The sequence below is a fragment of the Coffea arabica genome, chromosome 1c (assembly GCF_036785885.1).
Source record: "Coffea arabica cultivar ET-39 chromosome 1c, Coffea Arabica ET-39 HiFi, whole genome shotgun sequence".
NCBI lineage: Eukaryota > Viridiplantae > Streptophyta > Magnoliopsida > Gentianales > Rubiaceae > Coffea > Coffea arabica.
In genome coordinates this window covers 49,794,827-49,865,035 of record NC_092310.1, presented here as the reverse complement: position 1 = coordinate 49,865,035, position 70,209 = coordinate 49,794,827, and the positions used below count along the sequence as shown (strand labels likewise).

At 36.7% G+C, this 70,209-nt stretch overlaps 7 protein-coding genes across 11 annotated transcripts in view; 4 read left to right on the top strand and 3 right to left on the bottom strand.

Moving 5' to 3' along the window:
- Positions 1-723: 723 nt before the first annotated feature.
- LOC113726203 (uncharacterized) lies at positions 724-1,891 on the bottom strand. Its single transcript, XM_027249791.2, has one exon. The coding sequence runs from the start codon at positions 1,671-1,673 to the stop codon at positions 1,110-1,112; it is 564 nt and encodes a 187-aa protein (XP_027105592.1). The 5' UTR covers positions 1,674-1,891; the 3' UTR covers positions 724-1,109.
- Positions 1,892-14,610: 12,719 nt separating this feature from the next.
- On the top strand, positions 14,611-16,201 carry LOC113726188 (uncharacterized). Its single transcript, XM_072075376.1, has 3 exons — positions 14,611-14,961; positions 15,658-15,849; positions 15,950-16,201. Exons 1-3 carry the CDS (start codon positions 14,725-14,727, stop codon positions 16,106-16,108), a joined length of 588 nt encoding a protein of 195 aa, XP_071931477.1. The 5' UTR covers positions 14,611-14,724; the 3' UTR covers positions 16,109-16,201.
- A 178-nt stretch (positions 16,202-16,379) lies between these two features.
- On the bottom strand, positions 16,380-23,000 carry LOC113741833 (transcription factor E2FB-like). The gene is made up of 14 exons (XM_072075371.1): positions 22,480-23,000; positions 20,298-20,490; positions 20,086-20,145; positions 19,820-19,905; positions 19,654-19,742; positions 19,494-19,548; positions 18,574-18,626; positions 18,432-18,482; positions 18,257-18,305; positions 18,101-18,166; positions 17,920-17,996; positions 17,456-17,678; positions 17,032-17,098; positions 16,380-16,921 (listed from the first exon to the last, which is right to left on the bottom strand). Exons 1-14 carry the CDS (start codon positions 22,645-22,647, stop codon positions 16,788-16,790), a joined length of 1,371 nt encoding a protein of 456 aa, XP_071931472.1. The 5' UTR covers positions 22,648-23,000; the 3' UTR covers positions 16,380-16,787.
- Positions 23,001-29,442: 6,442 nt separating this feature from the next.
- Positions 29,443-32,268, bottom strand: LOC113726179 (uncharacterized). Of its 2 annotated transcripts, none has more exons than XM_072075366.1 (2): positions 32,113-32,268; positions 29,443-29,899 (listed from the first exon to the last, which is right to left on the bottom strand). In XM_072075366.1, exon 2 carries the CDS (start codon positions 29,890-29,892, stop codon positions 29,650-29,652), a length of 243 nt encoding a protein of 80 aa, XP_071931467.1. In that variant the 5' UTR covers positions 29,893-29,899; positions 32,113-32,268; the 3' UTR covers positions 29,443-29,649. The 2 variants fall into 2 exon arrangements, with proteins under 2 accessions (XP_071931467.1, XP_027105553.1); XM_027249752.2 differs by having other exon boundaries at positions 29,443-29,907; positions 32,113-32,257.
- Positions 32,269-48,651: 16,383 nt separating this feature from the next.
- On the top strand, positions 48,652-52,079 carry LOC113726172 (uncharacterized). The gene is made up of 4 exons (XM_027249739.2): positions 48,652-48,968; positions 49,065-49,187; positions 50,629-50,847; positions 51,510-52,079. The coding sequence occupies exons 1-4, from the start codon at positions 48,798-48,800 to the stop codon at positions 51,897-51,899; spliced, it is 903 nt and encodes a 300-aa protein (XP_027105540.1). The 5' UTR covers positions 48,652-48,797; the 3' UTR covers positions 51,900-52,079.
- Positions 52,080-56,722: 4,643 nt separating this feature from the next.
- On the top strand, positions 56,723-58,786 carry LOC113726163 (probable aspartyl protease At4g16563). Its single transcript, XM_072075352.1, has one exon. It carries the CDS (start codon positions 57,065-57,067, stop codon positions 58,481-58,483), a length of 1,419 nt encoding a protein of 472 aa, XP_071931453.1. The 5' UTR covers positions 56,723-57,064; the 3' UTR covers positions 58,484-58,786.
- Positions 58,787-61,731: 2,945 nt separating this feature from the next.
- LOC113726152 (uncharacterized) overlaps positions 61,732-70,209 on the top strand; it is a 10,447-nt gene continuing 1,969 nt past the window's right edge. The window contains exons 1-15 of one of the 4 annotated variants that reach the window (XM_027249708.2): positions 61,732-61,885; positions 61,993-62,104; positions 62,817-62,885; positions 63,034-63,195; positions 63,292-63,365; positions 64,093-64,195; positions 64,666-64,708; positions 66,248-66,310; positions 66,893-67,122; positions 68,044-68,164; positions 68,254-68,357; positions 68,597-68,710; positions 68,787-68,957; positions 69,779-69,922; positions 70,000-70,145. In XM_027249708.2, coding sequence (XP_027105509.2) covers positions 61,822-61,885; positions 61,993-62,104; positions 62,817-62,885; positions 63,034-63,195; positions 63,292-63,365; positions 64,093-64,195; positions 64,666-64,708; positions 66,248-66,310; positions 66,893-67,122; positions 68,044-68,164; positions 68,254-68,357; positions 68,597-68,710; positions 68,787-68,957; positions 69,779-69,922; positions 70,000-70,145 — 1,720 coding nt within the window. In that variant the 5' untranslated portion in view covers positions 61,732-61,821. The remainder of the gene's footprint in view (positions 61,886-61,992; positions 62,105-62,816; positions 62,886-63,033; positions 63,196-63,291; positions 63,366-64,092; positions 64,196-64,665; positions 64,709-66,247; positions 66,311-66,892; positions 67,123-68,043; positions 68,165-68,253; positions 68,358-68,596; positions 68,711-68,786; positions 68,958-69,778; positions 69,923-69,999; positions 70,146-70,209) is intronic. The other 3 variants (XM_072075345.1, XM_072075346.1, XM_072075349.1) reach the window with 3 other exon arrangements.

Here is a 70,209-nt window from a genome sequence, read left to right as displayed (position 1 = left end):
TTTTCTCCTTCCAAATTTTGTTGGTAATAAAAAGATAAGTTTGAATCCTGGTTAACTTCCTATCCCTTGAACTCCGTGTTAATCTCTACTTAATTGGAAGTGTATGCCAAAAAATGGAATTTTTCATTTGTCTCCAATTGCAACAAGGTAGACCATAGATACAAAGTCCAATTTAAGGTGCAAAGTTGTACTACAATTTCTCCAAGCAGAAAGCATTTTCTGTTCTAAATCTGATGGAGAGGAGCACTTCCAGTGAATACTTAATGTTGCATGTGAAACTTCTTAACTTTCCCCCAGTTTGGAGTTTTATTAGGTACAAATAGTTAAATATTCTGCCTAAAGAATACTTTTTTTTTTTTCGAAACGAAATATTACAAACACACACGCAAACAATAAGAGACACGCAGCAAGCATCAGCAAACCAGCGGAAAGCTCTGAGGAATACCGACCATTGCCTAAATGTACCAAAAAAATCTACCCCACTAACAAAATTATTTTATTGCATTACACCTTTGGTGATCAAAGATATTAGCAAGAACTCAGTTTGACATTCCAACTTCCAAGAATTTGCCTCTTTCCTCTCTTTCTACACCCAAATTATAGAAGAACTAAAGATGAATCAGGATTATCAACTCTAATACTAGAATCAGGATCACAAATTCCAATAGGGATACCACCATAAAATCAAAACTTAAAGATGCACAACCCGCAAGAAGAATAGGATGAGCATAAATGAAGACCATTCATAGCCAACTACTTGGCACCAATAATAATACATAGCTTGCACTAAATGTCATCAAACTGGAAACTTTTGGATAGTCAGAAAATTTCCAGAAAGAGAATACAGTAAAGATTTCTGTCATAAACTTCTTTTCATCATCTGATCAGAGCATTAAAGCTCTTGCCTCCTCCTTACTTCCATGTCTTGTTTCATTACTACATTGCATTTAACTCTTTTCATCAGTTCATCTAACTTCTTCCCACCATCATCATAGCTGGTACTAACAGTTCCGATTCTGCTACACTAATGACCAACACCATATTAGTAGTACCAGAAGAAAAAAGGGAAGATACCATTCAACCTTTATCTATCCATAAAGGTCTTCATATCATACTAATTTGTTTATTCCACCATGACATTGAATTTCTTGTTGCTGATTTTTCTGCTTGTTTGCGGGATCAGATTTCTCGGAGACAACCCCATTCCAGATGTCCATAAAGGCATTGACAATGATTTCATGATGAGAAGGAGAATTAAGACGAAGAAAGCAGCTGAGAAGCTCTTGTAGATCATCTTTTGAGTAGATTTCTTTCTCAAGAATCATTTGTAGCATTGATTGGCGAAAATCTTGATAAGGGTCGTCAGACTCCTTGACAACTGCAACACTATCACCAAATTTGGGCAGTGGACTGACCATTTTAGAGCTGCTTGGAACATTGAATTGATCCTGCTCAGAACAATGTGTTAACGTTGTGGAAGTATCATCGATGGAGTTTCCACCACCTCCTCTATCCCAGGAGCTTGAAGAAGAGTGATAAATAGGTGTATTGCTTGAGGCTTTACCCTTTGGTTTTGGCTCAATTACTTCATTAGGCTTTGGCTTCCCACATCCACATCCTCCATTAGCTGTAAATATGGCCTTAAACATTTGTTTGGTCTTGCTGGAAGACATTGAAGAAAGAAGGTGGAAGAAATAGGAGAAGGAAAAGCCAAAACTTGATTTGTGAAATAATTTAAAAAAATTCTAGTAGATATTTGTCATTTTCAGTATTTGATTGGATGTTGAGAGGATGGAGGGAGTGGGTTTGGAGGTGTAGAGGCTATGCGTATTAAATCTCACCATGCCGTAGGGAATAAGGAAGTTGTAGTTTCTTTGAAGTATCAAATTGTGATGGCAAAAAGCTTTCAAATTAAGTGTATAAGTACATATGTATTGATTAATCCGCAGGTCGATTCGGTTAGTCTTATCTTGATAAGGAAAATCTTAGCCATGAATTTGACTGGTATTCAAGCTTTCAAATAACATCAACTCTTTATAGATAATGAACATCTTATCTATATATAGCTTATGCATGTATATTTTCTTTGGTCATATGGTGATTTGCATTGTTCTAGAGGTTTTAAATCTCATATCCTATACATACTAAGTAGTGGAATCGAATGGTAGGATTTTAAACAATAATATTTGTCCAAAAACAAAAAAGGATTTTAAACAATAGAAACAACAAAAGGTCCATTAATTTGCAAATGACAGGTAGGTGACAGGCGGTTTAAGGTATTGTGCTCCTCTTGGAAGAGACGGTTAAGGTCCTAATCTTGGATAAAGAAAGAAATGGCATTGCTCTTGGAAACAGTACCATTTTATTCCTGTATGCTCTACAAACATAGATTTGCATGTGCTCGTGTGGCCATGGGAAATGAATTGGACAAAGTGGGACAAATGGAGGTTCATTTTCAGCCTGTGACCACTTTTAATTAAGACCCATTAATCCAACAAAATTGAGACAAATAAAAGCCAAAATTAAAAGGTAAGCAATGGGGTCGACAGGTCTTTCTTAATCTAGACCAAAAAAAAAAAAAAAAAAAAATCCGCTATGTCACATCCATGGTTCAAGGTTTTGATGCATATGTGTGTGTGTGTGCTAGCATTGTGTATTATGTGTCCAATTAAGCAGATAAGTATGTTCTGAAATCTTAACCACTAAAAAGTGTATTTTGATCCTTAACCATTTATTTACTTTATCTTTGTCAGTTTAGATTTTAATTTCTTTAAAGCCAACTTAAGTCATGATATCAATATGTAGAGATGCAAAACTATATATGGGATGCAGACTAGTTGTTGTTGTTGTTTTTTTTTTCCCCTGTTTGTGCTAGGAGGTCCATAAATGAGAAAAGAACTGAGATTCTATCACAACAAGGTTCAAAAAATGAGGACGACGCATGCTAGATGAACTCATCTTTCCCATCATGTGCTATTAAATTGCTTCTTAATGGAGTTTGATTATATATAGTATATGTAGACCAACTTGACTAAAAATAAAGAAACATTTTGCACTCAAAAACATAAAATGCATGTAAATAAAAGTATGGGGGAACTAGGTTTGTGCTGTTTTTCTTTGAAATCAATGAAGATTTTGAGATGGATCTTTAAGAAATAAATGAAGGTTTTGGAAAACTCCAACATGATTGTCCCTCACCAAATACATAACTAGTAAACCAATTACCAACACATACAATAATAAGACAAACAAAAAATATGTGTGGTGCAGAATACAAGAAAAATGGACATTCAATAAGATGGTTGTCTCAAAACTTGATTACAGAACCTTCAAAAAAGCATATGTTAATACATGTTTTGATGTATCTACTTCCTTTGCCGTCTTAAAAAGTATGACATAGATTGGCTGTTGAAATTGCATATCCATCCAAATTCACCTGCATTTCCATAATTTGATTCCTTTCATCCAACTGCTATTATAGTTACAGTCTAACAGATGTTAAGCATGCATGCTACAATAGTTAAGGAAATGATTAAAGGTCTACAATGGTTAATGAAATAATTAAGGATCAGTTTTGAGTGAGACGTTTCTAGTGTAAGGGTCAGTTTTGAGTGAGACGAATCAAGTTTATCTTAAAAGATTAGATAATGCAATTATTGAATGAGAGATATCAAGTTTATCTTATAAGATTAGATAAGGCAATTATTGAATGAGAGATACCAAGTTTATGTTAAAAGTGGATAATGCAGCACAAGTCAACTAGACTAAATTTGGCATCCCTTTTTTTTTTTGGGTACTCAATTGTAAAGTTAAATTCATTACATAAATATGCATTTGAACTATATTAGACTGAAAATGGCTGTTCAATCCTGACTAAACGTGGCCATCTTTTTTTTTTTTTTTAATGTTCAATCCTAAAGTTTATTTTCCGAGTACATTGATCATCATAATATGTCTAGAAGGTTATCAAGATAAAATCCTACTTTGGGTTCAATTACACATAATCAATGAATTAACCATATTTTGAAGTCAATTACACATTTATTGTTTTTCATTTTGTGTGTCCAATCTCCAAATAGGAAGGTTTCTGAAAGGTTAATTAATTAGGGCTAATTTTTATTTTTTAACTTGTAAGCTTAAAACTACCATCACTTAAAGCTAACAACCTTATGGTAACTCTAGGATGGTATCTGAAAGCTTAAAGCTAGTTTTTAGTTGTTAACTTCTCTAGGTGGTATCTAAAAGCTTAAAGCTAACACCTAACATCCCTAGTAGTTGAGTAAGAGCAAAAGGAAATTAGGATTAGTATACATGCTGGCAAGATAGTAATGGATTTCTTCTTAAGTGGACTTGGTCTTCATTTTGGATGTATTTCTTTGTTAATTTTGTATCATCTAGCAAAATTAAGATGCTTTTATGGCATCAACATCACTACGTGTAGATGATTTTTTTTTTTTCCCGTTTTGGTATCAGCACTTTATAAACTAGTATCCCTTAATCAAATAACTAGTATAAACAAATCAAAGAACTAGTTTTATACATAATTCATAGTTTATAACTAGTGGTATATGTTAGGACCGGGCCAGGAAATAGACAAACTCAAGTTAGCACAAAGTAGGCGGTATAACCGACCATATAATAGATAGGCGGTAAATACCAGCCATATAATAATTAGGCGGTAAAACCGACCATATAAAGACGGATAACAAAGCAAATAAAAGACACAGAAGATTTACGTGGTTCGATCAAATTGACCTACGTCCACGGGCGAGGGAGGAGCAATATTTCTACTATGAAGAAGAAATACAAAAGCCGTAGGAAAGTGGTTCCTAGGCCAATAGGCACTTACAAAAGAGTTTAGAAAAAATTCCTAAACTCAAAACAAGAGAGCCTAAAATATTTGACTAAATGGGCTAAATGACTCGAGAAGCTAATAGCCCATATAACTCTCTTGAGTGGTGCGAGTTGATCCTTCAATAGACTCCCTTATTTATAGGAAACCAAAGGAAGAATTCCTTTGGCTTCTACCGATATGGGACGAAGCACCAAAAGCATTTGGTCAACAAATGCGGCTTCAACAAATCTCCACCTTGATGAGTCCCCAACATCGAGAGATTATAAACTTGCTCCACCTTCTCCATATAAGCCCTAATGGGCTTAAATCACCAACAATGAACACCAACCAAATCCAAGCACTGCTTGAACTTGTAAACTGGAAGAGGTTTCGTAAACATATCGGCTGGATTGTCCTTAGTATTGATTTTCTGAATAAGGACTTTTCCCTCAGCAATGATATCCCGAATGAAGTGATACTTCACATCAATGTGTTTCGTCCTCTCATGATACATCTGATCTTTAGTCAAGTGTATGGCACTTTGACTATCACAGTGAATATCAGTAACACCTTGATATAGACTTAGCTCGCTAAATAAACTCTTCAACCACAAGGCTTCTTTGATTGCCTCGGTCACAGCCATATATTCTGCTTCTGTAGTAGACAAAGCTAGGACAGGTTGTAGAGTATCTTTCCAACTAACAGCGCAACCGCCAATGCAAAATATATAGTCTGAAAGAGATCTTCTCCTGTCAAGATCTCCAGCGTAGTCTGAGTCTACAAAACCAACCAAAGTATTATTATTTCTTCCAAACTCCAAACATGCATTTGAAGTACCTCGCAAGTATCTGAGAATCCACTTCACAGCCTGCCAATGTGTTTTACCAGGGCAGGACATATATCTGCTAACAACACTGACTGCTTGTGCAATATCTGGACGAGTACAAACCTTTGCATACATAATACTGCCGACTGCACTGGAATAAGGAACCCGTGCCATATAATTTTCCTCTTCATTTGATTTTGGTGATTGAGCAGCAGATAGCCGAAAATGGCTAGCAAGAGGAATAGATACTGATTTAACATCTTTCATGCCAAAACGCTCCAAGACTTTCTCAAGGTAATTTTTCTGGGTCAAAATAACTTTCCTACTCCTCGATCTCGATTGATATCCATGCCAAGAATTTTCTTAGCTGCTCCCAAATCTTTCATTTCAAATTCACTATTTAACTGCAGTTTCAAGGTGTGAATTTCTGACAAATTCTTGGCAGCAATGAGCATGTCATCAACATAAAGCAGCAAATAAATGAAAGAACCATCATTTAACTTCCGGAAGTAAACACAACTATCATACATGCTCCTCAAATAACCATGACCCAACATAAAGGAATCAAACCTTTTATACCATGTCTTGGAGACTGCTTCAATCCATATAAGGATTTCTTCAACAAACAAACATGGTCTTCCTTACATTCAATTTCAAAACCCTGGGGTTGTCTCATATAAATTTGTTCTTCAAGTTCGCCATGTAAGAAAGCTGTCTTAACGTCGAGCTGTTCTAACTTCAAATTATACATGGCAACTAAAGCAAGCAAAACACGAATAGAGCTATGTTTAACAACAGGTGAGAATATATCATTAAAATCAACACCTTGTATCTGACTATAGCCCTTTGCAACTAATCGTGCTTTATACCTTGCATCTTCAACCCCTGGAATACCTTCCTTTTTCTTGAAGACCCACTTGCAACCAACAATTTTCTTAGCTGACGGCGGCTTTACAAGAACCCAAGCTTCATTCTGATGAAGAGATTCAATTTCTTCATTCATCGCAATCAACCACTTTGTAGAATCATCACAAGAAACTGCTTCTGAATAGGTGGAAGGCTCACCAACTGCATCAGTTTCTTCTGCAACAGACAAAGCATATGCAACTAAATTTGCATATCTTTGTGGTGGTCGAATGTCTCTCCTTTGTCTATCTCTGGCTATGGAATACTCCTCTTCTTCTGAACTATCTTCAATAGTAGATTCAAGTGCATCTACTGGCACTTGCTGAATAGAAGATTTGGATTGAGAAGGACCAGAACTGCCAATATCAAGCTCCACCTGCTTCTGTGTACTATCAGTAGTACAAGGATTAGAAGACTCCTTCTTGGAAGATAACATAGACAATTCATCAAAAGTAACATCTCTACTGATTACAAATTTTGGGAATTTGGGATCAGGACACCATAATCTGTATCCTTTCACCCCAGAAGCATACCCAAGAAAAATGCATTTTTTAGACCTAGGCTCCAATTTTCCATCATTCACGTGCATGTATGCTGGACACCCAAAAACTTTTAAATTGGAGTAATCAGCAGGAGTACCTGACCAAACTTCCTCAGGAGTTTTGAAATCAAGAGATGCAGAAGGAGAACGGTTGACAATATAACAGGCCATATTGATCGCCTCTGCCCAAAAGTCGTTTGTCAACCCTGCATTGGAGATCATACATGTTGCTCTCTCCAAAAGCGTTCTGTTCATACGTTCAGTCACACCATTTTGTTGAGGCGTCATCCTGACTGTGTGATGCCGAACAATTCCTTCATTTTTGCAAAATTCATTAAATTCACCTCCACAAAATTCCATGCCATTATCTGTTCTCAACCGCTTAACATGTTTTCCTGCTTGTTTTTCAATCAAAACTTTTCATTGCTTGAAAGTTAGGAAAACATCATTTTTATGCTTAAGAAAATAGACCCAAACTTTCCTTGAATAGTCATCAATGAAAGTCAACATGTACCTGGCACCACCTTTAGAAGGAGCACGAAAAGGACCCCATAGATCTGAATGAATGTAATCAAGAGTACCTTTTGTCTTGTGAATTGCTGGTGAACTGAAGTTGACTCTTTTCTGCTTCCCAAAAATACAATGTTCACAGAATTCCAATGGACCGGTACTTTGTCCACACAGAAGTCCTCTTTTGCTTAGTATGCCCAAGTCTTTTTCGCTCATGTGCCCCAAACACATATGCCATAATTTGGTGATGTCTGTATCTGACAAAGATGATGTTGAAACAGCAGCAGCACCTGTCACAGTAGATCCCTGCAAAATATACAAAGTACCAGATCTGTGTGCTTTCATAACAACAAGAGCTCCTCGAGTGATTTTGAGAACTCCATCTCCACCTGAATACCTGCACCCGATAGACTCAAGAGTGCCCAAAGAGATGAGATTTTTCTTCAAATCTGGAACATGTCTAACATTTGTGAGCGTCCTCACAATACCATCGTACATTTTAATCCGGATTGTGCCTTTGCCAACAACTTTACAAACAGCGTTGTTGCCCATTAAGACAACTCCACATTCAGTTGATTCATATGTTGAAAACCAGTCCCTATTGGGACACATATGATATGAACAACCCGAATCTAAAATCCACTCATTGTTAGACCTAAAATTATTTTCTGTTGCACAGAAAATAGTTCCATCATTCTCATCAACATCAATACTAGCCTCGGTGGTTTCACTCCTTTTCTCCTTTTGCTTTTCTTTATTTTTTAATTTAAAGCAATCTGAGATAATATGGCCCTTCTTTTTACAATAGTTACACACCACATTTTTATGTCTGGACTTAGATCTACTTCTATTTTCTGTGTTTCTCCTTTCAGATCTACCCCGAACAAACAAGCCATCGGCTTGACTCCCACTAGTTTCCCCAGTAATATCCCTATCTATCTGCTCTTTAGATTTTAATGCAGATTTAATTTCCCGATACGAAATTGTTTCCTTTCCATATATCATAGTATCACGAAAATGCTTAAAGGATTGGGGAAGGGAACACAAAAGTAATAGGGCTTGATCTTCATCATCAATTTTCGAATCTATATTCTCCAAATCCATAATAATTGAATCAAATTTATCAAGATGGGAGAGTATAGATGTACCTTCAGACATCCGAAGCATATACAAACTCTGCTTCAAATATAGCCGATTCTCGACTGTCTTCTTCATATACAAGGCTTTCAATTTATCCCACATAGCCTTGGCCGAAGTCTCCGTTGCTACCTCACGCAATACCTCATCGGAGAGATTTAGGATTATACTGGATCTTGTCTTCTTATCCATCTCAGCAAAATTTGCACATGTCACATCTTCTTGCTTTTTCTCAATTCCTTGAATTGCCAAATCAACTCCGTCTTGAACAAGAATGGCCTCCATCTTGAACTGCCACATGCCGAAGTTGACATTCCTGTCAAATTTCTCGACAACCGTCTTTGTTATCGTCATTGTTGCCACAAAATCTATAACTTGAAGCTTGTCTCAAAAAACTGGTCAAACAAATATGCAAGTCTCGTGAGCGGGCCCCACAGGGTGAGCGGGCCCCACGGATGAACGGTCCCCGCAGGATGAACGGGCCCCACAAGGTGAGCGAGCCCCACGGATGAATGAGCCTACCAGATGAACCTGTCTTGCAAAATATAACAACCAGCTCTGATACCAGTTTGTTAGGACCGGGCCAGAAAATAGACAAACTCAAGTTAGCACAAAGTAGGCGGTATAACCGACCATATAATAGATAGGCGGTAGATACCAGCCATATAATAATTAGGCGGTAAAACCGACCATATAAAGACGGATAACAAGGCAAATAAAAGACACAGAAGATTTACGTGGTTCGATCAAATTGACCTACGTCCACGGGCGAGGGAGGAGCAATATTTCTACTATGAAAAAGAAATACAAAAGCCGTAGGAAAGTGGTTCCTAGGCCAATAGGCACTTACAAAAGAGTTTAGAAAAAATTCCTAAACTCAAAACAAGAGAACCTAAAATATTTGACTAAATGGGTTAAATGACTCAAGAAACTAATAGCCCATATAACTCTCTTGAGTGGTGCGAGTTGATCCTTCAATAGACTCCCTTATTTATAGGAAACCAAAGAAAGAATTCCTTTGGCTTCTACCGATGTGGGACGAAGCACCAAAAGCATTTGGTCAACAAATGCGGCTTCAACAGTATATGGTAATCATGTAAAATTCAGAGTGATGCTGATGCTAGATTTGAGGTTTGAAATCATGTAAAATTCACCTTTCCTTCTATATTCTTTATGCAATCTTAAAATCTTTCTTTGTCATTGCAGTATCTCAAGTTAATTATATGGGGTACTAAATTGTCCTGTTCAAATTCACTTTTGAAATCAAATACCATTCGATTTAGGCTAGAGCATATACCAGCTGCAGGAATGGGAAAACACTTTTACAACTTGCTGGACTTATAAAAATGATCTAGCTTTTAACTTCATGTCATCTGCCTAATAATTCATAGTATCAAAGACAAAACAAGAAACTCATTATATTTGACCACAAAAGCCAAACTCAAACGTCATGATTGAGTTTGAACTTAAATAGAAAAACCATGAATATCTACTATTAAACCAAAGTCAGATAAACCAAAGTTATGGCAATCGAATCTAATAGGCCAGTTTCAGGAAAAAAAAAAAGAAGAGAATCTAATAGGCAATATGCAATTGGAAATTGTCATATCCAAACGTTGTAAATTGTGCAAATGAGTGAGAAATTTATTCTCAAATTTATATAATCAAAGGAATACATCTCTAGTTAAATAACATTACAAGTTATGCTAGAGAAACAAATAGACCTAATGTTAACTGCTGATGAAGAAGACATTTGTTTTCATCTCCTATCACCTGCCTAAAACTGATGACATAGTCATGCAACCAAACAGTTAAAAACTGATGCCTAATAAACTAAACGAAGGAAGTAAAAAAAAAGTACAAAATGACATAACACCAAAACTATCCATGTCACCTTTGAGGAAGCCCGTTGATTAATTGACTAGATTTATCAATGGACTATTTATTAGTCTAAAACCTACTAATTAAAACCGTCTAATCACTAAGGTTAAAATTGGATAAGTGTCATTCAGCAGCCTCAAAAATCAAGAATGGCTGCGAAAACCTTACCAATAGTCTGGCTGATTTTCACAATAAATTTTTGATGGATGAGGTTTAAGCAATTTGACAAGGGTCGTTTTAGATCTTCAAGAAAATGTTCCCACACTGCAAGAGCCAAGATCTTCTCAGAAGCGCTTCTTTTCACAATCATTGGAGGTGAGGAAAATGATGCAGACTTCTTCTTCATCTGCGCTAATCTTCCTTGGTTTCTGTCAACAGTCCCAGAAAATGTGAATGAACGGCCATGAGGCATCATGTCCCTTAAAGATACATATTTTGAAGCTGATGAAGTCCATGAATTTTTGCATGATTTTGCTGAAGGAAAGCTATGACTGTGACGCATTGAGACTTCCAACATTGAATTGGACTTGTAGATTTGTGGGGATGGAGAGAATAAGATATGAAGAATAACGAAAAATAGACCTGGAAGAAGTTTTCGCGAAACAAATGTAATCACCTGATTTGGAAGAAGTTTATTAGGATGGTATTTTCTCTGTTGTTTAAAAATTAAAACTCTTTTGAAATTTAACTAAAAAGTAATTTGAAAGAATTTAAGATGCAGTTTGGATTTTATCATGGTTATCTAGATAATGATCTCGACCTATCTGGAGATAGGAGCAGTAATCTAATCCTTGTTTTTAGTTAATTAATCTCTCTGAATATTCCTGAATGTGCAACTTTGTTAGGTGAAGATATAGTTATCGTAAAGGATAGAGTTTAATCCCAGAAGTACCATACTCCAGTTGCAGTTGTTTATTAGAAACAAAAGAATGAAATATGTAGAATCTATATCTATATGTATTGTAGGGGAGGTTTTAGTAGAGGGGCCCAAATCTCCCGTATTTTTTTCTGAATTTTTTTATTTTAATACATAAACTCAATTTAAAAGTTCTAAATAGTGATTTACAACTAATTCTATGTCAATTCAAATTTAAAATTTAAAACTTTCCCACTTCAAATGAGTGCTTAATAAATCTTTTATAGTTCGTTTTCAAGACTTTAACCCCTTTTTTACTTCCATAATTAAAGAAAAATAAATTAAAAAAATTTGATTAATCCCATATTAAAATTATTCACCCCATTACAACTTTATCACTTTAGCCCATTTTACTTCTTGATTAGTAAAGATTGATTTGTCAAAATTGAGGAATAATGTGATTATTCCCATTTTTTAATGAATTACATAGTAACATTTTTAGCACTTTCTTTCCAGGTATATACATAGATTTGTTAACACATTTAAATGATATATCCAATTATAACCATTATTTAACCATTTAAACTATAGTAACTAAATCAATTTTTTTAGTCTTAAACTTATCCTATTAAACAATTATTCTAACCAATGAAATAAACATTTCGACAAACAACGTTATCTAGATAATTTTTTACATGTGCAAAACTTATTTAGATAATTTTTCATATAACATGTATATCAAAAAGTGCACATAAAACAAAATTTTTATATGAATTTTAAATTAATAAAAGGAGCATTTAGATGGTTTTTTTGGAGTTTTTATCAAAAATTCTAAAACAAATATTTGTTTAAACAATTATCTTGGGTTGTTTAAGCAATTATCTTGGGTGATCATCACAAAAAATAGTAGTATTTCACCAAAATTATACCCATTATTTTTTCTTGATGACTATAATTCTAACTTTTTATTTGAAAAAATACACTTCAAAAGTGAGGCAACAAATTCTAAATAATAAAAAGAATAGAAAAATATGAGTATAGGGTTGGGAATGGTAAAAGTGAGATGACAAATACTAAATAGTAAAAGGAGTATACAGATATGAGTATAGGGTTGGAGAGGGTAAAGTCAAGGGATCTTTAGTTGTGAGTTGAGATGAAACTATCAAAATGAGTGATTTATGTGCGTTAAATGGATATAGTTTTACATGATTTTAGTTCTTTTACCCATTTATGATCCACTACAAATTTTATTTTTTTTTCTCTCATATTCTTTGAGTAACAAAATAAGATATCATTGTAATCAATAAAAATAAGAACACATTATATTAATAAATATATTTTTAACTAAAAAAATTACACAGAAGAAGCAATAGTGGTGAGTTTCAAATTTCACACTCTACAAGAATCTCAAGATAATTTAGGTGAGAAGGCAAGAAATCAATTAACACTCAATGAGTTAATTAAAACTTTGATGTAAGGGAGGGAGGAAGTAGGATGATATTTAACAAAAATTAAAAAAATTAAAATTAAAGAATAGGAAAAGAACGTTAAATATGCTTTTGCAAAAAGTAGAATATAATTATTGTATTGGTAGTAATTTAAATTTACTTACTAATGGATTTGAATCAAGTATAAGTTAATTGGTTCTAAATAGGTAGTCCCAATCTATCCATTTAATAGCTATTAATTAATAGATTTAAATGGATTATCCATTTGAAACTAATAAAATTGCATACCCATACTCATTTGTTGAAGAACGAGTTGAAAAATTGGTGACTATTTATAACTGTAAATGGGTGGAAAGAGTAGTAAAATAGGTTGTGAAATTTGATAAGAGATGGCACAATTTGATAAAAATAGAGTAAAGTGAAAAGAAGGTAGAATTCGTGGGAGGGAGAAGAGTTGGAGGGATGTAGAAAATTTGGCTTAAAAAGGTGAAGAAAGGGATAATGAAAAGTAAGAGAATGCTGAGAGAAAATGGCACAAAAAGAGAGAGCGTGGAAGGGAGGGATAATAACGTTATATTTGGTATGCTTTTAATAGTTCTTTAGATATTTTTGTAATATTTGTTCATATTTATTAATATACCTCAAAGTTTTAGATAAGGTATATAAATACAATATAAATAAGATACTAAAATATTTTTATTTACTATTATCATTATATTAGATGTAAATCCGTGCATGACACGGGTTACAATACTAGTACCTAGAGTATTGGGTATGCATGTTTGGTATCTGATAGTCTACCATTACAAGATTCCTAGTGAAAAAAATTATTTCCAAGTGGTAGTTCACAATAGAGCCCACACACACAAACGTATAGTAAAAAAAGGGCAAGCATAATCCGAAAATAAATCTTTTCTTCTTAAAACTTAAAAACATACCATTTTTTTAAATAGAAGTTATATATATATATATATATATATATAGTAGCAGCTGTTATATGTTAAAATCTTTATGCTGTAAACACCTATCACCCCATCCGATTCATTAATAATTCCTGCCTTCATCAAAAAGAAAATTGAAAATTTAAGGAGGAGATTTTTTCAGTTAACTTTATAAACCATTTTATGTTGGATTCATATATAGGCAATCATTAGTCATTGACTTTGCTCCAATGTCGAAATATAACCGCAGAATCTTTGAACAAAAGATTAGAACAGTTTACACAAAAAAAAAGGGTCTCTTAAATCATATTATGATGAACAATGAAAAAATAAGTGCTCTCTACGTTTCAATAAGAGTGTTTTGGTACATAATAAGAAAATTAATTTTTTGCCAAAAACTACTATTATTACTATTTTACAACTGATTTATTTGCTCATGAATAATTATGAATTATATATATATATATATATATACACATATAGACTTATATATATACATACAGAGTCATACGTACATATATACATACACACACATATACAAGAAAAAAAAAAGAAAAAAGGCCATAGAAGTAGCTAATCATTGTCCTCTAGAAATAAGCAATTAAGCAAATACACAAGCACAAGGAATAAGAAATCTTTCAGAGGGTAAAATAATAAATATCAAATTAGACATTTTTTCTTTTTGTTTGTCTGATTATTAGTTGCTCAAAAAGGAGGTAACTTGTCACATTTTTCCACCAACAAATTTGCTAGTAAGATTTCTCTAATCTCCACCCCTCAATCCTCATACAAATTTGTTAGTCCATTAATCTGGCGTCCAACTATCAAGATTTTGTTCAGACACATGGCCACAGTTCTGCAGGTCCCTTCTTACTTCTGCTTCCACAGGAAGAAGAATGATAGGAAATTGAACTCACTCATCAGCAATTCTTCCATCTCCCCTTCCAGTTCCAAGTCTAATTACAGTACAAGTTTTAGACTTAGGGCTGTAAAGGAGAAAACAGAGGAAATCAAGCCTTCTGCACCATCCTCAGCTGAAGATGTTACCAAGAAGTATGGCCTTGAAGTTGGGCTCTGGAAGGTATCCACCTTCCTTTTCCCTTCCAAATTCTGCTTATCCATTGTTCTTTTGTCAGTTTCATCATGTTCTGGGATTGTGGAATATATTTGCTCCTATTTTTATTTTTCCAAAGACAGGAAAGGAATATTCCTGGGTTTTAGTCATCTGACTTTATCTTCATAATTGCTGAACTAGAATTTGGTTAAGAATATTAACATCTGTTCAATATGACAGCATAGTCTTGGTGCAGGAGCTAGCTGACTTGTGACTTTTTCCCAATTAATCATTTATCTGTCCAATTTATCTGGTTGTAAGAGTATGACAACTATCCTTTGCAATTTTGATAAGTTAATTAGTGCCCAAACTAACTAAATGCTATTTTTTTTTTTCAAATTGACGATGCATAATGACTAAGTGGTTAGCTTAATTAGCCATTTTTTTTGGCCATTCTGAAAGTTATTTTAGCAGTAAATTAAAAGTAACATTTATGGGTCGATATGCGATTAGTATTACCGACTAATGGTTGTTTGGCATGGTACATTAGAAGTTTTTAAGGTATTGAATGGAACTCCGAAACTAAGGGTCCAAATTGCCAACCTAGCCTGTCCCTGTAATTCAAGAATTAGCTATATATAGTGCTTATGAGCCTTGGGTTAATGCCAGCAAATTGGTTGGATCAATGATGTTAAAATTTGGTCTGCCTCTGCCAATTTGTAGATATTCAGCTCAAAAGAGGAAGGAGATGAAGGAAATGAGGAAAAGAAATCAAAAGGGGACCAAGCAAAGGAACTCTTGGCAAAATATGGAGGAGCATACTTGGCCACCTCTATTACCCTCTCTTTAATCTCCTTTGCCCTTTGTTATGCTCTCATTAGCGCTGGTGTTGATGTTCCAGCTCTGCTGCAGAAGGTAGTGTGCCTCTGGCAATCAACTTCCAAATATTACAGGATTTAACTTTATTTTGTGAATAATTGTTACAATTTGAGTTCATGGTCTTGCTGCCTTGCAGGTAGGAATTTCCACCAACGAGGCTGGGGAAAAAGTTGGGACTTTTGCTTTGGCCTATGCTGCTCATAAGGCTGCATCTCCCATCAGATTTCCTCCTACTGTTGCCCTTACTCCAATCGTTGCAAGCTGGATTGGCAAGAAAGTTGATAAAGAAAACTGACCTGGCTGATTAGTGATGCTGGGCAATTTTTTGTTACCAACATATGTAGTATTTCTTTGGCAGCAATATAACTATTTGACAGAGTTTTGACCACTTTTAAATACGCAAGAATTCTTGTAAAGGTGATCATCTAGATCAGACTGAAGGCCTTAAAACAAAATGTTAACAATCCCCACATGATACTGCAGTAGTCTGAACAAACGGAACTTCAGATAAAATTGGCCTCAAATATTTCAGCAATTCTCAGAAGCATGTCATTTGGAAACAGGGCTTAAGCAGTCAACTAGCATTTACCATTATAATATGACTGACAAACTATCCACTTATGAAGGTCATCAACTAGCAGGAAGTAGTAGTGAAGGAAACAATTTACAGAGGCCAATGTTTAATGATAACATAACTTTATCTATTTATTGATATTACAGGGTATAGGTACATAATGTACAAAAAAACCACCAGCCTCCACTTCTGTTTACCAGCTCTTTCATAGCTTGACTTCCTGGAGATTCCGGCAGTACGTGGATCCTGAAAGTGATCTAATGCAACTCCAAGGTCTTTCAAGGGTTTTAAATGGAGAAATTACTGGACCTGAACTTTATATCAAAAGCTTCAGGCACTTCCTTCCAGTTTTCTGCAATCAGCATGCCCAGGATTGGCAAGTAGGATTGATCAATCTTATTTAACTGCCTGAAACATTTGTTGCAGAAGGCACTTCTGTTGTATGTGGTGGTGGAGTTTGTGCACGTGGGGTACTAACACTAGGCATGGCATAATTCTCTTGAATTGCGCTCAAATCACCCCAATCAACTCCAGCTATTCACAAGAGTCAAGGAATCTTATTCACAAAATTCATACATTATTGTAATCCATGAAGAGATTTTAAACACAGCAGACAAAAACAGACAAACAATAGGAAAGGATACATTCAGTTCTCCACATGTCTGTGATGCTAACATCAGCATCTGACAAAAGCCAGTAATCTGCATCACTCTGCAAGGAGGAAAAGAGTTGCATTAGCTGAAAATGAGGTAGAAACCTCTCTCCTGAATTCAGATTTTCAATGTACATGGAAGGAGAATAGTGTCTCCCTCTCTGATTTTTCTTTCAAAAGACAGTGGTTTTTAGTCTGGGAAAACTATGAGATCAGCATGCCATCTAAAATTCTGAATACTGGAAAAATTAGGAGGTCCGCTACACTTCCTAGAAGAGATCTTCAATTAGATGTCCTCAACTGAATGGATGAGGTGGCTTCCAAGACATGATCAATTTTAACTGGATCATGTTCCCAACACTCATCTAAGATGCTAAGAAATAAGAAATCATATATGGTACTGAATAAGGACTTACATCAACATCAGGAACAATTTTCATGATCCCACTCACAAAATCTTGTGATGTGCCTATATCTGAGCACATCCTATTATCTTCCTGCTCTTCGATTTGAATGTTGTCTCCTCCACTCTCCTTGGTCACTGATGTCGTAGCTAAATTCTCATTCACCCCCGACGTTGAAGGAATGTCTGGAGGTGCCTCGACTGCATTAATCTCCTCAAATTTTTCCTCGAATTGACTTAAAACACAATCATCCAGAAAGGAAAACAAAAATTAGAATCAGAAACAAATAAGCAACAGATTGCATCCAATGCACTATCAAGGACTCAGAAAACAACACTAAAATTTAATGAAAATATCAGAATAGATAGCATCAGATTCAATGTCATCCTACCATAATATATCTAATGTCTAGTCCCGCATAGAGTCCATATGAACCAGGAAGGCAAAATATCATTTTATCATTTAGAACAAAATACCTGACAAGGTAAACATCAATCGGTCCCATTGTACTCCTGAGAACTATTCTGTATCTCCTCTGGGGATAGTCAACAGCCTGGAGAAGAAAGGAATATTGCCTCACTATATTGCATATAGAACTAGTTTCGGAACGATAGACTTTGATTACATAAACCAAAAGCAAGAAGCATCAACAATTACCTCATCAGGATCTGGAACTTCTAAGGTAGTGCCATGAGGAGCTTTAATTGCTATTAACGTTTCATTCTAACAATATTGAATACAAAAACACAAGTCAGCTTGGAGTTAGAATTGAAAGACAGGAAATGTTACCAATTATAGAGCACTAATATCCACCTGGAAGCAAGGTAAACTCTTAATGTCTTCTTCAGTAACGAATAGCCATCTGATGAGAGCAAGGTGAAAATGAAAACCAACAGATGAGCAAATAAACTTCAACAAATACATGCTAAATGATACTCAGAAAACAAGATAACAAGATTCGTTATTAAAGGCAGAAGAATGAAATTACTTTTGGTTATTCTCAGCTTCACTCAGGTCTCTCAACCTTTCCTGCATTTCTCTGCAAGACAATATTTCAGTAGCGTTAGCATCGTCATGATAGACCTAAGCAAACATGTAAAATTTGTACAATGTGGGCTTTAGAACAGAACCTTATTTGGTCATCTAATCTGTGCTCTTCCATTGTTAGATTTTCTATATCCGCCTGCAAAGCGAGAGAACACAATGAAAAAATATTCCAGAACAACCCAACAAAAAAAGCTGAAGGAAAGGCACATGTTTATCTCTTTAGACTAGCTTCATTAGTGCATGACGACAATCTCAAAGGATGACTCATTTACTGATAATATGAATTTCATGCCAAGTTATGACATGGTTTCTTCTAGGTTCAGCTGCGACATATTTTTGCACTTCCATATTAGCTTTCTTCATGTTCCAAAGAACTACACATACTCAATTTCCTCAAACAAATGACATGCTTAATCTGGTTTTGCTTTCTACAAGGAATAACTCATAAAATCAGCAATACCATCATGTGTTACATGAAAACTCTTGGACAAAAGAAAGAATTAAAAAATCTTCAATAACAGAAGAGCGAGCAATATTTTTATTACCAAGGTGAACTACGTTACCTAAATTTCTGATCGTGCAAGCATTTTCACATTGTTCTTCATTGATGGTTTCAATATGGAGTCAAAGGGAATTTAAACCAAACAAGATGGTCAAGTAATCCATTCATTTTTAGACTTTTAGAATTACATCTCTACTGTAATGTTAATAATGCAATGTGAAGAAATGACAAAGGTAGTATTGAGTACTCATTGTACTCATTACTAAGGCAACACATGCATTTGGGGATCACTTCGATAGCATCTCAAGAGATTGAAATGCACAGAAAAGTTAAGGACCAGAAATGCCAGGTAGAACAGTGATCTCTACAAGCCTGCAAGCTAGCAACACTCATTGGGGATCACATGCATTTAGGGATCACTTTGATAGCATCTCAAGAGATTGAAATGCACAGAAAAGTTAAGGACCAGAAATGCCAAGGAGAACAGTGATCTCTACGAACCTGCAAGCTAGCAACACTCTCATCAACCTCCCCAGGTCTTGATACATCTAGACCCCTGACCAAAGAACAAGTGTTAGGAACTTTTCAAATTTTTAGTAAATCCAGGAAAGAAGTACATTTACACAAGACAATCTTCATCACAGCAAATATTTGAGCATACTTCCACTGAATCCTGTTCTTGAGTTTCTTTTCAATGAGTCCAATGCCTTCTAGGACATTTGTTATGTCATATATACGCCTTTTCTGCACCTGTTATGGCAGTATCTCTTCAGCTAAAATAACATCAATAAAATTTGGACCGTTGTTCAGATCTGTAAAATAGTTACCTCTAATGTGTCAGCAGCTTTATTTAGATCAAGGATGCCATCTTCAGCATGTTTAATCAGATTAATGAACTTCTTTGTCAACAAACCTGAGCAATTTGAAGCACATTCATCATTCAATCTAACTGTAGCATACTTAAGTCAACATGACGTACAGAAATAATCCTATAGAATTATCAACATAGGAAATAGGCCACAGAAAACCAAGTGACAATAAAGTACGGCCAGAATTTGTTTCCCCCCAAAATCAAGGCCCCAACAATATTTACCAAGGGAGCTATCATAGCGACATGGACCAACTGGCGTGAGATGATTGCCCGAAGGAGAACCTGCAAATGATTCCAATGTTTAGCCTTTCTCACTGATATGCACGCATAAGCCTGATTCTCTTCTGGTTTTCAATTTGTTATTGCAACCGACAACTACTTTTAGGAGACATAAAAATGAGAAGCACGTAAGACTTCCAACAAAAAAGTCTCACCAACATTTGTCGCAGGAGTTTGAGAACCAGATCTACTCGCCTTTGTCATCCTTGGAGCTTTTTGTGCTTTTCCAACTTTTCCCGATACAGGTGTTTTTGCCGAAACATTGGCAGCATCGGTATAACCAAAACCATGGTTCTGATCATTAGACTCAACTTCAACATCTACCACATCATTCTTCCTTTTTAAAGGCTACAAGAAAATTTCATATCCGTGAATCATCATCAGAAGGATTTAAAATTCAAGAAAAATGATAAAAAGGGCTTTGTTATCAGCATAACAGCATTGGGATTAAAAAATTTATGTTAGAAAATTAATAGCATAAAGTGGAGAAAGATACATCACTGAAAAACTTTAGAACTTCTTCAGAATTATTTAAATTTACAGGATAAAATGGAGAAAAATGAATCACTTAACAATTTTAAAACTTCTTTAGAATTATAGATAAGACTTAGTTATCGCTGAAGTTCTAAAGCAGGATCTACTGGTAATTACATATGTCAAGTTGCATATGTTCTTAAAACTAGTTCAAGTTATGCCTTTTAGCTTCTCTTCTCTCAAATAAAATCACCAGAACAGTGTCATGTTCTTGATCTTGGAAGAACCACTGAAAGGTTTGAGAAAAGCACATTGCATGACCTTTTGTAGATCCACTGGATTGTGTTTTGAAAAATATCATTCCTTAGTTTCCTTGTGCATCCATTAGGACCATTACTTGAACTTAAGAGCACAGGAAGAAATGCAGTGAGCAAGCAATCCAACATTGCAAGGAAACATCAATATCAAGCAAAAGTCAATCAGATCAGTATCAATCACTGTGATGTACTTCTCTTTCTTTTTTCATGAGCTTCATTCCTGCTCTTCTCTATTAACCTTCCTTCTATCTACCAAGCCAGCTATGTTTACCCCTGCATTGCATTTTTCTCCTCTGATTTTCCATTATCTTGTTTATTTTTCTTTGATATTCTCATGTTTCTCTATTTCCCATATATAACTATAGCCGCTCAGTAGTTCTTTTTCTTTCTTGCAGAAATAATTACTTATTTCACCAATCTATCAAATCATATCTCTGAATTTCTTTAGTCTGCATCTGACCTACAAAATCACTTAAGACATGTCTTCATGTATCACATACTACTTCCTTCAAGAAAAAAAAGGTTAACATACATGCATCATGTTTTGGTGCCTTCATCCCAACTTCTCAATGACACAACATTAAATATTCTCCAATCTTTTAGTCCCTGCAACACCAGCGACATTTTCCTTATGAAGTGCACCATTAATCATAAATTAACTGCTGATTTCTATTTTTCTTTCATACTTCCTATTACAAGATTGCCAAGTATAGAATCTACAACCATATATTCCAAGAGTCCATGTACAGCAGAAGCAACTGTTACTTTTCATACGGTGCTCTAGCGTACTAGTCTTTGAACTCATAAAGCTCTATCAGCTGCAAAGGTGCATAGGCTTTCTTTTTAGATGATTTAAGCAATTAGCACAAGTTGGATATCAAGCTTCTCTCCCCCGAACCTTTGACATGTAGCAGTTGTCACAGCTGTGCTAGATGACAAAAGACATACGAAACTATCTCAGCACAGTGATAGTGGTTATCTGCATGTAGCAGCAATTCAAACAGGCAAGATTTTCCATTTCTTGTCAAGATCTCACATAAGATCAACCCTCATACGCAGCTTCACAACTTGGAAATGACAGCCCTCTGATCCTTTCACGCAATCCCCAGTGATTGATTCTATTCTCCAGAATAGATAAAATCAATGCTATATAACTCCACCGGACTCAAAATGCTCCATAAAAATTCCATCAACTCAACTTCAGTGTCACCAAAAGGTCGAATTTTGACCAAATCGAGTAAAGAACAATTATGAGTTTAAAAAGAAGAACCAGAAGAATTAGCTGAGCAAACACTAAAACAAGAAACTACACTTAACCAACTTCCTTATAACACCTAAAGATCATAAAATTCAACCTCTCAAATCCTACAACACACGAATCATCCAACAGTCATGTCGCACCTAGCACAAAACTTCGCATAGATCTCAATATCAACAAAGATAAAGTTTTTACTCCAATCATATCCAAAACCTAATACCACTAAAGAACGACAAATTACTTTTAAAACAATCCAAAGGGTCATCAGCTATAAGAGAAAACACTTACCGGAGGTGCAGGGGGCGGTGACTTGACAATAACAGCTTCCGGCTCAAGGGGCGGCCGATGAGGGTCGGTGGAGAAGTGATGGTAGTCACCAAAAGGCGGCTTCATCGAGGTGAATGGCAGCTGCTTCTTCAACGCCTGCTGCTGCTGCTGCTGCTGCTGCTGCTGCATGATCTGCTATTTTTTCTTGAACTAAAAAGATCAAATTTTTACGGATTTTTGGTGGGAAAATCAAGAAACAGTGGGAAATTTGAGGGGAATTGGAGCTTGGAAAGGGGAAGAAGGATAAAGGGATGATGGAATTCTGGAGATGGGCTGCCGGAGAGGTGAAAAGGGGTGGCGATGAGGGCGGAGGAGATCTGGAGATGGTGGTGGAGGAAGGGAATAAAAAAGCGGGAAGAGAGAGAGAGAGAAGATGGGGATTGAGTTGGAAGAAAAGAGGGGAGAAAACGAGGGAAATTAGAGAGAGGGGATTGTGAAGGGGGTCAGGAGAAAGGAGGGAAGTTGGTTCGGAAATAGATGTGGAGGGAAGAAACTAGTTTTATTACTCTATATTAATTTAATTTAATTAAATATTTTCACTATTCATCTAAATTAATCATAATAACCAAAATTGACTCCTATTATGAATATTAGTCCATCATGATTGTAATTATTCAGGAGGTTTTGAAATGAATAAATTACTAATACTTTTTTTAAAAAAAAAAAACAAAATTATATTAGTACTTGCTAGGAAGTTTTGAGACTATTTGATTGACTAGAAAATAGTCTATGGTGCCATTATTTTTGTAGCCTGCAAATTGGTTGATCTCAGAGGATGGAGAAAAACAAAAATCACTTGGTCCATTAGATAGGGGTGGGAAAAGTATCCAGGCCAAAATCCTAGCTATTCATAAGATTATGATTGGAGCTACCATCATTTGTCCTCTTCCCTTTTTCTACATTGACATGAATGTAGAAATTTTGAAATTAAAATTTGTTAACATGCCAGGATTTGAACAACACTCATAGATTATGCTAATAACTAGCTTATGTATAAAAATAAATAAATAAGTGAAGTCTTGTGGTATCATATGTGGACTTTGGGGAGTAATCTAGCTAAAGTAGTGTATATGCTCATGTGTCCACTACCATGAGCAGTTTGGTATACTTTTGGGGTAGAAATAGTAAGTGTGTATAATGTGCTAGTGATGTCTTTTGAGAGGTGAATACTTTAATTGGCTAGGAAGAAAATAAAAATTGATTCCAAGAAATTACAACAAAATTCTTCTTCTTTATTCATTAGAAAAGTTTTTTGAGAGATTAATGTTCAGAATTCAAAACTATGTAATGCTCTATTGAGTCTTTGAAACATCAATCTAAAAGAAAACGTCTACACGTGAGTATAAGCAGAAGTAAATAAAAGACCATCTATTAGTATTTTGATTAAAAATATGTGGACGAAAGAAAATTTGAAATATCAGAATCGAACTTATTCAAACACTTTTTAAAAACAAATAAATTTGAAATATTTCTTCTGCTTCCTCCTTTAATATATTTGTAACTTATGTTTTATTAATTATCAAATGATGGAATCATTTTAAAGGTGCAAAAAGAATAAAAAATTAAAGGTCCTCCAAACTTATCCATATAGGCAATGCAAATATTGTAGCCAAGGACCAATGGAAGTCTTTATATAAAAGGCAAGCAGGTTCGAATCGGCGATTCGCGCCTTACGTTGGGCAGTGCCGTTACTTGACGATTCTTTGGCGCGTAATTCAGTCGGCAGCGTTACCGAACCCAAATTTTGGGACCGAAGAGTGTAGCGGCAGTGGGCTCAAGTTTGGGCTGCTTAGGGGGTAATCATTTATTTTATAATTGGGCTTTTTGCGTGAAGCCCAGAATGGAGTTAAAATCTTATTTCTGATCCTATTTAAAAAATTTGGGAGATGTTTAAGCTGTTGAGCGTTGCAAAATTTATTCCGCAGTTCATGAAATCATGAATGTATGCTAGGAAACAGTTTCCAAGAATGATGGAAAAAATAGGATCAGGAACTTCACAAGTTGAGTTTTGTCCCCCCCCCCCCTTTCTAACCACTTTGCGTAATTTTATTACATTCAGCGTAAAATTTACAGTTTTGTGTAATTACAAATTTAGTTGTATGAATTGATAAAGTCAAGTTTACATCAAAATTGTACGAGTTTATATAAAAAAAAATTAAAAGAATTATATGAATCGATTTAAACCGGATAGAACTCAACTTGTGTTACTTTGATTGGAAAAATAGCTTTGTAGATGGAGGAATAGGGAGTGCTAGGAATGCGAAATGGTGACTACGTATCACTTCAATTCAGCCATTCAACATTCTTTTCTAGTTTTCAAATCCTCAACTTGACTAATGAAAAAGTATGAGATCTTAGGCCATTTTGTTGTCAAAGCTAAAAGGTAAAGCTTTGGACCAAAAAACTCTAGACATGTGAGATATGATCTTCCGTTCACAACGAATGAAAAGGTAAAATCATAGTATTAATCTCCTTTTCTTTTAAAAATGAAAGAAAAACAGAAATAATGAGAAAGCAAAGGGGTAATAATGGTCAGATAGAATAGGAAAGCTGGAAATCAAATCATATTTCCAAGATTGGAGATAAGACTCCTAAAAAGAAACTTATGGCTAAGGCAAAGATATTGCTATTGTTTTATTTTGATGTGAGGGCAATTTTTTTTGAAAGTGACAAATTTACACCTTTCTAATGTCGATTCGGTCTTTGACTAGTGGAAGTTATCTTCTTTGTCATTTCAAAGAAAATTATTGTGGCATCAAACTACCTTCATGCTGACAAGATTTTCCTTCAGGAGCACATGAATTTTATTTTTATTTTTTATATTTTTTGGTGGAAACTAAGGTATAAAATGCATAAGAAATAAGCAAAATCAGAAAACAAATTTGTCGATTTGCAAAGAAAATGAACTACTTCTTTTAGCTGTAACCAGAAGAGTTTTCAATCATTTTTGGAATCATGTTTTGTGAGAGTTAAGAATCTTGTTCAGAACTTGAAATCTTGTTGGCAAAATCATTTATTTTTTAAGTTGGGACAATAAACTGCAACTGAGCTGCTTCTGCACAAGTTTTGGGGTAATTAATTGCTGCATTTCATACTAATCTTAAAATGTGATTAATAGGGCGGGCTGTTAATTTAAATGCAAGCTAATTAGGTAATTAAGGTTGCACAAAGTCAGCACACTTAAATCTTTGCTTGAGTTGTGTATAATATAAACATACATAACCACACATAATAGACTATTTATGTGTAGGATTAATTATATTAGCAACATCTAGTCTTTTTTCTTTATGCTCACAACTCCAACAAACAACTCTCCTCTCGATCCACTGTCTACGTACATTCACAAGCTGAAATTTTTTTTTTTCTTTTTCTTGAACCTAAATTTTAATTTTCTCAAATTTCAAGAAAAAGGCATCAAGAAGACATTAGTTGTTCATTTGATTCTTAACAATTGAGGTGTATTTGTATTTGTGTTTTTTTTTATTGCCAACTTCAAAAGATAGAGTTGTGGTTTGAAATTTGTTATATAAGACATAAAAACTGAGAAATAGGAATGCTTGGGGATTAAGTGAGAATTATTCCCCGGGACCTAATCTAATTACTATCTTTTACATTATTTATATGTTGGAAGTCTCAGAGCTTATTAATTAATTACTATCAGAACCTGTTTAGTTAGTTAAACATCTCCATGTTTTAAACTTTTAATTCTTTCAAAACGAGGTTGTACTTGTACATGCATCATCATATTCACTTTTGCTTCTAGCCCACAAAGGAAAGATAAAAAAAAATGAGATTGATTTTAACAGTGCACATCAATTACTACTACATTAATGGTACTTATTATATTAAAGATCATACAAAATCTTGATAGACTAGAAATCTTTGTAGCAAGCTGTTTATGATAAATTCACCTATGTATTTTCCTCTGCGTAAAGATAGTTCATTAGCTCATGCAAACCAATTAACAATTTTTGTTGATTACAATTAGTGTGTTGTTCTTCTCTTTATTATTCATCGTGATTTTTTTTTTTAAAATTAGCGTAGCAAATAACATCTAATTAAATTAAGACAAGGAAAGTGATGAATAAAAATTTGGTACAACTATCTAATGTCAAAAATTGTCGCATGGTGAACGTGTAGAGTTTTTAAAAAGTAAGAAACATATAAATAAGTTTAAAAAAATGGGGTATTATAACCAGAAAAGAAGTTTACAAAAAAAAAAAATTAAACCTAAAATTTATTGAATATTTAGGCAGTATCAAGGTGCACTTAATCCATATTAGTCTTGCCTGTGTTGATTCCTTGACTAATATGAGACTATTTGAGCATAGACTCATATTTTCTAGTCCAATTTAAGGGCGAATTTTCTTAAATATTACGGAAATAAGAAATCACGACAAATTTGTTGTTGTCGACAAATTTGTGCTCTAGTAGGGGTTGCTGTAAATAAGATTTATGGCATGGAAAGAACGTTAATTTATTTTTAATTTTTTTAACTGACACAATAATTTAAAAGAAGAATGAAAATTTTCTAAAAAAAAATTTGCTTAGCCGCTTCCACCATTGGATGTAGCACGATTTGTGCACCATTGCTCACAAGTTGATCAATGGTGCAAAAACTTTTTCTTAAATTGAAGACGCAACATTGTGGTGTCTGCTTAATCGCATCCAGTTTTAGATGTGGCATAGTCCCAGCACCGTTGACTAAAAGTTTATCAATGGTGCGAAGTGAATATAATTTTTTTTTATAAAAATTTGGGTCATCGCCGCCTGCACTAATTAATAAAAAAAAAAATCCAATTGCGGAATGGAAAATGAAAAGGAAAGAAAATTTATTTTTTTGTAGCCAATAATTTCAAATGTGACGACCCTTCTACTGTCATGAATCCTATAACAACATCACTTCTTCGACTTTTTCTCTTCGTAACATTATTTATAGAAATTCGCCCTCAAATAGTCTAAGTCTTACCTATCCAACCTCATTTTCTATCTTTACAACCTCTTTGCCATCCCACACTTATCCCACAGCGCCGTTCTCATCCAATGGCTATAAAAAATAAAACAAAGGTGCAACTCGTCCATTCACGCCAAAAAATAAAACTAAGGGTTTTGGTTGCAATTTAGTATGCAAATCCAATGGCCATTTCATAACTGAGATAAGTCACCTACCATCTAGCATTTTTTGGTACCTTGCCCCATTTTAACAAAAGACTGCTATTTTCAACTTCTTTCCTCCTTTGTTTGAAAACAGAAAGAAGGAAAAACCAAAGAATGGCAACGCAAAGAGTAGAGAGAGGATGAGATGGATGGGAAACAAATCATACTCCTGAGGTTGGAGATAAAGACTCTGAACTAGTAGACTACATCAGACTCCCAAGACAGGAACTAGTATCTTATGTCTAAGTCAAAAATTAAACTCTATCTGATCAATCCTAAAGCAAAATAATGACCAATAACAACACCAAGTTGTGAGTGAATTTAGCAAATTTCTTTGTTGTTTGGCGACATTGTAATATGTTAGAATTCTTTTATCATATTTCTATCTTAAAGTTGCCAAAACGTCTTTATTCATTTCACTTTCGACACAATTATAATCGGTTACACTTCTTTTTATGGTATTTCTATTTTAACTTGGCACAATTTGTGTCTAAACATTTCCCTACGTAGTGCTTAGGAGTTAGGATAAATTTTAAAGTCAAATTAATGTTACCAATGATCAATGAATATGCATGCCGAAACCGAAGGCAACTCCTTAATCCTGGAGGAGTAGATAAAACGGCAGGGTGGAGTTCGGGTGGGTTTTGAATGTATTCATGGAAAACAGGCGTTACTTCTTCTACCTATTTTGTTGATAGGTTAATTGGCAGAAATACTGAATGAAAAAAAGAAATCATAACTTACTTCTTGAAAATAAAATAGAGAAAAGAATAGTTAAAGGGCGGGAAGGAGTTGAGACTTGAGAGAGAGGTTTGGCACCTGCTCTTTGGGAAGAAAGCACCTGCAAGCAAACATCAATTTTCAATATTTTTGTCTACTTGTAATTTGCACAAATATGGATGGTAATACATACATATACATACAAATGTACATATTCATGCAGAGATAGAGATGTGCAGGGTACGTGCCGTGGGGGTAGGGATGGGTTGAGCGGTACGAAGGGAAAGAAGTGTAAGTAAAAATTTTCGAGTTTAAAACATCCCAATTATACTAAAAAAAAACCGTACGTTCCGTGGAGAAAAAGAGAAAGGTGGTTAGATATGTGCAGAATAAAGAGAAAGGTTTGTGCGAATTGGAGTGTGATGTGTGTATAAATATGCACGCTTTAGTGTGTAGGCTTCGTTGTTTCACATTTTTGCTTTGTATCTTTTCCACTTGCTGTTATTCTCATCATGTTAACTAATGAGCATTTTCTCCAATTATTTTTGAGGCATCATCCTATCCCAATTGTGGCCTAAACATTTTGTACATTATCTGGAATTGGAATAGCAGGAGGATAACATGAATGAGCTATTCTCTTTTAATTCTACCTCTCCAGTCCCCATCATGACTACTTACAACGGGTTGCTTTTCTTCAGGTTTTGCAGCAGGTGCTTTTCTCGTTCTAGGAAGTATAAAGTCGTGCACTTCTACCTCGACAGCGGGATAGGCGGACGCAAAATATTGGCTGTCAATGTTGATAAATGTTGGAGACGACTCGGTGTCAGATAGAAGTTTATTTGGAAAATTACGAGAGTACAATGCTTCACCATTAGTTACTACTTCTGAACCCTGCAGTCTGCTAATTGGTAATGCCAGAATGTTACGAGATCATGCGCCATTTTTTGTTCTTTTGGGCGAGTACCCATTACCGCTGTAATGAAAGCCTCACGATAGGCAAATTGGAGCAAGAATGATAATATTCCTATCTAAACAAAAACGCAGCTCTTAAGAGGCGCAAACATTGATCCCAATCTGCGATAATATACTCTCATCCACTCTTTATATGTCTGAATAATGATTCAGCTCATACAAAATGTTATAACAAAGGGTCGTCCATATACAGAATGGTGAGGGTGCATGTCCCAGTGCTTTATCTTCCATCAGTACTCTCATCAGTGCTACTCTTTCTGGATATTGACAAGCAAAGATCATTTACTTGAACAAGTGTGCCAGATCAGGGTCATCCAGGTCTACATCCAACCATCCATTCAGACGCATGTATTCAATGTAATGCTCTGGTGGCTCTATGGCTCGGGGGTTTCTTGGAGCAAAGCCATGAATCTTCTCAAGATCTCGAAAAAGCCAGCGAGCATAGGCTTGATCTATAGGAGGCACAATCTTCAACAGCACTTCTTCCTTCTGTGGCTTTACCGACTTTGCTTGCTTGTTTCCCATGATCTACCTGCTCAACTTCAAGTGTCGGTCAGAACAAACAGAATCGTTCCACAATCATGAATTCTTGATAACCAATAGGAAAAGGTAATCAATCATTCATAATCGTAACACACAAAAACAATATGGCGAAATGTAACCAGGAACTAAAGCATGAATTGTTTGCAAAGTTCTTAGTAATAAAAGATTCTTGAAGCCTAGGCTTGTAAGGCATCAGAGTTTTTTTCATTCATGAAATGTTAAGAAATAAAACAGCTGTTAAAGGTTAACCTCCAACCCAGCAAAACACGCCACAATTGGTATTTGTACTCAGGATATGCATAGAGACGTGTTTAAATTTGGTCAAAATTTTCAAGGCCTTTCCTAAACTGTTTTTGCTTCTTTTTTATACACAATCAAAGAACATTCAGTGATACCACAGTAGGTGAGTTAAAGAATGCACTAAGAGGCTACTATGCAGTCATTCCATCCATTTTTTTTTCAGAGAATTTCATTAATCAGGACATCAAAAAAGTAGAACATGATGCATGAAAGCTTCGGTAATTGAATGACTAATCAAGGTAATAAAATGAAAGCTTCAGTAAAAGTTTGCTCAACTTTAATTGCTTCTGCTATTTACATGCCTTAAATTCTTTACTCAAGGTAATTGTAGTTCAAATATTTGAAAGCAGAAACCAGCTAGGATCGTAGAAGTTGCTACCAAGTCCACATATATACTATTCAACTCAAACTTACAGTGCACCACATTAGAATAATAAAAGTATCAGAAACTGATTTACAAGCTAAACCAACTAATTATTCAATTCCAACAAAGAACAGGTGGGAATAGATTCAAAGAAGTTTTAGAATCTAAGAGAGGGTCACTGCAAGAAAATGAAAGGAAGAATGCGCCAACAGAAATGCTAAGCTATCGAAAAAACTACTGAGGAGACAAGGTGTGATTTATAAGTTATTCACATCACCTGATCTAGCTATGCATAAAGAGCATATACACATCAACAGTATCCCCAGAGCAACTACAGGCAAACCCCAAGATGAAAACTTAATGCCTGAAAGTAAAAGTTATTGGGGGGATTGCAGTTGGTCAAAACATTTCTTTTTGGTTCAAAATACAAAAGGGTTTAGACACAAATATTGATATTTCTATCCAAATTAAAGAAGCGTTGATGGTTTTATTCAGCTTCCTTAAACATAGAGATCGGTGTCCTAGAAATCAGACGTCAAAATCATTTTCTAACAAGTCAACTTCTCTTTTCCCTTCTCTTGTTCACACTTAACATCTCCACAGAATAACACAAGCAAACTCTCTTCCAAATCTTCCCGGTTGAGTTCAAAGAAGATGTTAACATTGCCTCTTCATTTGTAGCGATTTTGACAATCATGGCAGAAAGCCAATTCATCAGATTGAAGAAACTGCAAAGTTCACCACAAGAATACCAAAATCTGAAGGCTTGACATTGGTGGATTTAAAAAACTGTCAAGAGCAACAAACACGACTTGCTTGTCTTCTTCTCCACCTGGTAGTAGCCAAGGTCGGCCTTATGAAATAGAAGAATACTTCCACTACAAATTGACTCATGAAGAAGTATTGAAACTAAATGTCCGAAGACTCAATAGACTTAAAAGGAGCGGACTAAATTGTACAAGAACGTTCCTAAGACTTTTGTTTTAGCCCTTGGAAATGAACTCTATAGTCGACTTTTTCGAAATCAACATCCATATATATTCATAAAACTAGATAAAATTATCAATATTGTTGAGTTTAGAATAAAAATACCTCTATATTGTGAATAACCCAAATACAAAATCTCTTGATCCCTTCTCAGGATCTTGGGTTGTCTCTTATAATAATTTCTACTAAGTCACTATTCCACCCATGATATCAAATTTTCAAATTCAGCATAAGCACCCTTTTCAAGGCAAATAATCAGCAAGCAACCATTCCTGGGTCTAATTCATCTTCTTCATAACACTTCTCCAAAGAACATACTTTTGAACGAACGAAGCATATTCTTTCTGGGACGACAAAGGGGGAAACATACAGAACTACTGAGAATATATTGCAGTCTAATTTAGAAGCATAGAGCCCAACTAAATAATTTCAATTGCATGCAATTTTGCTTCAATTAAAATGAAAAAAAAAAAAGAAAAAGTTTAAGCAAAGAGAATCACCACAAGAAATCAAAATTAGAACAAAAAATGTATAGAAAACAATTGACTCACAATCGCAGAAGGGGTGCAAAACAGCAGTCTTCTTGAAAGTTTCAGCTGTCGAAATGCTGCTGATTAGTGAGTGGAGACGATTAAAATAAGCTTCTGCCGCATACCGGATTCTACCCGCTAAAGATCGATATCCCATGGACTCTAAATCGTTTTTTATTGTATTAGTTTATATGCAAAAAGCCCAAATTTTTTAATTTACTGCTTATATAGTATAATTTGGATACATATATTATGTAACATTGTCACGGTGGCTTTGTTTGGAAGACAAGTTTTTTGCCAAGTTTATCTGTTACAAGTTTTTTAAAAATTTTAGTTACTGTGACCTCAAAAAACTTTTCAAAAATTTTAAACTATACACTTCAAAATATTCAAAAAAAACACACTCCAAAAATTTTTTTAAAAAATTTTTACAGTAAATACAGTAAAATTTTAGACAACCACCCAAAAAACTCACTTGTCAAACGGGTAAAATTAGATATTTGCTGCACATGCCATGTGTGATGTGGCTAATACAATTTAACATAAGTAAATTTAACATATACTTATGCGTCAAACTTACGTGTATTGATTGATGTTAAAAATATATAGAAAATTTACTCGTTTATTTTGAAAGTTTAAATAGTTTCTCTCTCACTTTACTTTTTGGTAAATATGGGGCATGAAAGATCACTAAAGGTGATAGTTTGAATGTGAGAACCCGTATTTCCCTAGTAATTTTCCTAAGGTTTAAACCCTTTAATGGCATGTTTTCTGCGTTTTCTGGTTTAGGAATATTTTCTTGGTGGATTTTATGAGCAGTTATAGTTTTTAGATGATTTTTCTAGTATTGGAGAGTTTTTGAAAAATTAAGAATATATATTGGAGGTGGGACCCACTAGTGCGAAAAGTTCGGAAAAATTCGGCCAATAAGGTTAAGTTTCGGATACTGTGTGAAATTTATCGGGTGTTAAGAGATAAGTAGAGAGTGGGATTTGATTGATGGGAGAGGAAAAAGAAATATAAGAATGCATTTAAGAGGTGACAAGTGTCACTCTCTTATTGGTTATACTTTATGATTTACTATTCATGTTTTTGACTTTTGACCAAAATGGTTAAATATCTTAAAAATTGCACAAAAATTACCATTTCTTACCTCCTCCATAGCCGGCCCTCTCTCTTGCCAAGAAGGAAGAAAACTTCTTCAAACTTCAAGCTTTCAACTAGCTCAAATCATCCAAACCAATTGCCTAAACTAGTTTTTACTCCATACAACCTTTCCATTGGGTGTTAGTGGTGAGTTTGGTGAAGTTTTTGGAAGAGTTAAGGTGGTCTACAACTCCTCGTCTCTTGTATACTAGGTAAGTGATGATTGAACATACTCCTACACCTAATGATGCTTAAGTTATGCTTAGTAGTGGCTAAAGTGATGATATTTGTGATTTATTTCTTGATTTGAAGTGATTTGGTGAAATTTTTATATTTTTGAGGAATTTTCTGGTTTAATATGAATGTGATGTTGTGGTCATCTATGATGGTTGATAATGAGGGAGAAAGACTCTAGTAGGTGTGAATTAGTGATAATTGCAACCAATTTTGGGTTTGGATTGAATTGTGGAAAGTTAGGGTTTTATCACCCCTTATTCTGTCCGGTTTTGGATCATACGGTTAGAGGCCGAATTGGACTTTGCTTAAAACATGAAAGTTGTAGGTATTGATGTATTTGAGGTGCTTGTAAAATTTCAGGTCATTTGGAGTAGTGTAGAGTGAGATATGTCGATTTTACTGTTGCTGTTCTGGGTTGATTAGAATGCGAAAACTGCCCTTGTAATTGGCCTTTTTGACTGAAATTGCTTTGGATTTAGATGTTGGTGCCTTCTGATGAAATGTAGCTGGATGTCTTAGCTACCATATGCCTTTGGAATCAATGCATTTGGACTTGTATAGACTGAGTTGGACTCATTACAGCATTATGTGATTTGCAAACCTGTTTTGGTAATTCTGGTTTCGTATTTTGCATATTTGACCTAGTTGTGCTAGGATTTGGACTGAGTGGCCTTCTACATTGTTGTAGCTCTGTTTTTTAGCTTCGAAACGGTGGGTTTTACACCCTCATCCGATAACCGTAGTGAATTTGGTGCCATTACCGCATATTGAGGTCAAATACGGTTTCTTTGTTAAGGCTTAAGCTAAAGCCATTTCTTAATTTCTGGTTACCAATGATGCTTATTTATGCATATAAACCCTATTGGGGGTTATGATTGGCATTGCTATATGACTCGTTATCGAGTCTCATTGCATTTGTTTACGTGTTCTAGGGCGTGACGGTGGTTCACGACGCACTTTTGATCACGGTGCATGAAATATCACTTACGTGATTGGTGAGTATACTACTCACTTAAATGTTACAATGTGGCTTTGTTATATGTGAATTTGATGCCTTGAAAGCTTATTTGGTTATTGGAAGTGATTGAGGTGAGGGTGTACTTGACCGCCCTCACCTCTTGTGATTCCATTCATGGCTATTAATTGTTTTACTGAAATACTGCACTTGTTATATGAGATACTGAATTCCATTCATGAAAAACTGATTTGGTGTCGTTTGGACGAATGTCCAACGGCTTTACTGTATCACTGATCTCAACCCCGTTTGGTAGTCAATTGGATCGAGCCGGCGAGGGCTTGATCGTGAAAATTGTCATGCCACAGGGACTGTACTGGGGAATCTTGTAGTAATGAGACTCTTGATTCCGGTATACTCGAGTATTATCAAAAGTTACTGATTGGAGTGCGGGCCCGGTTGGGGTATATTGGGTGGAAGGAATGGAAGTAAAGTGAGATCCACGGTTTGGTACTCTTAACATTGACGGAGGGTCAATGATGTTGGATCAAGAATATAAGCGGGGAAATGGGCTCTTGAGAGCCAACCGTATCCTTTCACTGATTTGATTTACTTCTTATTTGCATACTTGAACTGAACGGTTATGCTTATGTGATCTTAGCTGCTATTATGGTAGTAACTCACTGAGCTTTAGCTCACTCCGTTCCATTTGTTTTCCTTACAGGAAAATGATCACTTTTGGGGAAAAGTTCATACTTGTCGGTTGCCAAATTGAGCCATGTATATGTCTATTTTGAATAGCTCTTTGCATGAAACCCTAATGTGTATTGGGTTCATCTTTTGATTGGCAAACCGAACATTGTATAACCATGATGACTAGTTTTGGCATGCCAATTTGGTTGTAAATGTTGAATTTCAATGTATGTATATGTTGGATTGATGTATGGTTGAACTCCAGATTCTGATGTGTCCGGCATTGTTCATCATCGGCGCGTTTTTCATTTTTATTTAGTTTGTGATTTTGACTTGGTTGTGCGCGTGGGTATGTTCTGGACCGTTTTAGGTCGACGTAAACTGATCCGTTAGTCCTGACGAGAGTTGGGCAGGCAGTCCGCTAACCCCTTTGGTTCGCCTTAGGGGAAGGTGGGGCTGTCACAGGTGGTATCAGAGCCTAGGTTTGAATTAGCCAGGGTGTTATAGGAATGCTTGATCTGAGGGTTTATTGTTTATGGTTTTTAAGCTTATTGATGCTTATTTACACTTTTGGTGTAGGATGGACAGATCCAGTGGACCTAGTGATGGCCTGCGGGCAAGCGACCCCGTGTAGCGCTCCCGATGATTAAGTGCCAGATCCGGCCAAAGGGGGCCGTTCTACGTTGGAGTCCGGCTAATTGCCGTAGACACTGCGAGTGCCACCACACTTATGCTTACCCGAATGCCCTCGTTTTGGCGGTTGTGAAGGAAAGAAAGGAGCTGGCAAAAGCTAATGCTAAGCTTGAGGTTGAGGTGAATCAGTTAAGGGCGGCCAACGAGGGGCAAGCTAAGAGGATCGAGGATCTGAAGTACGATGTACTAGAGGTTGAGGATAGAGTTGATGATCTCTGTGCCCAGCTTAGGGAGGCGCGTGAGCGCGAGTCTAAGAGGGCTCGAAAGGTGAGGAATCGAGCCGCTGCAATCCTGAACCTCTGTACCGAGGTAGTGGAGGGAGTGAGCGACAAGGACTCCTGTGCGGGGTCTGAAGCTGGGGAGGAGTTTACCCCATCGCCTGGGTCCCAGAGCCCAGCGACTGATTAGGCCTTGACTTCCAAGCTTCTTTTGGGATAGTTGATGTTTTTTTGTATGTACATAGGGATAGGGATAGAGCCTTAGCTAACCGTTTTGGATGTTGGGTTAGCTACGTGTAAATCTCTTTTGATAGGCCAATTTTCGGGGGGATCGTTTATGTACGTACGTGCCTTGGCCGTACTTGACTTGACTGATTGTATATATATTTGTGTGGCTTGATCTTGTTTGGCTTGTATATATATGTTTGTGATCATGTTTGGAATGTATAAATATGTGTTATTGTGAAAGTTTAAGTGTTACTTACATGCCTTGTTATTACTTTGGTTTAGTATTCTTGCCTAGACCAAGTAGAACTTATGGAAGGTACACGAAGTGGTCGGGGACGTGGGCGCGGAATTAGACAACCCACACCAGTTACGGGTACGGGAAAACCTCTATTGGACCCAATCCTGGACCGCAAATAGACCCGAATGTACAAATAACTGCTGCTATGCAGCAAATGACCAATCTTCTAGCACAAGTAGTGCAACAACAGGGCCAGAACCCAAACCCTAACCCCGGAAACCCTGGCCATCATATCGAGAGCGAAGATAGAGCACTCGAACGTTTTCAAAAGTTTTCCCCGCCAAAGTTTGTTGGGGGACCCGACCCTGACGTTGCTGAGAAATGGCTTGAAAAGATGGTTGACATATTCGTAGCCTTACACTACCCTGATGAACGGCAGGTGACTTTTGCCGTGTTTCAACTTGAGGGAGCGGCCCGTTCCTGGTGGAACGTGATCCGACAGAAGTGGGAGCGGGAGCAGACGACTAGGACTTGGGTGAGTTTCATCCGAGAATTTAATGCAAAGTTTTTCCCTCCTCTAGTCCAGGAGAGGAAGGAGGACGAGTTTATCCGACTCCCGCAAGGGGCTCAGACTGTGGCGGAATATGAGAGTCAGTTCACCCGCCTGTCCAAATTTGCGCCTGAATTAATCATGACTGAGCACCGACGGGTTAGGCGCTTTATTCAGGGTTTGAACGTTGAGATCCAGAAAGACCTCGCGGTGGCTCAAATCACTACGTTTAGCGAGGCAATGAAAAAGGCCCAGCGAGTTGAAAGTGCGCGGTTGCAGGTCCGAAACTTCCAGGCGAAGAAGCGTGGCTTTCCTGGGAGTACTTCCGGACAGGGTGAGAAGAGCACTCCCTCTAAATTTGGACGAGAAACGGGTGGTGGTCGACAATCGGGTTCAGGCAGAGGGACTCCGTTCAGGGGTGGTCAAGTTGGGCGAGAACAAAGAGGAAATGCTCAGAGTGGCTCGACTTCGGCACCTCGTGGTCCCTGTGGGCATTGTGGAAAAGCAAACCACACCGAAGATAATTGCTGGAGGAAACAGGGCAAATGTCTGCGTTGTGGAAGCGCAGACCATCAATTGGCTACATGGCCGGTCCTGAAACAAGACGGAAAAGGGAGCCAACCAGCGTCGAGGACCAATACTGGACCAGCGAAGGGAGATGGGTCCAAACCTAAGGTGCCGGCGAGGGTGTATTCCTTAGAGCCCTATCAGGTTCCAGAATCTTCTGAGGTTGTAGAAGGTACGATCCCTATTTTTCACCGCTTTGCCAAAGTTTTAATTGATCCTGGTGCCACTCATTCGTTTGTTAACCCTGATTTCATGTGTGGCATCGATATAAAACCTGCTAATTTACCATATGACCTAGAAGTTAGTACACCTACGGGGAATCAACGTTTGGTGACTAGTATGGTTTATAGGGATTGTGATGTATGGGTAGGTGAAAGGAGATTTTTAGGAGACCTGATTAGCTTGTCCATTAAGGGGTACGATGTGATTTTGGGTATGGACTGGCTAGCCAAATATAACGCCCAACTGGATTGTAAAACGAAAATAGTAGAATTTCGCATTCCCGGCGAGGCAACCTTAATGTTGGATATAAGGGGTAGGTTAGTTTCGTCTGCTCTAATTTCGGGCATTCGAGTTAGGAAACTGATAAGTAGAGGGACGCAAGGTTTTTTGGCCTTTTTAATTAACACCCCTACGGATAAGTTAAAAGTGGAAGACGTGGCCATAGTGAAGGAATTTCCGGATGTTTTTCCTGATGAGTTAGTAGCCTTACCTCCGGAAAGGGAGATAGAATTCCGAATAGATCTATTACCTGGAACCTCACCTATCTCAAAGACCCCTTACCGAATGGCGCCTGCAGAACTTAAGGAGTTTAAGTTGCAATTGCAAGATCTTTTGGAGCGGGAATTCATTCACGAGAGTGGGTCTCCTTGGGGGGCTCCTGTCCTTTTTGTGAAGAAAAAAGACGGAACTTTGAGGATGTGTATTGACTACCGGGGGCTGAACAATGTTACGATCAAGAATAAGTATCCACTGCCTCAAATCGACGAGTTATTCGACCAGCTGCAAGGAGCAGTAGTCTTTTCGAAGTTGAACCTCCGACAAGGATACTACCAGTTGTTAATTAGGAAGAAGGACATTCCGAAAACTGCTTTTAACTCAAGATACGGGCATTACGAGTTCGCCGTTATGCCCTTTGGACTGACCAATGCTCCCGCCGCCTTCATGGATCTAATGCATAGGGTTTTCAAACCCTATCTAGACCGATTTGTCGTTGTGTTCATTGATGATATTTTGGTCTACTCTAAGACACGCGAGGAGCATGAGGAGCATTTGAGAGTGGTATTGCAGACGTTAAGGGAACATCAACTGTATGCCAAGTTTAGTAAATGAGAGTTCTGGTTGGAGAAAGTAGCATTTTTAGGTCACGTGATCTCCCACGAAGGTATTTTGGTGGACCCGGCGAAGGTTGAGGTCGTGACAAATTGGAAGAGGCCAGAAAACCCCACAGAAATTTGTAGCTTTCTAGGGCTAGTTGGGTACTACCGAAGGTTTATTAAGGATTTTTCCAAACTGGCAGGACCTTTAACTGACTTGACGAAGAAGTATGGCCAGTTTATCTGGAACGGCCGGTGCGAGACAAGTTTTCAGGAACTAAAGCGAAAATTGACCATGCCTCCGGTACTGGTCTTGCCAAAGGGAGTGGACGGGTTTGCGGTGTATGCAGACACGTCGCGAGAAGGATTGGGGTGTGTATTGATGCAGAACCGGAATGTGATTTCTTTCGCCTCTAGGAAATTGAAGCTTCACGAGCAGAACTACCCGACTCACGATCTGGAATTAGCCGCAGTTGTCTTTGCACTGAAAAAGTGGAGGCATTACCTATATGGGGTGACCTTCGAAGTGTATTCGGATCACAAAAGTTTTAGATACCTTTTCTCCCAGAAGGAACTGAACATGAGGCAACGAAGGTGGATGGAATTCCTGGAAGATTACGACTGTACGATCAATTACCATCCGGGAAAGGCAAATGTGGTAGCAGATGCCTTGAGTCGTAAGGTGCAAGTAGCAGGGTTAATGATTAAGGAGTGGGATTTGTTAGAATCTGTGTGCGAGTGGAGACCCTGTCTTGGAAGCCATAAGGTGATATTTAGCAATGTTAGGGTGGCCTCCACTCTACTGGAACGTCTTAAAGAGGCACAAAAAGAAGATTTGATGGTACGGAAGTGGAGAGAGAAAGTGGAAAAGGGAGAAACTACGGACTTCACTTTGAGTCCTGAGGGTATTTTGAAGTATCGAAATCGAATAGTAGTACCGAGGGAAGAGTCGATGAAAATGGAGATTCTGGAGGAAGCTCATCGGTCCAAGTATACAATCCATCCGGGCAGCAGTAAGATGTATCAAGACCTGAAAGGAACATATTGGTGGGACAATATGAAGAGGGAAATCGCTCAGTATGTGCAGAAATGTCTCATTTGCCAACAGGTGAAAGCAGAGCATAAAAAACCATCGGGTTTGTTACACCCCTTGGAGATACCCGAATGGAAGTGGGAAAACATCACAATGGACTTCGTTTCAGGTTTACCGAGGACGCAAAGAGGACATGATGCCGTTTGGGTGATCGTGGATCGATTAACCAAGTCGGCTCATTTCTTGCCAGTGAACATGAAGTATTCAATGGACAAGTTGGCCCGACTGTACATGGACGAGATAGTAAGACTACACGGTGTTCCTGTAAGCATCGTCTCCGATCGGGATCCACGGTTCGTATCTCGGTTTTGGCAGAAGTTTCAAGAAATTCTGGGGACTAAACTCAATTTGAGCACGACCTATCATCCTTAGACGGTTGGCCAGTCGGAACGGACTATTTAAACTCTCGAGAACATGCTACGAACCTGCATTCTAGACTTTGGAGGCAACTGAGGTCAACACATGATCTTAGTAGAGTTTGCGTACAACAACAGCTTCCATTCGTCGATTCAAATGGCTCCATACGAAACCCTCTACGGACGCAAGTGCCGGTCGCCGATTTACTGGGATGAAGTTGGTGAAAAGAAAGCACTAGACCCGGCAACTATTCCATGGATGGAAGAGGCTCAGGAGAAGGTCAAGTTGATATGGCAACGACTTCAAACAGCTCAGAGTCAACAAAAGAGCTACGCGGATAACCGAAGAAAAGATTTGAAATTTGAAGTTGGAGACCATGTATTTCTCAAAATCACACCCTTACGAAGTATCACAGCGGGAAAAGGAAAGAAACTTCAACCGCGGTACGTCGGACCCTACAAAATCCTGCAAAGGGTAGGAGCGGTCGCGTATCGATTGGAACTACCGTCCAGTCTCTCTCGAATCCACGATGTATTTCATGTCTCGATGCTAAAGAAGTACCATCCTGACCCATCCCATGTATTGCAACCGGAGGATATCGAAGTAGATGAATCACTGGCCTATGAAGAGAAACCGGTCCAAGTGCTCGATCAGAAAGTCAAAGAGCTCAGAAACAAGCGGATTCCGCTAGTGAAAGTACTATGGAGGAATCATGGGGTAGAGGAAGCTACTTGGGAAGTGGAAGAGGAAATGCGAAAGAAGTATCCAAATCTTTTCGGGAATTAAGGTGAGAAATTTCGAGAACGAAATTCTTTTAAGGGGGAGAGAGTGTGAGAACCCGTATTTCCCTAGTAATTTTCCTAGGGTTTAAACCCTTTAATGGCATGTTTTCTGCGTTTTCTGGTTTAGGAATATTTTCTTGGTGGGTTTTATGAGCAGTTATAGTTTTTAGATGATTTTTCTAGTATTGGAGAGTTTTTGAAAAATTAAGAATATATATTGGACGTGGGACCCACTAGTGCGAAAAGTTCGAAAAAATTCGGCCAATAAGGTTAAGTTTCGGATACTGTGTGAAATTTATCGGGTGTTAAGAGATAAGTAGAGAGTGGGATTTGATTGATGGGAGAGGAAAAAGAAATATAAGAATGCATTTAAGAGGTGACAAGTGTCACTCTCTTATTGGTTATACTTTATGATTTACTATTCATGTTTTTGACTTTTGACCAAAATGGTTAAATATCTTAAAAATTGCACAAAAATTACCATTTCTTACCTCCTCCATAGCCGGCCCTCTCTCTTGCCAAGAAGGAAGAAAACTTCTTCAAACTTCAAGCCTTCAACTAGCTCAAATCATCCAAACCAATTGCCTAAACTAGTTTCTACTCCATACAACCTTTCCATTTGGTGTTAGTGGTGAGTTTGGTGAAGTTTTTGGAAGAGTTAAGGTGGTCTGCAACTCCTCTTCTCTTGTATACTAGGTAAGTGATGATTGAACATACTCCTACACCTAATGATGCTTAAGTTATGCTTAGTAGTGGCTAAAGTGATGATATTTGTGATTTATTTCTTGATTTGAAGTGATTTGGTGAAGTTTTTATATTTTTGAGAAATTTTCTGGTTTAATATGAATGTGATGTTGTGGTCATCTATGATGGTTGATAATGAGGGGGAAAGACTCTAGTAGGTGTGAATTAGTGATAATTGCAACCAATTTTGGGTTTGGATTGAATTGTGGAAAGTTAGGTTTTATCACCCCTTATTCTGTCCGGTTTTGGATCATAGGGTTAGAGGCCGAATTGGACTTTGCTTAAAACATAAAAGTTGTAGGTATTGATGTGTTTGAGGTGCCTATAAAATTTCAGGACATTTGGAGTAGTGTAGAGTGAGATATGTCGATTTTACTGTTGCTGTTCTGGGTTGATTAGAATGCGAAAACTGCCCTTGTAATTGGCCTTTTTGACTGAAATTTCTTTGGATTTAGATGTTGGTGCCTTCTGATGAAATGTATCTGGATGTCTTAGCTACCATATGCCTTTGGAATCAATGCATTTGGACTTGTATAGACTGAGTTGGACTCATTACAGCATTATGTGATTTGCAAACCTGTTTTGGTAATTCTGGTTTCGTATTTTGCATATTTGACCTAGTTGTACTAGGATTTGGACTGAGTGGCCTTCTACATTGTTGTAGCCCTGTTTCTTAGCTTCGAAACGGTGGGTTTTACACCCCCATCCGATAATCGTAGTGAATTTGGTGCCATTACCGCATATTGAGATCAAATACGGTTTCTTTATTAAGGCTTAAGCTAAATCCATTTCTTAATTTCTGGTTACCAATGATGCTTATTTATGCATATAAACCCTATTGGGGGTTATGATTGGCATTGCTATATGACTCGTTATCGAGTCTCATTGCATTTGTTTACGTGTTCTAGGGCGTGACGGTGGTTCACGACGCACTTTTGATCACGGTGCATGAAATATCACTTACGTGATTGGTGAGGATACTACTCACTTAAATGTTAAAATGTGGCTTTGTTATATGTGAATTTGATACCTTGAATGCTTATTTGGTTATTGGAAGTGATTGAGGTAAGGGTGTACTTGACCGCCCTCACCCCTTGTGATTCCATTCATGGCTATTAATTGTTTTACTGAAATACTGCACTTGTTATATGAGATACTGAATTCCATTCATGGAAAACTGATTTGGTGTCGTTTGGACGAATGTCCAACGGCTTTACTATATCACTGAGCTCAACCCCGTTTGGTAGTCAATTGGATCGAGCCGGCGAGGGTTTGGTCGTGAAAATTGTCATGCCACGGGGACTGTACTGGGGAATCTTGTAGTAATGAAACTCTTGATTCCGGTATACTCGAGTATTACCATAAGTTACTGATTGGAGTGCGGGCCCGGTTGGGGTATATTGGGTGGAAGGAATGGAAGTAAAGTGAGGTCCACGGTTTGGTACTCTTAACATTGACGGAGGGTCAATGATGTTGGATCAAAAATATAAGCGGGGAAATGGGCTCTTGAGAGCCAACCGTATCCTTTCACTGATTTGATTTACTTCTTATTTGCATACTTGAACTGAACGGTTATGCTTATGTGATTTTAGCTGCTATTATGGTAGTAACTCACTGAGCTTTAACTCACTCCGTTCCATTTGTTTTCCTTACAGGAAAATGATCACTTTTGGGGAAAAGTTCATACTTGTCGGTTGCCAAATTGAGCCATGTATATGTCTATTTTGAATAGCTCTTTGCATGAAACCCTAATGTGTATTGGGTTCATCTTTTGATTGGCAAACCGAACATTGTATAACCATAATGACTAGTTTTGGCATGCCAATTTGGTTGTCAATGTTGAATTTCAATGTATGTATATGTTGGATTGATGTATGGTTGAACTCCGGATTCTGATGTGTCCGGCATTGTTCATCATCGGCGCGTTTTTTATTTTTATTTAGTTTGTGATTTTGACTTGGTTGTGCGCGTGGGTATGTTCTGGACCGTTTTAGGTCGACGTAAACTGATCCGTTAGTCCTGGCGAGAGTTGGGCAGGCAGTCCGCTAACCCCTTTGGTTCGCCTTAGGGGAAGGTGGGGCTGTCACATTGAAACAATAAAATGACTAAATCTATCAAAAGCTTGAATACTAAGAATAAATAGCATGAATCATATGATATCTTTTGTATAGGACTTATAGATTAGTAATTTGAATTTACACTTAATCAGAAAATATGCAAAATAAACTCTTTTTTACAAAAGAAAAAAAAAATCCATGATGCACCACTTGTATCTAGTTTGATTTAGATGTACCAATTTTGGATTGCTATTATTATTTGGAGATGTTACCAGCAAATATAGTTTACACATTAAAAAAGAATGAAAAATACTACTAAATATAGTAACAATATAAAATCTTTTGATCAGAATGAGAAATGAAAAAAGTGTACTCTCCTCTAGTATCTATTTCTTCTTTTCTTTTTGGAACTAGAACATTTGTCCTAAAAAATGTTAAAGAACAGCATACTCTTAGTATTGCTATACTCAAGCTCAACTCTACCTATATATAACTAGACTCGAGCTCAGCTTGAGTTCGATCGAGCCTAGAAATCGCAACTCGAGACTTGACTCGAGGAAATTCTTTTAAACTCGAAATTCGACTCAATAAGGTTCGACCAAAGGTCAGGCCTTATCAAATTGAGTATAATCAAGCTTTTTGACTCGACTAGAAAAATGTACACTTGTAAATTCAGTATAAATTATACTCATAACGGTCATTTTATAATTTTAATACATATATATTATTTAGATTATATATATATTAATTAAATATATCCGACTCGACGAGTAACTCGTCGACCCACAAGCCGCAAATTCCTTGTGAAAGCCCTACCTTCCCCTAAGGCGAACCAAAGAGGTTAGCAGACTGCCTGCCCAACTCTCGCCAGGACTAACGGTACAGTTTAGAGCGATCTATTTTGTTCCAGAACTTATAACGCGCGTAAACAAGGCAAAAGGGCAAAATAACCCAAAATAAAAAAATAAAATTCGGAGTCGGCCATGAATAGTAACCGACCCGTCAGAACCCAACCAACTATCAAGTAAACATTCACATATGGAATTTGAGCAATTACAACCCAAAGTAGCATACAAAAGTTTTCAAAAGTGAATATATACATGGTTTGCCAAATTGAAAGTGAAATCGGCCCTAAAGATACATTTAGGGTTTCCCTTCATATACAATACAAAAGAAATATACATCTAGTTCATTCGGCAACCATCTATCAAGATTCATTCCAAAAAGAGTCATATTCCTGTAAGGAAAACAAAAGAACGGTGTGAGCTAATTGCCCAGTGAGATACTATCACTTACGCACCCAAGTGCATATAAGCATCAAACTTTCATTCAATTTAGTAAAAATAAGCAAAGGCACACTTCAAATATGATGATAAAAGGATACAGATGGCTCTCAAGAGCCCTTTCCTCGTTTGCATTTCTTGATCGGACGTCATTGACCCTCCGTCAATGTTCAAAAGTAACCAACCATAGACTCCGCTTTATCTCCACTCCTTCCATCTAACATCCCCCTACCGGGCCCGAACTCCAAACACTTGCACTTTGGTATTATTCGAGTATACCGGAATCGAGAGTCTCGCATACTACAAGATTCCATATAACTTTACCCAGGGTTCATTAATTGGCACGACCAATCCCTCGCCGGCTCGATTCAATCAACTACCAATGGGGTTGAGCTCATTGATAACATTTGTAGTCGTTGGATACTCGTCTAATCGACACCAAGTCGAGTACTTTCATTTCATGTAACATTTCACGTAACATTCCAATAACATGACAACAATGATATAAGGCATATAAGTGAGAGTGATAAAGTACACTTTCACTGCAATCAAGTCACATTCAATTCACTTCAAGCAATTTACATTCAAAGCCATATAGTAACACACAAGTGAGTAGTACACTCACCAGGGTCAGTGCAGATACCTCCCAAAAGAGAGCTTTAATCACCAATAAAACCTAAAATAATCCAAGGAAAACAATTGAAGGTTCCACTTTCAAAATTGAGTATACAGAATGCACATGCGAGGCTCGACTACCAGTCGTATGCCTCGCCAAATTTACTAAAGCAAGGATGCAAAACATGATTTTTGATAACGAAAAGGTAACATGAAGACCTAGGTTCAAACAACCTAAAAACCCTTCGCTCAAAACACAAGTAAATCCAACTAGCCTTCAAGTAAAATTTCGGCAGCATATCCCTTGTGTTTACCTATTTTCCAGCCATCATGGCTTCATTATTTCCTCAAATCAGTCCCAACATCTTGTACAAAAATAATCTCATTCCCAAAAGCCGTTCACTAGGCTTAATGGCATTCAAGTACAAAATTTAGCTAGGAAATAACCGAATATGAAAGTCAAGCCCTAAACTATTCAAATGAACACAACAAGACTCGATTACAAGTCATAAACCAATTCTATATACTACCAAAACAGGGTTCCCTAAGCATACACAAACATTAAAGGAAACCAGAAAATTCGAAAATGCAATTAGCTTTGGCCTTGAAAAAAAACAGTTTTTGTCCTCGTTTTGCGGTAATGGCACCAATTTCACTATGATTATGGATGAGGGTGCAAGACCCACCATCTCGAAACTAAAAGACAGGGCTACAACATCACAGAAGGTCACTCAACCCAGTTTTGAGTGCAAACAGGTCAAAAATGCAAGATACTACATCAAAAACGTAAAACAGATTCACCAAAATGCATTCTAGCGGAAACATCATAACTCAGGCTCTACAAGTCCAAATCCAGAAATTCCAAATCCAGCTGAAAGCTAAGAAACAGGGCTAAATTTCATCAGAAGGCTTCAACAACTAATTCGGAAGCAATTTCAGCCAAAACAACCAATTACAGGCGCAATTCTCCAATTCGGGTAAAATCAGAACAACAATAGTAATTTCGACTTATCTCATTCTACACTACTCCGATTGACCTGAAATTTTGCAGGCACCTATAAAATGTCATTCCCTACAACTTTCATGTTTTAAGCCAAGGCCAATTCGGCCTCTATCTAGGACCTAAAATTTCAGACAGAATGCTCCCTCAAGAACCCTAGTTTTCTGAAATTTCTTCCAAACCAGAAATTGGTTGCAATTAATCACTTTTCCCACCTCCTTAAGTCATTATAGACCATTTCCAATCATCATAGATAGTCACACAATCATACTTATATTAAAACAGAAAAATCCCCAAAAATAATAAAATTTGATCATTTCAACCACAAATCAAGAATTAATCCATAAACTTGCATCTTCTACTACCACTAAGCATGATTTAAACATCAATTAAAGGAGGATGGTGGTTCTTCACAACTTACCTTAGAACAAGAGAGAGAGAGCTATTGGTCACCTTAGCTTTCCAAATAATTCCACACAACAACTCACCAACACTTCCTTAAGTGGTTTTATGGAGCAAAATCAAGGTTGGATGGTTTAGTAAGTTGATTGAAGCAAGATGGAAGCCAAAATCTCGAAGAGTTTTCTTTCTTTCCTTGCTTAAGAGATTCGGCCAAGAGGAAGAGAAGAATGAGGGATTTTTGGTGAATTTTTAAGATATTTAAGTCAATTGGTAAGACATGCAATAGTAGTCAAATGGTCCAACCAATAGCCAAGTGACACTTGTCACATTTTATTAAATACCTACCTAACTTGTCTCTCTCATATCAATCCAAATTGCAACCTCTACTTATCTTTTAACACCCGATAAATTAACTCCAGTATCTAAATCTTAACCTAGTTGGTCGAATTTTTTCGAACTTTTCGCACTAGTGGGTCCCACGTCCGGTATACGCTCTTAATTTCTCAAAATCCATTCGATACTAGAAAAAGCATCTAAAAATTATATCTGCTCCTTAAAATTATCTAGAAATTTTTCTAATCACGAAAATGCAGAAAACAAGCCATAAAAATACGAGAAATCTAGAAAATGAAAATTACGGGTTCTCATATTCCTGACTCGAACTCGACTCGAAAGTATATTCGAGTAGTTCAAAATTCGGCTTGAACTCGATTTGATTGAGTTCAAACCAAATCGTTGACTGAGCTACTCGCGAGCTACTCGATAGTGGCTCGACTCGCTTACATTCCTACTCCTAGTTCTCCCCCCAGAAAGACCAAAATCACATAGTACTTTCCTTCCCAAAAACTAGTTATATATTTTTTTTGTTAAGGAATTAATGTTTTTTCTTGTATTAATTTTTAGGGAAGCAATAAGTCTAAAGTAATCCATCTTTTTCTATACTCTCTATTTCTCTATTTAAATAAAACCAATAATAAAGCGAAAGAAAAGATGAACAATTACCAAACTCGTAACATAACCCAAACCCAAACCCAAACCCGAAACCTCTGCTTTACTTCTCTATCACTATATATATGGGATGAGGGGCAGGAACGATCATCAGATGAATTGCTCTTGAGCTGTTAACGGTTAAAATTTAATCCTAAAAAATTGTACGGTTCAGATTATTACTTGTATCTCATTTTTAATAATGTGTATAGGATCCACAAAATTTTATTTTAAAATTACATGTTATGCAAATAAAATTATGTCATGTAAAAACAAAATTACGCGGTGTGCGAAATAATGCACAAAACCGCTAGGAACGGTTGCTAACGTTCCTGTCCGTGGTCCCTATATATATTCACCGGTCAGCGGGGGTTTTTCGGTCATTTTGACTCAGAAGAAGAGCTACTTCATCACTGACACCAGCCTCAGCTTTCGCGCTCCCCAATTGTCGCCGGACAGGGCGTAATTTCCCAATTAAAAACCCTCGAATTTTTCCATAGCTATTGGAAACAAAATTAGCTACAATTAATTACCAAGGCCGAATAATGGAGAAAAAATACGGATTGCAACTTCGGGTGAAACCCTCGCAACAAAAGAAACTTCCTCCTAGACCTCCTCTTCCCAAGTCCCTCGGCTTTCGCGACGACGACGACGATGATAACCGCGTTGAAGCTGAAATTTCGCGGCAAGCCTACAAAAACAAGTCTCTTAGAGATGTGAGTATTGTCAATTAGATTTTTTTTTTCAAATTTGTTTTGAAGTTTTTCCTTTTATTTTTTCCCTGAATTTTATGAATTCTTCGGGAACTGAAGGTTGAGGAGCAGCATAAGAAGGCATTGGAAGAGGATCCCTCGGCGTTTGATTATGATGGAGTTTATGATCAAATGAAGCATGAAGTTGCTCGTCCTGTTGCCAATGATCGGCAGGAAAGGAAGGTAATTTTTTTTCCTTCACTGTTATGAAGTTTTTACCTTTTTCTTGTTGGCTTTGATTTTCTATTTAATTGCTTAATCTGAGTGATTAATGCCCTAAATTAGCTGCAAATTTCTGGTGGTTTGGTGGAAGTTGGAATTCAAGTGATTATATGTTGTTTAAGGAGCATTCATAGTGAAGCATGTTGATTATTTTGTGGTTATTTTAATAGCAGTAATTTGTGGGGAAGAACTGCCAAGTAAGATAATCTTGGTTACTCGTGATCTCAACTAAGAAAAAGAACATGAAAGTTTGTGCTAGTTCTTGAATATTAGGAATAGTGTGAAGTTGCCCATGTTTGATTTCGGGAACTAGCAGTTGCTTTTCATGGACATGATCAAGTGCAAGGCTGTTTAAATAAGGTAGGGACTAGTGTTGAAGAAGGTAGTTGGAGAGTTCAGATTAATGCCCTATCTCATTCTCGCAAGCATCTAGCCAAGGTAGTTTGCACGGTAGAATAAAGAAATAATGTCTGCAACCAAATGATCCATGGGCCTATAAATTCTATTATATAAGCGAGGCACTCCCCTGCAGCCTGCCAACAAGATGTTAAGATGAGCTAGTGCTTTAATAGTTTGCATGGAAATGCTAAATAGAACTTTAGTAATCCACTGGATGAGTTAAATTTTACTCTTTACTCTTGGGCTGGCAAAAATTACAACCATCTAGAGCACCCAAGGTGATACGTTAAGGAGAATGACAAATTGTGCCTCTGTACATAAGGGAGCGAATTCCCCCTCCACATGGTATTTGTTTTCCAGGGGGTGAGTTGGGTTGTAGCATGTGAGTAAACATTGGATTAAACTGAGTAATATTTCACTTTACCGCAAGCGGTTACTTACCTTTTGATATTCTCTTTTTAGCATCTTTACTCTTCTGTTCAACATTGCCAATAGATCAAGGAGAAGCAAGCAGAATACTAAAAGAGCAAATATTACACCCCAGTATTCTGTGTGAGGATCATGTGGAGGTGATGAGACGGAGAGTATTGAGGGAGTGGGAACATAAAATATACTACATGATCATCTATCGTCTCTGTTTTGCCTGCATTTGTGCTCTTCTGCAGCCACATGAATGTATCTGGAATAAATTTATGTGAATAAATATTTTGTTTCTGCTGAAAGTAAGAAGAATTTAGTAGTAGCATTAGTGATTTTCTACTTGCTTATGGAGCCGCCTTGTTTATGAATATGTGATGGTTAGAGATATTAAAAACTGTATTTCCATCTATTATTTTTTTCCCTTCAAAAGAAATAAGGCCTTTATAAGGTTTTGTCTCCTTTCCTAGATGTTATTGTGTATGTATTGTTTTCCATTCGTCTCAGTTTTTTCTCCCCCAACTAATACCCAAATTTGTTGCTTACCTTGAATTTGTTCCTACGTATATTTGGTCTCTTGTTGCAGCCTAAGTATATTACAACACTAATGGAAAAGGCAAAACAAAGAGAAAGAGAACATGAGATAGTTTATGAGAGAAAACTTGCTAAAGAGAGAAGCCAAGAAGACCACCTCTATGCAGACAAAGATAAATATGTTACATCTGCGTATAAAAAGAAACTTGCGGAGCAGGCTAAATGGATGGAGGAAGAGCGTCTCCGGGAACTGCGAGAAGAGAAAGAGGATGTAAGCCACACTTCCATTACTCTTCATTTGGCATTATTTTGTTTGTTCACGCTTAAGATTGTGAATTAATGTTTATGTCCCATTACTGGATACGGGATGTCACTAGTGAATGGCAATCATTAATATTATTATATCATTTCTTGCAATTCTTATCTAATCTGTAGATTAGTTTAATGATTTTTCTTACTGCATACCTCCTTTTATTATTTTTGTTTTGTTGTACATGGGGCATTGGGGGTGTGAGGGCGCTAGGGTTGTAGGAGTACTGTATTGAGCATGCATATTTTCTTGGCTGCTGTTACTAAATGATTTTTTCATGACTAGACTTTCAAGTGGCTATCTTTCTTGGGAGTAAAATCTTGCACTTAATTGGTACTTACAGTGTCTTTTTAGGTTGGAGATGTTATTTTGCTGATTGTAATTTGAAGTTTTGTCCTTGATTCTCTCTCTCAAGTCTCTATACCTGATGATGTAGTGTAAAACTTAACTGACGTCATCTGTATGCACTACCATCAGAGTTATACTTTCTGTTGAATGAATTGAATACAACAATTTTTGTAGCAATTGTGCATAGTCTGCCTTGATCTTCCTGTTCTCTGACTTTCTGTTGTAAGTTTGTTGGACAATATCAGTAAACTTGAAGTCACTCATTAATGCTCCAGGTTACTAAAAAGACAGACTTGACCGACTTCTACTTCAGCCTTGGAAACAATGTTGCTTTTGGTGGGGGTAAGGCCGAGTTTACAAAGCCCAAGAAGCAGAGTGACGAACCTGTAAACAGATTACCTGAAGAAGTGCCTCCTTTGCCAAACTCTGAACCAGAGTCAACTAAGGAGATTAAGAGGCATGAAAATGAAAGTCAACGTTCTCCAAGGGAACAGTCTAACGATGGAGATGCCAATCCTTCTTCTGAAGCTTCCGAACATGAAAAGGCCAAAGATGAACCATCAGTAAGTGAACAACCAAGAGATAACCATCATAAAAGAAATCAGGACGCGTTAGCTGCCGCAAAGGAACGGTTTCTGGCTAGAAAAATGGCAAAGACTAATTAACCATATATTTATTTTAGGTATTCCGGATGTTTCTGGCATGATGGAAGAAGCTCATTTCCTGTTGATTCTCTGTATTCTGGTTCGGTGCATGTCTCTTACTACACATTCTTGTTTTTCTCCACTGTATAATTCTCTATGGCTATTTCTAATAACTGCTGTGAAATTACCTTCTTATTGTCACTTTGTCTCTATCAGCTTGGTCACTCATTCAATTTAATTGAGTTGTTACATCGTAGCTATTGAAGGAATGGAATGATGCTACCCCAGTTGAAAAGAAAGTTAAGAAGGATAGGCTAATTCAATTAGAGGAGGAAGGAAAAGAAAACAGACAGATATATTGCTTGGAAAGGGGAAGGAACAGAAAGTATATTAAAAAGAGCTCGTCATTCCTTCCGTTTCTCTCCGTTTTGCTCCTTATTATTTCCCCTTTCCCCTTAAATATTGATCAAACACAGAAGACCAACTCCCTCGTTGTTCCCTTTTACTTTCCGTCCCATTCCCGTAATCCAAACAACGCCCTAGTTTTCCAGCTTGATAGAGAAAAGCATATTGTCAGGGGCATGGTGTAGACCAGTGTTTTGAAAACCGGACCGGACCGGCCGGTTCGACCGGTTGAACCGCGAACCGGCCATGGTTCCGGTCCGGTTCAATGCCAAGTTTGACTTTGTCAAGAAACCGGTCAAAAACCGGTCGGACCGCTAAACCGCTGAACCGGATTTGAACCGGTTATTTCCGGTTTTTGAGTTTTACTTTTTTTTTTTTTTTTTTTTTTTTGCAAAATGTAGTTATCAAGATTCGAACTCAAGATCTTTGTAATAGAAGACCAATGTAGTAACCGTTGCACTATCACATCTTATTAGTTTTTTTTGATAACTTATTTATATAAAACAAACACTCATATTTCTTTTGTTCCATTTTTTTCACAAAATATCATCCTTTCATGACTCTTTCTTTTTAATCTTCAACACACACACACACACACACACACACTCTCTCTCTCTCTATCATCTTTTCTTTTGCCACTCATTTTTTAATCAAACCTCTTTATTTTTAATTTATTGATGTTTTCTTCCATATTTTAATTTTGTTTTTGTCCATTAAATTTAAAAAAGTTAAAAAAGAATTATTTTTCTTTAACCCAATTTATTTAATACCACAACCACTCACTTTTATCTAATTTTTTGTTTCTTATCAAATTTGCATTTCTATTTTCAATTCTCTTGATTTTCTTCGAACTCCAAATTTCCTTTTTTAAATTGTAAATTTAAATTCCAAAATGTAAATTAAAATTTAAGTTCACAATGTCTAAATTCTCATAGACGTGAATTTTGTATAATTTCAAATATTGTGATATTTTTGGATTATATTTAAGATTTTTTTGGTAGATATAATTGAAATTGAGATGAAATTTATTTGTTTTAACTTATAATTTAAAAAATTTATTTTTAAAAATCCAAGTTATTCAAAAATAGTAAACTTTTCATCATATAAAGTATTAAATTATCCATTACATGTCTTATTTTGTGCACATATATATTTATATAAATTATTTTTAAAAAAATTCATTGAACCGAGGTTGAACCGGTCCGACCGGTTGAACCTCGACCCTTTCACTTCACCGGTTCGATTAACGGTCCGGTTTTTAAAACATTGGTGTAGACTTGACAATTTTAGAACAACTGGTCCTCCATGCAAAAACGATAAATAGGGATGGCAACAGGTCCACTCTGTTACCAAAAAACTCTCCCCATTCCCGCCTCGTCCCCCGCCCCCGTTCCCCCCACGCCCCACCCTGCTTTTCCTGCAGGTGTTTGTGGGTGATAATTTATTTTTTTAAAAAAGTTTTTATTCAATAGATCAAAACTAAATTCAAAGAATAAAATAAAATAGGAAACTGGAAAAAGTGAAAAAAGAAAATTGTTGAAATAAAACACCAAGAAAATTAAGAAACTTAATTGGATTGCATAGATAATATTTGGGAATACTCATAAAATGTATAACATATTTGTGTCAAATATCAATTAGGAATTTGAATAGAAATGGGATATAGGTTATGTTTAGTTGTCAAATATTCTAAATTTATTATTATTAGATTATACAATATATTATATTTATTTATATTAATAAATTGAAGCGGGGGAGAAAAATTAATATAAATTTTTCTCTCCTCGTTTAAAACGGAGGAAGAAAAATTCCCCCCATCCCGGCCCCCGCCCCGCCCTATCTCTCACCCCATTACTCCCCCCATAGGATGGGCACTCGCAGGCACTCGTCCCAATTGTCATCCCTAACAATAAAGAATTCATCAAAAATAAGTTGCTTTGGTGATTCTTTTGGCCAATTAAAGGGAGTAGAATCGTGACAGTAATTAAAGGGAGTAGAATACGATTTTTCCTTAACTTTTCTACTAATTCTTTACCATATAAAAAACAAATTAGTGATTAGCATAGCTAACTTCACCTTAATTTGCAACTTTTAAGTTTATCCACTTCAATCAATGTTGCTCATTATAGGCTGTAATAAATACCATTACAGAGGTACTGAGTTTTTGGTTCAACGCTCTTTTACTGCATAATAATCGAGGTGAAGGGTCCCCATATCCCCATAAAGAAATGAACTGGGAACAAAATTGAGAACTCATACAGTAGCAGACAAAGAGCAACTATTGTAGGTTTCCATTTCCCAGCTCGGCTTGAAACTGACAGTTCACGTGTATGTGTATTAAACCCATGCTCCCGTACCCAATAGTCCAACACCAATTGTAGCATGGGCATCGTGGCATCAATCTCAAGCAATAATAAAGTGTTTTAGGCTATTGTTATGGGCTTTGGTGTGAAGCAATTTGCACTATAGACGAAATAGTAGTTTGTCTACTATTGCCTAGAGAAAAAGATGGCCACACTGTTGCTAAAGGCTACATTCACCACAAAAAAGCACAGGCGGACAATGGAAAGTGGTGCCCCCATGGGTTTAGCCACATGGTAACAATGTTCCTTGGGACATTTAGGTCTCGAATTCGAAATTGCACTATGGAGACGCCTGTGCACTTATCGTGCCTTGGTCGGGTTGGGGCGTCGGGCTCAGGCCGCAGGAAATTTGTTGGACCCGTAAGAATTGACCCAGATACCCCTGGATCGACAAAAAAAAAAAAAAGACAACAGAAAGTGGTGCTAGCTAGCTGGGAGGTGTACAAGCTTTGTGCAGTGGTAGTAATGGCTTGAGGTAGGGCGTTTTTTCAAAGGAAGTGGGATTAAGAGAAGACAATGGAAAAGAGTCAAGGAAAGGAACCTAATGAAAATGTAATTACTAAGCCAAGAAATGTTCATTAACATTAGCAATATTTAGAACATTATTAACAGGTAAATCAGCCCAAACCAAGCAGTGACTAACGCAAAATTGACGGGCACTGCTGTGTGACTAAGGAGGCACATGCACAAGATATGTTGATATGGTTTAAATTCTCTCTTTATCTTGTTTGGGTTACTATTTACTAAGGAAAAGTCTTAACGTTTTTCATAAACACAATTTTTAATCATCTTTTTACTTCACATACGTCAAATAGTTACAGTACATGTTTCTATAAAAACAATCCAAACGGGAAGGTCCTATGATACTTTATCTGTTTGTCTTCTATATCTGATGAAGAGATACATGGGATCGTTTGTGAAGCACCAGTTTGTCTACTTCGGAAGCAATTTGTTGCATAGTTAGATAGTTGTTGATGCCGCTTGTTAATTTCACATGCCATTAGTGCTTTTGCCTTAAAGTTTCTAAAAGTGTTTAGCACCTCTATCGTTCTATGCATGACCACAATGCATGCCACTAGATTTATGAATTTCACTGTAACAACTGTTTTTCTTGGGAAGGGGTAAGGGTAAACTTAGAGTTGAAGCTATCCTCATTGTAACTTGCAAAGAAAAGAATCATCCAAATCACAAGGTATGATCAGTCTGCAAGGTCAAGATACACATGAGCACATACTTTAGTTCCTTTAATCATGCCTCGTACATAATTTGGCTGAAAAGCTGGTGGCAAAAGGCAACAAGAACTATTGTTCGATTAGCCGTATCCCTTCTGAGGAGGGTTGGGTTTGGTGTTTCCCCTTCTGAGGAGGGTTAGGTTAGGTGATTTGGGGAGGAAACGTAAGTGAGAGATCCGTTTTGTATTGCTGGGGGTTGAATTGCTATAAATTCTTACCATGGTCGAAACCAGCCAAACAATGTGAGGAATCACGTGTGAAACAATCTCTTATACTAACGCATAATGCTTCCAACAGTATTCATTTTTAATTTGCATACACAGCTAATGTGAGAGTTACATTCAACCAAATCCTTTAAATCTTATATCTTCAATACCACAAGAAACGATTTTGAAAAGTTATCTGAGACCCTCTAAAGTCTATAGGCTGGAGATATCCCCAGTGCCACAAATATAGACAAACTAAACAAATTAACTAACAAAACCAATGAGCTTAAGAAATCTCTAAATTGGGTAATCATTATCCCATTGCGCTTTCGGACAAGAACTTCATCGCCAAATCTGTTCAAAGTTAGTCACTTGCGGCATCAATTGCTGCTTTAATGAACGTGATGTTGAAGTTAGGCATGATAGGGAAGTATGCATGGAAGTTGAGTTTTCATCAGTTCAGTAAAAACTAATATTGAGCATAAGCATATTTATGTCTACTTTATAAACGGAGTATGGCCAAATGTAAAGCGCAGACTTCAACCCTTGACTCTCATTTTCTTCTCAGCCTAAATATGTAAAACAAAGTGCAGGATCGGGGTTTGAGTCTTTAGAATTGTTACTGCTTGATTTTGAACACTATTTACAACGGCTAAATGCCTAAGTTGGTGAACATTGAATGCTTTTCAGCAGGTTTCCAAGATTTTCAACCACACCGACGTTATCATTAAGCCCCCTTTCCAACTTTGCGGTTAGCATAGATTCAGTGGGTACAAACACTAAAACACATGCAAGAGGACAGTTGTGCAACCTCAGAGGCAGCATTGTGGCGTTTGTCATCAGCCAATAGCCTAAGCTTTATTGTCCTTTTTTGTGCTTTACTTGAGACAACAAAATACAGCTCTTACTAGTACTAATACAACACTAGTCTTGTAGTAGTTGTATTATTGGTTTAGTTTATCTTCTCTGATCTCCAAATCATGGCACAAACTTCAAGAACGATGCCTTTCTTTTCCTGCTCTCTCCCCTTTTTCTCTCTTGTCTTTCTATTGCAAGCCCTGCAGATTTCCTCATCATCACCCACCCCAATAACTATACCTCTTTCATTTTCCAGCACAGATTCATATGCAGATCTGTACCAAAAGCTTTCTCATCTAGCTTCAGCCTCCTTAGCCAGAGCCCACCACATAAAAAATCCTCAACTATCCAGTACTGCCTTCACCAGCACTACTCCTCTGCTGCCTCACAGCTATGGTGGCTACTCAATTTCACTCAGTTTTGGCACCCCACCTCAGACAATCTCCCTCGTCATGGATACTGGTAGTGGCTTTCTTTGGTTTCCATGTACCAAAAAATACCTATGTAAAAACTGTTCATTTCCAGGCGCACGGGGGATCACTTCGTTCAGTCCTAAACAATCATCATCAATTAAGATTGTTGGATGCTTGAATAAGAAATGCGGTTGGATTCATCCAAACTTTGATCCTCAGACAAGTTGCGGCGAATGCCAATCGCTTAGTGCAAAGAACTGCACTCAAATCTGTCCACCTTATGTGATTCTTTATGGTTCAGGCTCAACTGGTGGAATAGCAATTGTTGAAACTCTGGATTTGCCTAACAAGAAAGTTCCAAACTTTCTTGTGGGCTGCTCTCTTTTCTCATCCAGACAACCAGCAGGAATAGCTGGTTTTGGAAGGGGACCTGCCTCATTGCCAAGCCAATTAGGCCTCAAGAAGTTCTCTTATTGTCTTCTCTCTCGCAGGTTTGATGACACTGGCGAGAGTGGCTTCTTGGTGTTGGATGGTGACTCCAATTCTGGTAAAAAGACTGAAAATTTTAGCTACACCCCGTTGGCTAAAAACCCAATTGTGGCTGGGAAAAGTGCACTTCAGGTTTACTACTATGTTGGTTTAAGGAAAATCAGTGTTGGAATGCAGAAAGTAAAGATTCCATACAACTACTTAGTCCCTGATTCTGATGGCAATGGTGGAACTATAGTCGATTCAGGCTCAACGTTTACCATTATGAGTTCACCTGTTTTTGAAGTTGTGGCCGGTGAATTCATAAAGCAAGTGAAACTATACAGAAGAGCAGAAAATATCGAGTCCTTAACTGGTTTAAGGCCATGTTTCAATCTTTCTGGGCATGATTCCATTGTGTTGCCTGAGCTGAAGTTCAGCTTCAAGGGAGGTGCAGAGATGAAGTTGCCATTAGCCAATTACTTCTCACTTGTTGGTGGTAATGAGGTTCTTTGCCTGACTATGGTGACAGACAATATTGGTCCGGCCCTGACAACAGGGCCATCAATCATTTTGGGCAGCTTTCAGATGCAAAATTACAACGTGGAATATGATCTTCTGAATGAGAGATTTGGGTTCAGGCAACAATCTTGCAAGTGACAAAAAGTTCAAGCAGCAAATGGGGGAGAATGACAATTATTGCTAATAATTTCTTAGCTAGATAGTGTGATTATCCTGTTGAGCATGGGTTTATCTAATAATCTTTATGTGCTTTACAAAAGTGAATTGCATTCTTTGGTAGAACAAGCAAAGAGAGAAACTACAAGAACCATTTTACATTGACGAAAGCAGCATGTGCAATTGTAGGACAATTGGCATCTGTTTTGACATCTGGTGTAGACAGACGTCTGAGAAGAAGCACCGTGTTTTTTACTTTAATCTATTGAATAAGATTTTCAATCATACATTTTCTTCTTCTTCTTGTTTTTTTTTTTGGGTGTAATTCAACAAGTTAACGTTACTAAATTGTTTTGATTTTGAATTTGCAATCTTAAGCTGAGGCAAATGTTGGACAGTGTACAAGGATTTCAACAATATAAGTTGGCATGGGGTCCCAAGTCCCAACAAAGTTCTGCACTTTTCCTATAGTTCATGGCTCCACCATTTGCTGGAAAAGGCTTCCATCATGTGTATCAGCACATGCATTTTTGGAAGCAGCCACCCAAAAAAAAAAAAAGAAAAAAGGGGAGAGAGAGAGAGATGGATTTGTCAACGGTATTGGTCATTTTCCTTATTATGTTCCAAGCCTGTGACAAGAAAAATTGCATATGTATGCTGGTAAAAAGTTAACAACACAGAAGAATTAGATTTTCTTTTGGGAAATAAAGCATTTTTTGTTTTTGGGCATCAGGAAAGTGTGCTTTTTCAGAAAGGGATCTGATCCTGGAATCTGAACTTTTAAGGATGACGACAATGTCCAAGATTGCTTTAAGGCCATCAAAAAGTAGGAGCAGATAATGTAAAGGGGCGATAAATGTATGAAATAGCATATCTTACTTTTGCACTCTCTTTTTTTTTTTTCGATCGAAAAATTTTGAATTTATGATCTCCTATTTATTTATAATACCTCTTACGTTACCATTTTATCCGGCCTTCTCCTACTTTTGTACCGTTTAAAACCCCTTATTTCTGTACTTATAATTTGTCTGAGTAATTTGTGTAATTTACAAGAGGAGATGCTAGGAAACTTCGTTTTGCAGAATTTGTGAAAAGTCAATTGTCTGCCTCATGTCCTTATTGCCACCAAGAAGAATAAAGTCAAGTGTACCGTTCAAAGTTCTCAATAATTAACGTTTTCTTGCCATCTGGTGACACCAATATGGCTCCCAATTACCAAGTTTGTGCACCAAATCATGGCATATGGACAAAAACTACAGTGAATTGATCAGCTGTAGCTCATGAATAATCAGAAGAACGGAAAAAGAAAAGAAAAAAAAGGAGGAATAAACTTTCTTTTTTGGTAAAAAAGAATGCTTTCTTGCACTTAAATTGTGGGGATATGGACCCCTAATAGTGGTACGAGTTTGGGAGTTTTCAGTTAGCTACTAAATGCGAGTATAGTAGAAATTATGGCATCCTTCTCTGTTCTGCGGACACAGGTCGTGATCTTGGCCCGAAAGAGGACCAAACTGTTTCTCTTCCCCCTTTCTATTTTGGTACCATATCAATTGCCAAATAAACACTCCAGTTCCCTGGCCATCAGGGAGGACTTAAGTCCCTCTTGATGAGCTTTGGGTCGGGGTTTAAACCACAACGGTAGCAAAAAAACTCAAGGGTGGTGTCATAACACCTTTTTGGTATAATCTGTATATCTACTAGTCCCTAACACACAAGTCTCCTTAGGCTCCATTGTAGCAAAAAAAATCCAATGGTGGTGCCATAGCACCTCCTTAATCTAGTCAAATCTATATACCTACTAGTCCCTAACACACACACACACAAGTCTCTTTAGACTTTATTTGTAGCGAAAAAAATCCAATGGTGGTACCATAGCACCTCATTAATCTAGTCAAATTTGTATACCTACTAGTCCCTAACACACAAGTCTCCTTAGGCTCCATTTGTAGCGAAAAAATCCAATGGTGGTGCCATAACACCTCCTTAATCTAGTCAAATTTGTATACCTACTAGTCCTTAACACATACACACACACAAGTCTCCTTAGACTTCATTTGTAGTGAAAAAAATCCAAGAGTGGTGTTATAACACCCCCCTTGATCTAGTCAAGTCTGTATACCTATTAGTCCCTAACACACAAGTTTCTTTTGACTCTCCTCCTCAATAGATTAGAATAGAATAAGTTATACAATTGTTATCATTGCGGGGGTAAAAAATTGCCAAAGAAAGCTTTAAAATAAATAGTTTCTTCTGATTTTGAAGCATTTGATTTTATATAAAACTGAGGAGTCTCAGCAATACCACCAATAAAACTGACATTCTTTGTATAAAGCAACACCACCAATATATAAGTACTTGCAGAAATGAGACGAGTCTCAGCAATGCAATTACTACTGTTCAGCACAAATACACGATATGAACATAGTCAAAAGAAAGGCGCGCGTAAACGTGAAGAGCCAACCGATACAAGTGTTTATGCTATAGATGGAAAAAATGTGTTTTATCTATTGACGTTTGTGCACTCACCGGAAAAATCTGAAAAAAGAGGGCAAATTATACTTTATCCTGCTGTAGTTTAGTATTTTTTTTTACATAATCTCCCTATAATTTCAAAAATTATAAATAATTCTATCATGGTTTATATTAAAGTGTCTTACGGAAATAGTCATTTGTAACGAGACTTTTAAAAATATCGAAATTACCCTTATAAATACATACTAATACATTAACCCGTATGATTTAATATTTTACCATATAACCCCCTTATGATTTTCAAAATATACACATAACATTTCTGAGTTAATAAATAATTTTCAACTTTATATAAAAGTATTTTTGACATTTTAGGTGACTCCGTTATGAATGATCATTTCCGTCATTTTGATATTTTAATTCAAACCACGAGGAGGTTATGTATAACTTGTGAAACCATGGGAATGTTATGTAAAAAAACTAAATCATAGGGAGATAAATCGTAATTTACCCAAAAAAATACAAATTGATGTGTACATAAGCACAAATTTTTCTTAGCAAATGTTGAATTGATGGTTGTTTAAGTGTTAACCCATTAAGTTTTATTCCATAAATCCCTCATTGGTGGACTGAATTGCAGAAAAATTCAGTCACTTTAACTAGCTAGGAGAAATTCCAAATCCAAAAGTTGAATATGCTAAACTGATAACCTCATAGTTTTAAGGGACCAAATATGTAAATTCTGCTGTCACCAAAAATGGAAATCAAAATGAAAAAGGCCTCCAGAAAGCAGAAAAGCTCCAACGGTGTCGTATGTTTCAAAATAGTAGCCTACTCACTGAGAAGAAATGGCGGAAGCTCCATCTCTGCTTAGTCTATGCCTGAATTTAATTGTCGATGAACTTTTACGCGGTAATCAGCTTTCTTCATCATAGTTTGAATAATCGATGAAAATTTCGGTTCAGCAATGAGAATTTTTTTCTCTAATTTGTTTTATATAAATTAATTCTGCATTTCAGGAGGTTGTGATGATGAATTTCTGGCAATTCTGTATAAAATTCCACCTGAACTATTCGATTCGATGTTGCCGGGCCTCACTCCTTTGGCTTTGGAAAATTTACACAGAAACATGTCAGTATATGTTTCTAAATTCCTAATTCTACTATTTGTTTTGTGTGTATAGCCTGAATTTGATGATATGTGTAATAGTTGTAGCAGCAGCATTCGATGTATTTGTGTTTTTATGCGAATGAGTTAATGTATTTGTCAGTTTTGAATTTGCGAAGTATAAATTTCGAAATTTTCAGATTTTTTAACTGTCCTGGTAGGAAAGGATAGAAAGCAAATTTGTTGGGGGGGTTTTTTGGGTTGGGAAGGGCTGGGGGGAGGTGAAACCAAATCACTCAAAGGGGCTTTCAATAGTTGCCTTTTCTATTTTGTTTAGACACGTTGCGGGGACGGGATCATGGCATAAGCGGTGCTTATGTAGGTTAATGAAATTTATTTATTACTGCAAGAAATCAAATAAGGGCTTTGTGACGATGATTCAAATGAAGCAAATGCTCGAGAACCAAGAATGAATTTTCTGGAAATTTTGGAGAAAATTTATTATTTCAGTCGTGTCTTGTTCATTTGAGTTCTGGTCATGTATTAAAAGTATAATTCTAATAGAATATGGTTGTAGCTGCTGTAAAACAGTTAGATGGTGTCACCACTTATTCTGGCAAGCTGATAAATGATGGAAAATTTACCTCAGCTCTTCCTGGTTTGCATTTGTTCTTGGTGAGCGGTTATGCAAAGAGACGACTTATGTCATGACAAGAATATGAGTCCTTTTGTGCAGGCCATCCCACGAATGCAGCACTAATGGACCTCAGGATGAAAATTCTGGAAGTCAAAGGAAGCGTAAGAGGTCTGGAAGAAAGATTTGGTTGTAGATCTATCTAAATAATATTTTGCATGTGTATTTTGAATTATAGGGATGTTCAGAATAGAGCTATAAAAATGATTAAGAACAAGTAGAAGTTTGCCAGTCTCACAGCATATGCATTACCTGGCAGATGGTTGAACTTTGAGGGAGCATGGAAGAAGCTGTATGAGGTGCGTTGGGGTGATTGTGGTGCTCAGATTCATTCAATTAGTTGGTTGGCAAAACAATTTGAAGCAAAGCATGAACTAAGAGATGATTGGCAGCAGATGTACTGGGAGAGACATTTACAGAAGTATTTACATCTAATTGAATGGGACTTATTAGAATAATTTGTCCTTTGTTGTGTCACTGTAATCCTTATACTTTTATTATGTCAACCTGAGAACAGTTGCCTCGATGCAGCAGCAGAGATAGCAATGGTCCCTTCTTTTAGTGATGGAATTGGAGTGATAAAAATCCCAGGTATGCATGGTTTTGTCTTCTTAAATTTGAGTGCTGCTCTTTGTGCATTCTGTTCTTGGTTAAAATGATTTAGTGATCAAGGGAGCATATCACTTAGTTTGCCTAATAGATGAACTTGGTTAATTTTTGAAGTTGTAGTAGGTTAAAACTGTGGGTCTTAGCCTACATACTGATAATTCAACTGCTGAAAATTGAATTCACGAGGAAACCTGATAGCTTTAACACTGCCTTCATATTTGACTCCCGCCTGTGATTGTAAGATATGTTTTCTGTAATACTTATATATTGTATGGTAACATCTCTAATCTTATTTTTGGGATCCTGGTTTCATGTTGAACTTTTTTGGCTGAAAATGACATTCTAGTTGACATGAATTCTTCCTCTGCACATGCTTGTGATCTCAGCAGTGAACTGGTCTGTTTAGGTGAAACTTAAGGTTGGTAACCGCCTGCTGAAACTCTTCTAAGGCTCCTCTATTAAATATGTTCTCATGGCTAGAAGGATTATCTATCTTGATTAACTGGCTCATAAAGAACTTAAGTCCCTGTCAGACTGAGCCCCTATCGAGTTTACTGAGGAGTATAAGATTGCGATTTTTCGTCGATGTTTTTCCTTTTCTATCGCTCACTTTCCGTCAAATGCTTAAATTGTTTTATAATTTTTATTTGAATCTGTTAATCGTCAAAACAGAGAGCCACTTAAAATACATGGCTTTTGGTCCATGCAGCTACCATAGTAAGATGCATAGGGTATTGGGAGCATATGAACAGTTCAGCATGTGACTACTCAAAGTTCTCAGATCACTGCCAACATTTTGGATTATATGCCAGGTTATGGCCTTGTTCTCGCTTGCTTTAGATTTTGCAAAATCTGAATATGGAGAATGATTGTAGAGAATAATCAGAATTTGTAAAAGCTACTCTTTGATTGTTTATGGATTTTAGCTTTTTTGCTTATTAAAAAGTCTATATGCTGAACACAAAAGCATATGAGAACATCACAAAAACTGATTATTTAAAATCACAATTTGTGATCAGCTAAAATAATCAACCGAGAACAAACCCAATGTGACTTTTGTCTCGATATCTCAAGAACAATGGCATATACTCTGGTGGGATCTATTTAAGGCTGATAAAGGTTCTTGTGTATACTTAGTTTTCATTAATTGCTACTACTGCTAAGAAAAATGAAAGACTAGAGCACTAGTATGTTTTCTGGCACATAATGTATCAATCATTTGCTCTTTTGGTGCTAAACTCTTGAGAGTTAGATTCATCAGTCCATATTTTCTTTGTTGCAGACGCCTGAGACTCCCCAGTGCTCTTTGCCTTCCAGAAATTTGTGTAAGTTAAATTCACGGTGTGAGATTGATAGTTTTTGTTAAATACTGTATGAATTAGTTAGAGGTGTTTGTTTAAAATTTTGGTTTCCTTGCTTTACTCATACATAAAAGGCCATTGCAATGTTGTAGATCCTTTTTAACAATGTCTTCAATGGTACTGTAGGTTAATTATTGGCATATAATTGGTTCTGATATGCAGTAAAAAAACAGAATTCAAAACTTTTCAGGGTGATTCGGCAAGAATAGCTAGTGAACCTATATAGCTCTAAGTAGCTTTGGTAATGAAGGATAATTAGTATAGATGAAATGGACTCCGAGTATGCGAAAACACATTAAAACTGAGTAAACTGCGGTATTCTTGGTGGCCTGAGTAATATTGAGGATAGTTTGGTAGATTCCTTTGAGCATTGTAGTGGACATTGAGGAAAGAGGGAGTGCGCTCTGTAGGAAGAGCTTCCTGGTTTTTGAAAATGTTTATTTTGCCCTTTCAGACTGGAACATGCCAAAAGGAGCTTAAGGCTAGGTTTGTTTGAGCACCAAACAGAGCATTTGACAAAGAAGTTTCTAGCTGTATCTTGCCTCATAAAAAGATTAGATTTCTTTAGGCTAAGAACTTTGTTTACTGGCATAGATATATGGCCCCAAAAGAAAATTTGATAGTTATGCTGAAGAATAGCAAATGATAGAAGTGCCAGTGGCATCCCTAACACCGTGATAAAATTCTGAATCAATACGACTCCTGCAGCTTGTTTAAGTAAACAAACTCCAATTTTCTCCCCCTACTTCATTATAATTGCTTCTAATTTTACTCCATTACAGGATTCTGAAATTCTTTTGCTGTCTTTGTTGTTTCATCTTATTAGCTGTAAAATTCTTTGAAAATGTCCCTGTTATATCCTGAGCTGCCATAGAGTTTGAAGCTTTAACTAGAATGCCTGTCATGACTATAATCTTGTATTTGTGTGGATTGGTATCTTCTAAATGTAGATTTTGACTTCATGATTGGAAGTCATCTTTACTGCTACCGTGTGTTCCTTTTTTTTTTGTGAACTTTGAGATGTCTTTTAATGCTTTTTAACTTTGACCATTGGCAGATTAACATGGTTCCCAAATCATTTAATGGTAGATGTGTTCCCCTGTAAATGAATATGAGTGAATGAATCTATCAATATCTCATGTAAGAAGAAAATGACTTATTCAGTAATTGTACGTACATAAGGTAATTAATTTTGAATTGAAATTAGTAAATGCAATGAATGTGTCCCAAGTATTCTTAAGCTGATTTAGCTTCTGAACTAAGAGTGATACATTCTGCATATTTTTCTATGCCTGCCTGATTACATGTCTATGATTATCCTGTTGTTTGCAGGAAAAGTCATTTACCATTTATTAAACGTACACTAAAAAGTATATGAATTTTGCTTTTCAAATTAGGCTGTTGTACATCAATGTTAGGTAAAGCTCTTGACGGAATCTGATTGACAGTTTGACGCATTTTTTCATCTCCTTGGGGATTATCTGATCATGAGTATATCTGCAGGATTTATTAAGGACCAGTAACTTGGAAACTTTGGAGATACACTGGATAAAGTTGAAGGATCATGTAAGTTTTGTAAGTTTTGATGTTTGTTTTTGGTTCCAAGTGTTTTGTAACTTTTATGAGCTAAGCACATTTTGTTCCATGCTTGCATAAAATGGTAAGGGTTGCTGGCATATTTCCTTAAAAAGGGGATCATCACATTTGGTGTTTACAATGCTGAATATTTGGTAGGTTATGTAGTAGAACAGAGTGCTTTCTAGAACTGGTGCAATAAATTAGAATAATATAACCGAAGGGCGTTGCACTGATAATAGTGGTTTTTATGTGATACCAAATGGTTGTTGGTTATGTTAGAAAAGGGCAAGCTTACGCTATCCAGAAAAATGAAGAAAAACAAAATCATGTAATTAATTTTCTTTTCACTTTCTTTTTCATCTCTATTTTCGAAATCAAGGTTAAAATGATTCTGTTGGCCAGTCGTTTTATTGTTTCTTTTGAAATTAAGTGGCATATTCATTTTATTGACCTTTAAGTGTGTGTGCTTTCCTTCATGTTTGTCTCATGTATTCAGCGCTGGCAATAAACTTCCAGAAATCTAATGTGTACATTTTTAATATCTTTTTAACTGGCTGCTTTGTGTGACAGGTTGATGGCATATGTGAACTTCTGAAGCAAAACAGTGAAACTCTAAAATCCATTGAATTTGTTCATTGCAAGCTTTCAACATCATTTATCGATGCTATATGCGATTCATTGTGGATCAAAGGTCTCAAGACACACGGAATAGAACATTTCTCAATCAGGATATCAAATTTTTTGGATACAAGTTCTTCTGCCTTACCTGCTGGTTTGGCATCTTTCTTGTCATCAGGGAGGTACTTTGTCTTTTGCATTCTTCGGTATTTTTAAAGATCTCTCTCTGTCTCTCTCTCTCTCTGTCTCTCTCTCCCCGCACACCCTCTTGTGCACGCGCACAGAATGAGATTCATGCAGCCATGCTAACTGTCAATGAGTAGGCTTTGTTTTGAAAACTTCTTTATCATTCTCTCTTGTATTGTGCATGTTTTGTACTCATTGCCAATACACTCGTGATGGAGTCATCTTTCTATTCTTTGCTTACCACGTTTAAGGGATGATCTAGGTTTTCATAATTAATTCCATCAAGTCTTTTTGATAATAGCTTTTTTGTTAGATGTTATATTTTTTTATCATCAGTATTACCCAATGGTCAGATTCTGAGTTATTTTATGTACTGAAGAAAGTTAAAGTGAGCCACCATTTGAAATTTCTAAATTTTCCATGGATATGATGAAAGGCAATATTATTTTATGTATGAGCTCAAGAATGAATCGAAGAACATAATATGCCTTCGTTTTGGGGACTGCTGCTTAAACTTCATAAAGTTTCTGGTTAAGAAGGCAAGAAACTTGGATAGCTTAGTCAAAGTCCGTCGTAGCAAGAGTGTGTTCCCAAGATAATGGTATACTTAGTTGGTTCACTTCTTTGTTATTGGATCTGTGAAAAACATCATTCCTCTCAAAGGAATTAAACATGTTGCTGTTTGTTTGTAGGCACTTCCTCATTGAGGTAGATAAATTTTAAAAAATGTTTTGGTCAAAGAATTGAACTAGGATAATGGCAGGGAGAACTTTTGATCTCTAGTGTCAGAGTGAACAATCTGTATGCATTGCTAGTCATCCTTTAAAAGTTCATGTCAAGGTTTCCATCAGGGTGCATGTCAACTGAGAAAATTTATATGAGTAGTTTGAAATTCTTAGATGCTTTTATTTCTTTAGGTGCTTGTCTTCGTTAAGCTTATCTGATGACCACCTTCGTCGAAATTTTGTGGAAATGATTTTGGATGTCCTCTTTGATTCTTCGTCTAATATAGCTGCTTTGGACCTTTCAGAAAACTATGTAAGTTTTAATATACGTATCACATGATTTTCACCACAAACTTTTCTGTTGGCAATCAGCCTTTAAGGATATTAACATGCAAAGTGCAGATGTCTGGATGGCCATCCCATTTTAAATGGACGTCTAGACCTGGCAAGCAGTTATCTTCAGGAATAGGCAAGTCATTGCAATCATTGCGGGTGCTAAATCTAAGGTACATGACATTATCTCCTGATGATTAGTAAATATTCAAATTTCTTGAAGATGAATGAAATCTTTCTTGGAGTTAATTAGCCATAGACCTGACAAGGGGATATCACATTAATGTCTGGAGCATGGAATGTCTTTCATTTTGTCCACAGTGTAACGATGAGGTTGTAGAGGCTGCCTTAAAGTTTATCAGACCTTTGCTTTTTACATAATTCTTTGATTTTTTTTTCTTTCTAATTTCAGGAACAATAATCTGCAGAGAGATGACGTAGACTTTCTTAAATATGCGCTGGTTTGCATGCCTAAGTTGGAGAGTCTTGATTTAAGTGATAATCCTATTGAGGATGATGGAATCAAGTTAGTAGACTGGCACATTCTTTCAACAGTTTTAAAGTACTAGCTTTCTGCTAATGCAGTATTTTGCAATCTATAGGAATATGATGCCCTATTTTGTTGAGATGTCAGAGAAACCTTTTTCGCTCATTGATCTGAAGTTGGGACAGTGTGAGCTTACTTTCAACAGTGTGAGTCAACTTTTAAATGTACTGTCAAGATGGAAGAAGCCACTGATCTCCCTCTCTATTGGAGAGAATAACCTTGGAAGGTTTGTAGGCATGAATTTTCATGCTTTCATTGAACTAACATCAAGCCAGTCCCCGATTTGACTTGGCAGGGAATGCTGAAATTATGGTTTGGTTGGATTTACCTGATGGCTGATTGATATTTCATTCTCTCTTGGAACTTAATTATGGGAGTTGTGCATGCAATTTCCAATCAATCTGGTCCACGTCATGATAACAGAAAAAATTTTCCCTATATATTGGCTCTGATAAATCTCAATGAAGACCCAAGTTGTTTTTCTCTCTGTTGTCTTAGGTTTTGTGTAGTGCTTTCTTTTTCTTGAAATATTACAGTGCCTGTTCTTCCCTTAATTCATTGAAGTTTTTTCTTCATTTTTGCCTTCTAAGCATTTTTGACATGGCCTGTTATTCTTGTGTTCATAATTCAATTTACCATCTGCTCCTTTTACGTGTTATACTAAAGTTTTGTTGCTTCTTGGCGAATTAATGTTTACCTAACTTTTGGTCCATCCTAGCTGTGATTAGTGTAAACACTGAGATGCAATAACCTATGGTGGATGCACAAAGTGAAATTTCTGACTTGTTCTAAGTTCTTAGTGCTGCAAAAGTTGTATATAGAATCAATCATATCAGTCCATCCTGTCCCTCATTAGTACCTTGTGCCTTGATGAATTTGTGATGCCCTTCTTTCTCATTTGTTTTTGATGGTATCCCTCACCCGTGTATATTTTTCAGATCGAGTCTTCTATGCCTGCTTATACTATAGTATATATATTCAAGATATCTTCCAGATGTAATGATGGGTGTTGGTTTTCATGCTTTTGTCCACTATATATCTGTTCAGCAAAATTGGGGCATTGTTGGGAAAGTTTCTCTCTAAGGGGCTTCAATCCCTTGACATTGATGATATTGATCTTGGTCCTCCCGGCTTTCAGAAAGCACAAGATGAAATAATGGGGGACCTGAAGCTTGTTTACATCAATATCAGGTTCAGCGGCTCTCTTATTGTCCCTACATTTTTTATTCCTTGTGCATACAATTAACGTGCTGAGTTACCTCATACAGCAAAAATTACGGTGGGATTGAAACTGCAAATTTCCTGTCAAAGCTCATTTCATGTGCTCCGGAACTTACTGCAATCGATGCCAGATGTAATTCCATGCCTGTGGAATCCTTGTCAATCATTTGCTCCACCTTGAAAGCTATGAGAGGTATGTTCTTCTAGTTCTGGTTATTCTGTTGTGCTGGACAATAGATACATCATACTTCCCCGTG

Bases quoted from the DNA above. Each gene is read 5' to 3' on its own strand.
- LOC113726179 (XM_072075366.1), bottom strand. From the start codon at position 29,892: ATGGGAAACAAGCAAGCAAAGTCGGTAAAGCCACAGAAGGAAGAAGTG.
- LOC113726163 (XM_072075352.1), top strand. From the start codon at position 57,065: ATGGCACAAACTTCAAGAACGATGCCTTTCTTTTCCTGCTCTCTCCCC.
- LOC113726188 (XM_072075376.1), top strand. From the start codon at position 14,725: ATGGCCACAGTTCTGCAGGTCCCTTCTTACTTCTGCTTCCACAGGAAG. The intron at 14,962-15,657 runs GTATCCACCTTC...GCCAATTTGTAG, and splicing joins TTGAAGTTGGGCTCTGGAAG to ATATTCAGCTCAAAAGAGGA. The intron at 15,850-15,949 runs GTAGTGTGCCTC...GCTGCCTTGCAG, and splicing joins TTCCAGCTCTGCTGCAGAAG to GTAGGAATTTCCACCAACGA.
- LOC113741833 (XM_072075371.1), bottom strand. From the start codon at position 22,647: ATGCAGCAGCAGCAGCAGCAGCAGCAGCAGCAGGCGTTGAAGAAGCAG. The intron at 18,483-18,573 runs GTTCTGTTCTAA...ATTGTCTTGCAG, and splicing joins AGATTAGATGACCAAATAAG to AGAAATGCAGGAAAGGTTGA. The intron at 17,679-17,919 runs GTATTTTGTTCT...TTGTGTTTTAAG, and splicing joins ATTGATGTTTACCTTGTCAG to TCAATTCGAGGAAAAATTTG.
- LOC113726203 (XM_027249791.2), bottom strand. From the start codon at position 1,673: ATGTCTTCCAGCAAGACCAAACAAATGTTTAAGGCCATATTTACAGCT.
- LOC113726172 (XM_027249739.2), top strand. From the start codon at position 48,798: ATGGAGAAAAAATACGGATTGCAACTTCGGGTGAAACCCTCGCAACAA. The intron at 48,969-49,064 runs GTGAGTATTGTC...CGGGAACTGAAG, and splicing joins AAAACAAGTCTCTTAGAGAT to GTTGAGGAGCAGCATAAGAA. The intron at 50,848-51,509 runs GTAAGCCACACT...TTAATGCTCCAG, and splicing joins TGCGAGAAGAGAAAGAGGAT to GTTACTAAAAAGACAGACTT.